The sequence below is a fragment of the Linepithema humile genome, chromosome 8, assembly GCF_040581485.1.
Source record: "Linepithema humile isolate Giens D197 chromosome 8, Lhum_UNIL_v1.0, whole genome shotgun sequence".
In the NCBI taxonomy this organism is placed as follows: domain Eukaryota; kingdom Metazoa; phylum Arthropoda; class Insecta; order Hymenoptera; family Formicidae; genus Linepithema; species Linepithema humile.
This window is the reverse complement of record NC_090135.1, coordinates 2,142,837-2,214,925: the sequence shown is the minus strand read 5'-3', so window position 1 is coordinate 2,214,925 and position 72,089 is coordinate 2,142,837. Positions and strand designations below refer to the sequence as shown.

The following is a 72,089-nucleotide window of genomic DNA, read 5'->3' as shown; positions in this document are numbered from 1 at the left end:
CTCCCACTGCGCGACCGATACTCGCGGGTGGGAGGCCCGAGCCGGGTATGTAAGCCGGCTCGGCCAGCATAACGAGACCTGTCCCGATCCGGTATCCGACCAGACCACATCTCTGGGTGCTCCCGAGATATACCTGCTCCGACTTTCCGCCGACAGGGCCGGGTTCTCCCGCTCTGCTGCCAGGGTTTCTCCCGGCGTTCGGTCTCTCCGATTTTCCGCCGACAGGGCCGGGTTCTCCCGCTCTGCTGCCAGGGTTTCTCCCGGCGTTCGGTCTCTCCGATTTTCCCACCGACAGGGCCGGGTGCTCCCGCCCTGAAGCCAGGGTTCTCCTGGCTCGCGGCGCGCTAGGCCGTCCTAAAGGAGACGGGTGCTCCCTCTCCTAAAACCAGGGTTCTCCCGGTACGCGGTTGTATTATATAAAGTGTAGTTAACGTTAGTTTAAGTGAACGCCATAGACCTTAAGTGAGAACGTCCGCGCAGAAGCGCGCTTTGTATTCCTCACCACAATTGGTTGAATAAACGAAGCTTTAATATATCTCATGGAGTGATCGATCAAGCTTCCCTCCTTCTCTCGAATCCTGACTCCGGCGAGCAGATCCGCGGCGTCGAGAAAGGCGAACCGTTACATGGCGCCCGAACAGAGACCTGACTAGAGGAAGCTACGATCGGCATAAGACTCCATGCCACGGTGGATCGACTATATCTCCAAGCGAGAGGCCATCGAGGAGCTAGCCGTGCAAGAGCTATCGACCGAGGGAACTCTCGACGAACTGCGAAAGCAGCTGCGGCGATTTGTGGCACAGAACCCATCACTGTTTGAAAACCGCGTTGCCACGGGATCCGGGAATATGCCGCTAGACACCGCTAGCACGAACCCCGGCCCGTCCACCGTCATAGAAACACCCATGGCCGATCCAGCAAAGGTCATGAACCAGATAAGGAAGTGGGGGCTCCACTTCGACGGGAAGGACCCGCTGGCCTTCCTCGAGCGCGTGGACGAGTTGCGGCAAGGGTACGGGTGCCGAGACGATCAGCTGTTGCTGGGGTTGCCCGAAATGCTAAAAGGCGACGCCCTCTTGTGGTATCGAAATAACCGCGATACCTGGACCACCTGGAGGGAGTTTTGCGACCAACTCCGCGGGCATTATTTGCCGCCGGGCTACCAGCGCCGGCTCCGGCGGGACATACAAGGCCGTTATCAACGGCCGGACGAGCCATTTCAGGCCTACGCCACGGCATTGTTGACCATGATGCGCCGGGCTGGGGGCTACACCGCGCGAGATCAAGTAGAACAACTACATGAAAACATGGGCCCGGAGTACCAGCTGTACGTTCAGCTGACCGACGCTACCACTGTGGGCGAGCTGAGCACCAGAGCCGCCCAGTTGGAGGCCATAAACCACCGTCGGGCCGAGCGGACAGGAACCCCCGGCTGCAAGACCGCCGCGGCTGCCGCTTACAGCCGGGATGAATGCTGCTGGCGGTGCAAGCAGCGTGGGCATACACGTCAGGACTGCCGACGGCCGGCCAAGAAGTTCTGTTCCCGTTGCAGGAAGGATGGCGTCCTGACTCGCGATTGTCACCCACCTTCGGGAAACGCCAGCCGGGCCGGGGACGTTGCGGCCGCCGCCCAGCCCGCCTCCGAATGAGGTACCAGCCCCGACCGCACCTCCGAGTTCGGATTCTACAACATACGCGCTGGGCGCTGCTGGATTCAGGTTCCGAACTCTCGTTCGTCGATCAGGCAACGGTACGCCTGTGCAAAGGCAGCCCGTACCGCCTAGAAGCCGCGACCGATCGGGTCGATCTCGCCGACGGGACCAGCGTCCCTATCACCGAAACTATAGTCCTGCCCATCTCCGTGCAGGGACACACATACACCCACCGCTTTGCGGTACTACCCCGCCTGGGTAGTCCGATGCTGATCGGTGTCGATCTGTGGGCAAAACTGGGCATCACTCTGCCTCCTCCTCCGCGAACCGAGACATCAGCCACGACAACGACCAGCCTGGTGGCCGCCAGCACCCACGCCTCGCCGTCAGAAGAGACGCGTCTGAGAACCTTTCTAGAACGCGAGTTACCGAACTTTGAGGCCATCAAGGGGCCGACCGATCGTGGGGCCCACCATATTGGGCTCAAGCCCGTGACGCCCATCAAGCAGCGATATCGCCCCCGAAACCCGGCCATGCAAGCTATTATCGATCGGGAGGTCGAAAGCATGCTTGCCGAAGGCATAATTGAGCCGTCCAACAGCCCGTGGAGCTCTCCGGTTGTGGTCGTACGGAAGCGGGACGGATCCCACCGATTCTGCATCGACTTCCGCAAGCTCAACGCCGCATCAGTAAAGGACGCCTACCTGCTGCCACATATTGCCGCAACGCTGGACAAACTCCGTGGGGCCCGGTATTTGTCCACGCTAGATCTAAAGAGCGGGTACTGGCAGATTCCACTCACGCCAGAGAGCCGACCGGCGACCGCGTTCACGGTACCGGAAAAGGGATTGTTCCAGTTCCGAGTCATGCCATTTGGCCTGCACTCCGCACCGGCCACCTTCCAACGGCTACTCGACTCCGTCCTAGGTCCAGAATTGGAACCACACGTCTTGGTGTACTTGGACGACATCGTGATCGCAAGCCGGACCTTCGAGGAACATCTACAACACCTGGCCGAAGTTTTCCGACGCCTACGCCAGGCCAAGCTCCGCCTTAATTCCGCCAAGTGCCACTTCGGACGGGAGAGCCTGCGCTACCTCGGTCATATCATCGATCGAGATGGAGTCCGCACCGATCCGATCAAGGTGGCCGCTATAACCGGATGGCCTGCCCCCACCACAGTCCGCAAAGTCCGCCAGTTTCTGGGGATGGCCTCGTGGTATCGGCGATTCATACCGGATTTCTCGACGGTCGCCGCACCACTGACCCATCTCACCAAGAAGAATGTACGGTGGTCTTGGGGGCCCGAAGAAGACCTCACGTTCAGACGGCTCAAGGCAGCGCTGACTTCGTCTCCTGTACTAGCCTGTCCCGACTTCTCGAAACCGTTCCTGCTGCAAACTGACGCCAGCTTGCACGGCCTCGGGGCCGTTCTGACCCAACAGCTTGCAGAGGGAGAACGGGTGATTGCCTACGCTAGCCGCACTCTCAATGGCGCCGAGCGAAACTACAGCGCCACCGAGCTCGAGTGCCTGGCCGTAGTTTGGGGCATTCGTCGAATGCGTGGATACCTGGAGGGATACCGATTCGTCGTCATCACGGACCACCAGGCCCTCAAGTGGCTGCAACAGTTAGAGGCCCCGACCGGCCGACTGGGCCGCTGGCTGTTTGAACTGCAGCAGTTCGATTTCTGTATACGATACCGGCGCGGGACGCAGAACCAGGTGGCCGACGCCCTGTCACGCGAGCCGCAGGTCAGCGCAATCACTCCACGTCCCGCCTGCCCGTGGTACCGACGACTCCTCTCGCGGGTGCGGAGTCAGCCCGCAGAATACCCTGATTACGATATACGCGACGGACAGCTGTACCGGCACGTGCTACACAGCCTGGATTTCCACGACGCGCCCGCCGCCGACCAGTGGAAACAATGCGTTCCTCGAGACCAGAGGGAGGACCTCCTGCGGCGCCTACACGACGATCCCACGGCCGGACACCTGGGCGTAGCCAAGACAGTCGCCCGCGTCGCGTCGCTCTATTATTGGCCTCGAATGTTCCGGGAGGTCGCGCGATATGTCCGCCGCTGCCCCACCTGTTTGGCATACAAGCCACCGCAGCAACGACCAGCCGAACGACTACACGCCACCCCCGTCACCGTGCCGTGGCAACAGGTGTCCGTAGATTTGGTGGGTCCCCTACCCCGGTCTGCGAAAGGGCACACCTGGCTACTGACGGCCCAAGACCGTTTCAGCAAGTGGATAGAGCTGGTACCTCTGCGACAGGCCACGGCTCCCACTCTCACCCGCGAAATTACAAGGCGAGTCATCTACCGGCACGGGTGCCCGCAACGCATCATATCGGACAACGGAACGCAGTTCACATCACGACAATTCCGGACCATGCTCGACTCCTTCGGGATACGACACCAGACCGCGCCGGTGTACGCACCGCACTGCAATCCGGTGGAACGAGCCAACCGGACGATCAAGACCATGATCGCGCAGTACGTCCAGGAACGTCACCGAAACTGGGACGAGCATGTCGACGCTCTACAATTCGCCGTAAACACCGCGCGGCACGAGGTCACCGGATATACGCCGGCCTTCCTTACTCATGGCCGAGAACTGGCCAGGCCGGATCCGCGCGACCGCCGGATACCGACCAACTCTAGGAGCCCGGAGGACGTCCGCCGACAACTCGACGAGGCCTTCAAAGTCGCCAGGATCCACTTGGCACGCGCCTTCCAGCGACAGAAGCGCCTGTAACGTCCCGTAAAATTTCTGAAAAATAAAATAATCAATTAGTTGTCAGTAGAAATATATCCTCAATTATTAAATTGCATGACCAAATATAATCTAGTAATTTAAGATTATAATATTTAAGGTGGATGTCCCGGAATAAATAAATTTAATTATCTTTAAATAATAATGCTATCGTGAAACATAAGGTTTCATCAATAGATTATAAACGTTAAATTCTCAATTGCTAATTATCCAGTAAATTCAAAGCTATATAATTTATTCTCGGATCTCTAACCTTACCTTATTCGTTTATTAAAATTTACTTTCCTTGTAATAAATACACTAAGGACAGAAATCTATAAATATATTCGTACATTAATAATGAATCTAGTCGCTTTAGAGTCATATTTAAATTATAATACTATGACGGGAGAGTAAAGACTTAGTTATCGACTATGAAACATAAGCCGGTAAAACAGACCTATTGGAATACATTGAGAAAAATTATAAAATTCTAATAACAGATTTCTAGCCTTAATGTATAGGAAGCAATTCGAATCATCGACAAAATTCTATACCGCAACCACCGTTATCTGTTCATATAAATTGTACAACGCAGGCAATTACAATTTACGATCTTCAACAATATCGCAATTACTTGAATTTTAATTTTAACGCGCTTAAAACTAACGCAAAGTTAATATTATTGGAGAAAGGTGATTGAACTAATCAGTTGAATAATATAAATATATATATATTCTAAAAATTATTAAACAATATAAAAATAGGGAAATTTGAAACGAAAGTAGCAAGGTATGTGATAGAAAAATAATTAATGTAAAACAATAATAAAATATAAAATTATAAAATATATAAAATAATAATAGAACATATAAATAAGAAATATTCAATAATATAAAATAACAAACTATAATTAAAAGGGCGAATATATATATAAAAAATATAAAATTAGAAAACAAAGCGTATTATAAATCTAATCATATTGCGCGCGCGCTCCCAAAAGTTCGGCTCTTCTGGCCTCTCCGCAGGCTCAGCCTCTGCCGGCTCCTCCTCCGGGAACCGGAGGTGCTCCTCGAGCCCCCGTGTAAGAATTCTTAGCGCGTCCAAAAATGCTCGCGTTTCTTGTTGGTATACATCCTCGGGAAGCTGGAGTACGACCCTGTGTCTGTCTTCCAGCTCCACGAGTGTGCCGATCAACAGCACCCTCCTTGCTTCCTCCGGCCCAATGTAGGCGGTCAACGTTAAATTTATTTGATGTTCCATAATTTTTATAATCTGAAAACAATCAAAAACGAATTAGTATTGCCCCTAGATTAAATTTACCTGAAAATAAAACGAATTATTAAATTTTACAAAAACTCAAAAATTTTAAAATTTAAATTTTTCAAAACTTTTTATTGCCAGAATAATCTCACAACTAAAGCGAACTTTACAGACCGAACTCAAAATAGTTATCTCTAAACGTTTCCGATTTATAGCAAACTCAAAAATTTTAGTAAAACTCTATAATTCGAATATTCAAGCTGGATTAAGGTTATTATTGTTTATAATACATCGCTACGACGTCCCGTTCGCGAGATATCGACATTTTTGAAAAATCACTATGCGTTAAAATAATCTATAAAAAATAACAATAATAATGGTAAAAGTCAAAATTTTCAATAACTTACCGTTTTCGAGAAAATACACAAGTAAAATCCGATAATTTCTTGACACTTTCTTTTCTGTATGCATGCAAGCAACAAGTGACTTACCTAGCCGCCCTCTGGCAGCGAGGTATAGCCGCCTTAAAACCGGTCGACAAGTGTCCGCTAAGAAATAATTTAATTTAATATTTTGACCCTAATAAACCGTATAAATTTGTTGAAATAAATTAATAATTAATTAATTCTAAATTAATAAACTAGTAAAACTTTTAAATAATTGAATAACAAACGAGAAATAAGCAATTATACTAGTTTAAAAATAATACTTGCTCAGACTGTACCTGTGAATGCAAGCACAAGAGCTGAACATTTGAATTATTGAATAAAAGATTTACTAGAACAGTTGGATTAAAAATAATATCTTGTCAATGAACTGTATATTAATTAGTTATTGAAACCAAGAAAGAATGTTTAAATTAATTATTTGAAATTTAAAATAAACACCTTTTTGGTATGAGAATAATAATAAATAATACTTTAATTTTTATAAATAAATTATAGTATGTAAATTTGCGACGCCGATCTGATAGAATCAATCCTGAGCGTCCTACGACGAGTATAAAGAAATATAAAAATAATTTCACTCTTATATGTAAGCCCATCTGAACACTTAAAATGTTGAATAGAAAATTTATTAAAACAATTGAATTAAAAGTAATATTTTGTCGACAAACTATATCAGGACTAGTTATTGAAACTAAGAAAAAATATTTAAATTAATTATTTTAAAAATAAAATAAACACCTTTTTGGTATAAAAATAACAATAAACAATATTTTGATTTTTGTAAAAGGACTATAATATGTAAATTCACGACGCCGATTTAATAGAATCAATCCCGAACGTCCTACGATAAGTATAACGGAATCTAAAATTATTTTCGCACTTATATCTATAAATCCATATTTCACACAAAATCGCGAATAACTCAAAAGTGAATTTAACTACAGACTTCAAACTTTGAGAACCACTTTTAAATACGGGATCATCCAATATTCTTCAATAATATCTTACTAATTAACTCTAATTAAAAACTTGATTAATTAAAGCTGTAGTATAACTTTATAGTACTACCTTAAAAGTGCAACTCTATGAAAGAGCCTGTATGAAGGCCCAATTTGAATTCCCTTCGTCAGAAGACGTAAAATGAAAGTTGCCTACGTGAAAAGATTCGACCTAAGTGCTAACACTTAACCTGTAGCCCTCGAAACAAAATCGCCTTTTTCACATATGCTATATATATATATATATCTATACATGTCTCTCTATAGACCCCTTCACAGCTAACTTTAAACGACCAACTGACTTGAAATACTTAACCAACGAGTGAAGGCGAATAAGATAAGAATATTTTTATGAATCTATTAAAAATAATTATTTATTGTTATATATATTAGGTCCTTGAATAAGTTCTCGCTGTTTCTTAAAAAATGGCGTAGCGGCACTCTGTGCATGGAATTTCGTACGGAAACGCATCAGCTAAGTAGTACTATATGTAACCTCAAATTCTAGTAGATACAGTTTACCACAGTGTCAACCACGTGTTTAATTACCTATTGCGAAAATGTCTACTTTTGTGCCAAATAAAGTGTTTTTGCGGGGAATTTTATTGCACTGCTTTATTCAAAAGAAATCTGCAGCTGAAGCACACAGAATTCTTGTTGAAACATATGGTGACAATGCTCTGTCGAATACGACATGCAGAGACTGGTTTAGGCGCTTTAAAAATAATGACTTTGACCTTGAAGATAAAGAACGTTCTGGAGCACCGACAAAGTTTGAAGACGAAGAATTGGAGGCATTGCTTGATCTAGATCCATGTCAGACGCTAGTAGAGCTCGGGAAAACATTGCAAGTAGATGCGTCAACAGTTTCAAAACGTTTAAAAGCGTTAGGAATGATCCAAAAGTCATTTTGTTACATGACAATGCTCGGCCACATGTGGCAAAACCAGTCAAAACTTACCTGGAAACGCTTCAATGGGAAGTTCTACCTCACCCGCCGTATTCACCGGACATAGCCCTTTCGGATTACCACTTGTTTCGGTCGATGGCGCATGGTTTGAGCGAGCAGCGCTTCCATTCTTTCGAAGAAACCGAAAAATGGGTCGATTCATGGATTGCGTCAAAAGATGAATCGTTTTTTCGACGGGGGATTCAATTACTGCCAGAAAGATGGGAGAAAGTGGTCTCTAATGATGGACAATACTTTGAGTAAAGTTATTGTAAGCCTTATATTTTAAATTAATGTTTTTTTTTAACAAAAAAAACAGCGAGAACTTATTCAAGGTCCTAATATATATTATAAAGCATAAGATAGGATAAGGAAATTAATATATATTATTACTTAGAACTATATATCTTTTTATTCTTAATTAAGATACACTGTCGATGCTTCTGAATTATTAGTATAAATACAAATTTCTCGCATATAATAAATAATTATTGTACACACTTACAGCTATATATTTGTAGTGTTGCGCTTTGTTGTATGCGATGAAATTCCGTTAAAATAAGTTAAATATTGTTGTGGGTCCAAAGAACCACAACCAATTATTAATAATAAAATATATATATATTAATAAAATATAAGAAAATATCTATTGCATATCAGATTAAGATATCTAATATTCAGTTTCCGGCTCATGCGAGACACCGGATAAATCGCGCAGCGAAAATTAAAACCTAATTCACTTTTTACGCGACAATGCTGACGAACGATCGAATTTCGTCAGCAAGTTAGATCGTTAAAACTGCAATCAAGTGCAGTTTCACATATATAAAATCGCCGTCGCGAGATCACGACGGCGGGTCTAAAACTATCAGTCACAAGAAACGGACGTATGTCCGTTGGGACCACAAATCTAGAAGAACGCGAATTATAACAATTCGTTAAAAGTGAATAAGAGTAACTTGGGGCTCCGTGATACTACATTAAGGCAAGGATTCCTGACGGAACCTAGATTACATAGAAGTAAGGGAATTTGTAATGAATTAAGAGATCAATAAATATGTGGAAGATTGTTTTATTACGAAAAAACTAAAAAGGATTATTCGCGGATTCCCGGCCTAACTCCTTGGCAGATCCCGAACCCGTGCCCTATCACCAAGGGCACAACAAAATTCTGGTGGCAGCGGTGGGATCTGCCTCTCCTTCGGGACCAGGAACCCGGAACGTCCAGAGCCTGAAACAAAAAGAAAAAAATTTAAGTGAGTGAAAATTAGTCGGCGGACAAGTTCCAATACGGAGATTATTAAAACGAGAAGACCCCGAGCAACGCAGCAGTAAGCAGCCGAAAATTAAGTGCAAAATAGTCGGCGGACAAGTTTCAATACGGAGATTATTGAAACGAGAAGACCCCGACCAACGCAACGGTAAGCAGAGTAGCAGCGCAGCAGCAGACTATCCAGAGCCAAGCAGTGCCGAGCGGAGTCAGCGAAATAGGAGCCAGCCGCAGAAAGCAGCCGAGCGACCTACACCTACAGCCTACGATCTACAGCCGGACAGCGAACCGCAGCTAAGGACGAGGCAACATGCGAGCGATCATACTACTACTACTGTAAGTCCGAACCATTATATAAAATATAAAAACGCGTGAATGTACAAAAGCGAAAGCGACCCCGGTCCCATACGAAATAGGTCGTGGCTATTAAGCAACCAAGCGCGACACGCAATCCGCACAGCGTTAAACCCGATACGCGTTATCAAAGACGCGACTCGCGACATAAGCGATAACGTACGCCGTACATTACAATACACAAACTCGGACGGTGATACCGACGACGAATTGGATGCAAACATAGAAACTAAACGAGATTACACTTTCGAAGATATCGATTCGAGTTTAATTCCCGCTCTTAACGATACCGTGATAGAAGTAAAAACTAAAAAGACTAGACCTAACATTAGTAAAACACCAAGCCGCGTGTCAGATTACAGCGAGTTTGAGCTAACATCATACGATAGTAGCATATTTGATCCGGACGAAATCCGTGAAAGAAGAAACGAAAAAATGTCTCAAAGAAGGAAGAGTGAGGCAGATATCGAAATAGAAAACGAAATATCCGCGTTAATGGAGCAAAATACAAGAGAAAACGAAGCCAGCGGACTTCGAACGGGAACACGCCCAAAAAATAAAAATCAGATTTCAGCACTAGAAGAAACAATGCACGAAATGCGCGAACAGATCGCGACATTATTTGAGTATCTTCATGCGCATCATCACGAACGAAATCCGCGACAAGAACGCGAAACCGACATTTCATACGGTCGAACTACTGAAGACATACGAAACAGACAATCCACTGACGCACAACGCTACATGACATCAAAAAACGCGATAAATTTAATACCTATTTTTGACGGTACGTCACGAACGAACTTAAAATCATTTCTAAGCGCTTGTACATGTGCAATGAAGTATATAAAGCCCGAGTTCGCAGACGAGCTACTCGACGTCATAATGTCGACTAAATTGCAAGGCAAAGCATTAATAAATTTTGAGATCAAAGATATCAGATCGTTTGAACAGTTAAAAAACGAACTGGAAAGCTTTTACTACCCTAAGAAAAATCCTGCATCGATTCAAATTGAATTTAATTATTTGAAACAACGACCCGGAGAAAGTGCAGTAGAATATGGGGCACGAGCAGACCATTTAGCGATGCAGCTATACGAATCTCTAACAGACAGTCCAGGAAAGACACCGCAAGATAAACGCACTATATTAGATACAGTTAAACAGCAAGCGCTACAAAACTTTGTGTATTGCGCACTTTGTGTGCGCGAGGATATACGAATGATAATACGCGCGCAACGATATGCAATCCTGCAAGAAGCCATCGAAGGGGCCAAAGCAGAGGAAAAATTAAAGAGACCACGTGATTCCGCGTACAACGCGAATAAAAGTTTTAATAATCCTAAGGCAATTCAATGCCATAAATGCGGCAAGCAAGGACATTACGGTCGCGATTGCCGAACGAGCCGCTACGGTAATCAATTCACTTTGCCTAAACCGAGCGGATCAAGATTTAATACGCTGGATAAACATTGTAATTATTGCAAGAAATCCGGACATAACCGTACCGAATGTTGGATATTAAACGGAAAACCGGAATATACTAAAAATAAGAAAATAAATGAAGAATCAAACACGCGAAATACCATAAATGAAACTAATAAGCATCGCAAGACTGAGGACGACGATGCAGAAAGAAAAACAATTAAAGCAACAGCTAAGACAGTACGAGAGCATAAGGTACTAACAGCTGATGAGATAAATCATGCACACACTGAGCTCGATCTGATTTCACTACCCATGAATGAAGTGATTGACGATAAAATAAATATGTTGATCGACACAGGAGCTACCATGAGTCTAATAAAATTGAATAAATTAAAAGATGAAACCATAATATACGATAAAAAGATAACAATCATTGGCGCAACAGGGCACAAAGCGGATACTATAGGCGTAATGCAAGCAACTATTCCGTTAAAAACAAGAAATGTTAAACATGAATTAAACGTGATAAAAGACGATTTCCTATCGAATATGACGGAATCCTCGGAGCCGACTTCCTACAAAAATATCAAGCATCTTGGGACTATACTACCAAAAAACTACGCATCGATAAAAATTTATTTACGCTTTTCCCATGCAAAAAGTTTACTTTAGAAGCTAGAAGCGAAACTATTATAACAGCCATAACTAAAGAAAACACAGCAGGAATAATCCAAGCAGTGGAAACTAGACCAGGAATATTTATCGGAAATTGCCTAGTCGAGCCAAAAAATAATAGTTGCCCGATTAGCATAATAAATACTACCGAAACTAAAATAGAAATGCAAGCTCCAGTAGTAGAAATTGAAGAAGTAAAGACAGAAGAAAATGCCGAGATATTAATAACTCAGACTTATATACCGAAGGAAATTCCCTTGTCACGCATGCATCGAATTAAAGAGGCGCTTCGTTTCGATCACTTAAATAACGAAGAACAAAAAACCCTACTTAAAATCTGCGAAGATTTCGATGATGTATTCCATTTGGACGGAGAACCCCTGACCAGCACCGAGGCACTGCAACACGAGATTGTAACTCGAGCTGGTACGGCACCCGCGAATACGCGACCGTATAGATTACCGGAGAAGCATAAGGCCGAAGTGAATAGACAGGTACAGGAAATGTTAAGAAACGATATCGTACGTCCAAGCTCGAGTCAATGGAACGCACCACTTTTGGTGGTACCGAAGAAAACAGACGTTTCGGGAAAACCTAAAATGCGAGTCGTGGTCGATTTCCGAAAATTAAACGACCTAACAGTCGGAGACTCTTTTCCACTGCCAAATATAACAGATATTTTGGACCAACTAGGGAATTCGAAATATTTTACAACGTTAGATCTGGCATCGGGCTATCATCAAATACCCATGGCAGACAGAGATAAGCAAAAAACGGCTTTTTCAACGCCCTACGGGCATTATGAATTTAATCGGATGCCGTTCGGACTAAAGAATGCCCCGGCAACGTTTCAAAGATTAATGAATACTATTCTGGCGGGCATACAAGGAATACGGTGTCTGGTCTATTTAGACGACATCGTGATATACGGCGCTAGTTTAGAAGACCACAACCGGCGACTATTAGAAGTATTACAAAAAATACGCGACAATAATCTGAAATTACAGCCGGACAAGTGTGAATTTCTTAGAAAAGAAGTGGCATATTTAGGACACATAATTACCGAACATGGAATTATGCCTGACCATGGAAAAATCCAGGCAGTAAAGAATTTCCCTACGCCAAAACGAGTCAAGGATGTGCAATCATTCATAGGACTGGCGGGCTATTATAGACGGTTTATCGAAAATTTTTCGAAAATAGTCAAACCACTCACAAAATTAGTTAAAAAGAAAGTAAAATTCGAGTGGACACAAGAGCATCAAAAAGCTTTTGACAATCTAAAAGAGAAACTAATTACCGCCCCCGTCTTGCAGTACCCAAATTTCAACGATGAATTTATACTAACTACCGACGCATCGGATTTCGCGATAGGAGGTATCTTGTCACAAGGAATGATAGGACAAGACCGACCAATAGCTTATGCTAGCAGAATTCTTTCTCGTGCAGAACAAAATTATAACACGACGGAAAAAGAATTACTCGCGATTGTGTGGGCGGTCAAACATTTTCGACCGTACCTATACGGGACCAAATTTAAAATTGTCACCGACCATAAACCGCTAATTTGGTTGTTTAACGTGACCGATCCAGGATCTCGTCTAATTAGATGGAGACTGAAATTGGAAGAGTACGACTATGAAATCGTACACAAAGCCGGAAAATACAATACAAATGCTGACGCACTAAGTCGCAACGTCGCTCACGCTATACATATAATCAACAAGGAGAAAGAGAGTGACGAAGAGGAAGAAGAAAGAGATAGCGAAAAAGAGATAAAAAGGTACACGGAGGAAGAGAAACAGCAAATATTATATGAGTATCATGATGCACCGATAGGCGGGCATCAAGGCGTGCAACGCACCATAAATCGAATCCGTTTAACTCACAACTGGAAAGGGTTAACAAAAGACGTAAAACAATACATCGCCAAATGCGAGCATTGCCAAAAGAATAAATTAAAACGGCGAAGTAAAACGCCAATGATTATTACCGATACTCCGGATAGGCCATTCGAAAAATGCGCACTAGATATAGTAGGACCGTTAACCGTAACTCTAACCGGAAACAAATACGTACTAACATTCCAAGATCATTTCACGAAATTGAGCAAGGCAATGCCCATCGAAAATCAGGAAGCTGGTACAGTAGCGAAGGCATTCGTTACAAAAATAATTTTGGAATACGGAGTGCCTGATAAAATTCTCACCGACCAGGGAACGAATTTTATGAGCGAAGTGTTTAAGAGCACTTGCAAACTGTTAAAAATTGAGAAGATTCGTACAAGCGCGTACCACCCGGAAAGTAACGGCGCGCTCGAAAGATCGCACAGGACACTAGCAGAGTACTTGCGACACTACATAAACGGAGATCAGACCGATTGGGACGAATGGCTGCCCTACGCGATGTTTACATACAATACTACACCACATACAGCGACAGGTTATACGCCATTTGAACTGTTGTACGGACACCAGGTTACGCTCCCTACGGCCCTGACATGTCCTCCGAAATTAACGTATACGTATGATGACTACATATCCGAATTCAAAGAAAGATTGCGTACAGCACACCAGGTAGCGAAAGCGAACATGCAAGAGGAGAAAGCAAAGTCAAAAGAATGCTACGACAAAAAGGCTAATATAAGCACGTTTAGAGCAGGCGACAAGGTATTATTATACGACGAAACACTAAGACGAGGACGCTCGAAAAAACTTGACGCGTTATGGACAGGACCTTACATAGTAATTGAGAAAAAATCAAGCGTTAACTACATCATAAAAAAGGGGCGAAAAACAATGCTGGTGCATGCAAACCGCATTAAGCATTTTATCGAAAACTAAATCACACTTACCGCATTATGGAGAATCGGGATATTCCTCGTTCTCACTGTCCTCTGCCGTGAGCCAACTCACCCTGTTAAGGGCACAAGTCACTTCTGCGATCAAAAGCATCATACGACGCCACTCCGAATATCTCATACGACGACGACGACGACCATCAGGTCGCCTAAATTGTAACAAGACGGCCCGGCGTAATCCCGCCAAAAGCTCATCACACAAGATCGCCCTTTGTCCACGAATAACTGACCGTTCTGCAGAACTCCTGATAAACACAGGAGTTACTTCCTCCAATAACTCTGCAGTAGAAAAACGCCTCCGTATAACCACTCGTTCACCGGTGGTATACCGCACAATAACGGATAAATTCTCAAAAGAAGGATCCATTATTAAGCACGATCTAACAAGAACTGACACACAGTAGCACTCGCGAGAATCACAAGACCCTTTCAAAGGACAAAATGCAGAACACGCACATATAAAAAATTATCGTAACACCCTACACTATTGATATAATATAACACGTAGTATAAAACTTCCAGGTACGCTATACTAGAGGATAAACTAATCAAGGTGAGAACTGAAACAATATCCCCAGTCAAGATAGAGTACTTCTCACAAGAACCAGGGCTATATTATGAACAAATAGGAGAACTAAATCTCATCGAAACAAAATGGAAACTAGTAATAAAATTAGATATTACGGCAATAAATATAAGATTTAAACGTATTAAGGAAAAAATACAAGATACGGATGAAATTTGTAATGAAATTAATAATAAATCCACTAAACAACCATGCCGAAACATGAAGTTAATAATCGAAAAGAACATTAATCAATTGACGGAATCAATAAAACAAATAAATACCATTTATAAAAAACCTTCCGACAAACGACGCGGATTAATAAACGGGATAGGTAGTATCGCTAAAACTCTATTTGGAACCATGGACGCAGATGACGAGAAAAATATTAAGGAACAATTACACTTGATAAAAAATAACGAACAAATAACACAACACGCCGCAAAAACGCAAATAAAAATATTAAACACAACGCTTACACACATAAATAAGCTAGAAGATACACTAGAACATAATAACGAATTATTAAAAAACGCTACAAAAAATATTTACAATCGAATCTCAGATGAAATTAAACGAGAAGATATATTAGAACACTTTCTAATAATAAATGCAATTCTAACTGATCTGCAGAGAGACATTCAAGATATTATGGATTTTCTGACACAAATACAAAACGGAATATTAAATCCAAAAATAACACCAATAGAAAAAATAATTTCTGAATTAAAGGAAGCGACGCCTCATTTGCCTCAAGGAACACAATTTCCCTTTGGACTCAAAATAGAAGAATGGAATACCATCAAAAAATTAATTACCACAAGCGCATACTATGACAATACAAATATTTATACTATACTACAATTCCCTTTGATAACATTTCCTAAATACAAAATAATAAAAATAATTCCTTTACCTATACATGACCATGACAATATTTTCGTTTTCACTGAAGTAAATCAACATATAATCGCGATAAGTACAGACGGACCGACATACATGACTATAACAAAAGAAAACTTAAATAAATGTATCAATGTACACAATACATATTTATGCGAACCTTATAGTCCTATTTATATTGTAAACACAAATTCTCTTTGCGAAATACAAACGTACTCACATATAACAAAAAATGCGGATAATTGCGATAAGCGTTATATTAAGAGTAATCAAACTTTATGGATAGCATTAAAAACACCAAATACATGGTTGTACTCTACACTTAAGGAACAACAAATATATATACATTGTAAAAATAATAAAGAAACTGTTGTAGTAATTAAGCGAACAGGAAAAATAACGTTAAAAGAAAACTGTAAGGTAATTGCAACAGATATGACAATAAAAACAAAAAACGTTGAGCAAATCGCGAATATACAAACTTATTTACCAAATTTTAATTTAACATTTAGCAAAGATCAGAATACACAAAATAAGAAAAGTCCATTGCAAGGACTAAAATTTAAAAAAATTATACAAGATCCGAAAGAATTAATGGACCTCAGTAATAAACTTGAGGAAATAAATAAAGATGTTAACGACAATCTAAAAAATCCATTCGCAGAACAAGCATTTGTCTATCCTATGACAACAAGTAGCATAGCTGTTGTAATTGCCATAATACTTGCCATTATATTAGGAATAAAACTATGGAAAGAACGAAGTCCATTTTAGAATAAATAAATGGAGCCTCAAGGTTACGAAAACTCGTATCTCCTCGTTTTCTTTTCTCAACGGGGGGAGGATGTTGTGGGTCCAAAGAACCACAACCAATTATTAATAATAAAATATATATATATTAATAAAATATAAGAAAATATCTATTGCATATCAGATTAAGATATCTAATATTCAGTTTCCGGTTCATGCGAGACACCGGATAAATCGCGCAGCGAAAATTAAAACCTAATTCACTTTTTACGCGACAATGCTGACGAACGATCGAATTTCGTCAGCAAGTTAGATCGTTAAAACTGCAATCAAGTGCAGTTTCACATATATAAAATCGCCGTCGCGAGATCACGACGGCGGGTCTAAAACTATCAGTCACAAGAAACGGACGTATGTCCGTTGGGACCACAAATCTAGAAGAACGCGAATTATAACAATTCGTTAAAAGTGAATAAGAGTAACTTGGGGCTCCGTGATACTACACTAAGGCAAGGATTCCTGACGGAACCTAGATTACATAGAAGTAAGGGAATTTGTAATGAATCAAGAGATCAATAAATATGTGGAAGATTGTTTTATTACGAAAAAACTAAAAAAGATTATTCGCGGATTCCCGGCCTAACTCCTTGGCAGATCCCGAACCCGTGCCCTATCACCAAGGGCACAACAATATTAACAATTTATAAACAATAATTAATTTTAAGTGCGGAATACGGAATTTTTCCAAGATCAAACTTATATGTCGTTGTGAATCTGAAAATGAGCAATGTTAATATCCAAACAAGATGATGTTAAAATGTTAATAACTGTTTGTAAATAAGGAAATACGATATAAAATATTTCGCATCGGAACATAAAATAGATCATCGAACACATCGACGTCCGCTAATACGATGACTCATGAACACCTGCAAGATAAAACATCCGAGATGCGACGAAAGAAATTGAAGGTCCAGCGACGTTCTACGAAATCACGCATATAGTTCAACACAGAGAAGGGTCGACTGATGCAACTCGCCGACAAAGGAATATCATCGCCGATCACGTATCGAACTGCGAAGCATCGTCGATCACGCATCGAACTGCAAAGAACAAAGATCAACCTTGACACGCGCCTCACGTCTTCTTTAGTCCCGCCTATTTTGCCTATAAAAAGGGTACCCGATGGCACGGCAGAGCAGTAGTATGAAAAAGATCAGCAGCAGGAGTATGGAAAAAATCAGCAGTGCAGCAGAATCAACAGTGTCGGGAAGCCATATTCAACGAATAAGAACATAGAATTTCGCGAGCAATGCGAAATAAGAACTTAGAAAAACTCGAGCAGCACGATCTAAGGACTTAGAATTTTTACGAAGCACTACATAAGAACATAGGATTTCGCGAGCAATGCGAAATGAGAACATAGAAAAATAACGCAAGAAGTGCATAAAGAAGAAATCAAGGAACCATACTCAAGCTGAACATTAAAATTTAATCGACATACTGCCACTACAACTATATCAACCAATCGCTACTTCAAAGTTTAACATAAAATTTATGGAACTCGAAATTATTTATGGGAATTTGGCAAGGAAAATTTATACCATCTACAAGTCAACAACTTACGAAGCCACTACTAAATTTCAAGAAACCAAGGAACTCAACAGAAACACATCAGAACGGGAACCTCTCCTTTCAGCCGACGGATCATCATTATCAGGAAGCAGCTACGAGTCAGTCAACGACCGATCAACAGGAACATCGTACTCTAAGAAACCGAGCGAACACAGCGGAATCAAAACAAAAATCTGTAAGTCCGGAATCTATTATTGTAAAATCAGCACTAACAAATAAATGCAAATTAATTGAAACATGAGAATCAATGGTGAACATAACCCAATCGTACAAGTTAATATAAAATTTCTACATCAAGAAACCGAGTGACAAAATTATCTAACTTTAATCTTTTATTACGCACGCACACGCGCATTTACACCGACTAACATAATTTTTTTATATATTAAATTTCTTTTATTTTGATCACGATATACAATAATTGAAATTCTTACAATCACAGCGAGTAAGATCAACGCCACGGAATTGAGAACCAAGTAAGTTACTTTCATAATTGTCTGTTAACCAAGTGATACATTATTTTCTTCCGTTTGACATATTAACGCGCTATTAAATGACCAAGACTATCGACACAATTAGACGCCATAAGAAACGAAAAACTTATAAATTGCAAAGATCTAAGCTCCGCATAGCAAAGAAACATCGGAAATCGAGTCAACTTTCACAGAAGCAATTAATAGCTTTCGAAGCATTAATTTCAGAATTGATAGATATTCCTGTTCAAGCGAACGCATATGACATTTTACGGGACATCGAAGACAGAGATAGGAAAGAACAAATAATTAAATCGGAACATCATAATATTATCAAATCGGAAATAATTATAAATTCTACAATCGAACAGATAACTCTTGAAGATAACATAGCTGAAATAGATTTCTATACTGAACTAAAACTTGATTCTACAACGCCAGCATTTATAAATTACGACGACCTGATCACTTACGTACAACATACAAGTCAGATTAAAATTGATCCATTAGAATCCGAATTACAAGAAGCCCTTCTCACATTGACGACTCCACAATTAATAACTATTGATGATATAATAGAAGAATTACACGCCGATAACCAAACGACAGACCGCGTAATTGATGGAATTCATAATACTTTAATCGCGAATAAAGGAAACTCAACTATCAACGTACAACCGACGTGTAGTACTTCTGCCGACGTTAGCCCCTATAATTCGATCGCAGGTGTAGCAGGAAAGTCATTTACCGACAGTTTACCGACATATAACGTACCTACAAACAACAATTTTGATACTCTAGCAGCGGACAGGGAAGTGGAATATTATATGAGTAAATTACAACTCTATTAAGTTTTATTACGTTTATTGATACAATAACCGTCCCCGTTCTCGCACTCACGGACCGCCTCTACCTTCTTAAGCTCTCGAGTCCCGAGGTATTGCCGGCCCAGCAGGTAGCCTCAAAAATTGAGAGCACCCTTATTCTGCGTGACTGAGGTACACTCAGATAAGAAGAACCTAACGGAGTCCGCCGAGGCACGACATCCGTGTAGGAAGTAACGGTCGAGCATCGAGGTGCATCGCCATCTGCAACATACAAAACAATAGATACATTAAAAATAAAATTGGTGGCAGCGGCATACTATCGCGAGACGTTACACGCCACTATAATCTCCGGCGTCGCGACTGGCGACCAAAGCTGGGCGACCGGGTGTGGAAGCGGGACCGCCCGCTCTCCAACCGAAGCGAAGCGTTTAACGCTAAGCTAGCGCCCAAGTTCATCGGACCCCTAGAGGTGCGGAGGATCCTGTCACCCGTTATCGTCGACCTGCGGGGCGCACAGGGCAAATGGTACCGTCACGTCCACGTTCAGGACCTCAAAACCGGGCCCACAGACGAGGAAGAACCGTCCGACGGAGAAGGGGAATAGCCGAGCACGCCGACCGACGCGCCCGCCCTACGGCACGACTACTGTCAGGGACACGAGACAAAATCCCCGTACCGACTCCGGCGCGCTTGCCGTACGGATGGACTACTGCACGCATTCCTAACTCCCACTCCCGGCCGCTTTCCCAGCGTCGGCACGCCGGCCGAGAACCGACACGTGCCGCATTCCATCCCCACTCCGACCCCTTCGAGCTTGTCTATATAAAGCCGCCCGGAAATAGAGCTTTTAGTAATCCTTCGCTATGTCCAACGAACAGCAGATAGCGGACGCCTTATTCGGAGAAATCTCCGACAGCGCGAGCGAGTCCGGCCAGACAGAGACCACACCGGACTCCCAGCCGACGCCAGGGCCTCGACCAACCCCGAGCCCCCAGCCAACGGCGGAGCCACCAGCCAAGCCGCCCGATGCCCCGAAGCGACCCGTTTCTTGGCCGCCTCGACCCGGGACATCGGTACAGCGCTCGGACCGGGAGAACCGCCGAAAAGCGATCCTGCTCCTCGCCCTGCTGCCACCGCCAAAGCCCAGGCGACGGTCGTGCGTCGCGACCGCCGTTCGCAGCCGACCACTCACCCGGCCGCCCACCGGAGCCAGCCCGGGTAACTCGCCAGGGCCAGCCACGCCCGACTCGCCGCCGGCCTTTGTCACCGGCCCCGATAAGGCCGTCGTTCCGGCACCCGGGTCTACCACGCCCGGCACATCGCCCGTCGGCACCGGTCCCAGTCGGCCTCCGCCCAGGCTCATCAGGCGACCCGTCCCGGCCAGACCAGCCTCAACGTTCGGGCCAGCCATGCCCGACCCGCCACCAGCCGGTTCCGGCCAACCTGCGCTCACCAGGTCTGTCGGACTGGGACCCCGGCAGCCTGGGACCCAGGTGGTGACCTTGGCACTGGGCGACGGCACCAAGGTCGAGGTCCCGATCCTCACCGCCATCCTCGGCCGGAAATACCGGATCCTCACCGCGACCGGACGGTGGATCATCCGGTTCGACCGCCGTGGCCGTCCCCGTAGCGTATAGCGCTTAGGTTAAGCATAGGTTAAGGAGTACGTTGTAAGCCTAGGTTAAGAAATAAAAATAAAGAAAATTCAAGTCATTTAAGCCAGAGTCTATTCCTTGCATTAGCCTAAGAGGGGGGGTGATGTGACGATGCGCCTACCACTCATCGTCCCTACCGACCGACCAGACGTAGGCTCGACGCCTATGACGCCCACGAGCGCTCGCGCCCATGCGACGCCCCAGCGTGGGGACCGCTCCCACTGCGCGACCGATACTCGCGGGTGGGAGGCCCGAGCCGGGTATATAAGCCGGCTCGGCCAGCATAACGAGACCTGTCCCGATCCGGTATCCGACCAGACCACATCTCTGGGTGCTCCCGAGATATACCTGCTCCGACTTTCCGCCGACAGGGCCGGGTTCTCCCGCTCTGCTGCCAGGGTTTCTCCCGGCGTTCGGTCTCTCCGATTTTCCGCCGACAGGGCCGGGTTCTCCCGCTCTGCTGCCAGGGTTTCTCCCGGCGTTCGGTCTCTCCGATTTTCCGCCGACAGGGCCGGGTTCTCCCGCTCTGCTGCCAGGGTTTCTCCCGGCGTTCGGTCTCTCCGATTTTCCGCCGACAGGGCCGGGTTCTCCCGCTCTGCTGCCAGGGTTTCTCCCGGCGTTCGGTCTCTCCGATTTTCCGCCGACAGGGCCGGGTGCTCCGCCCTGAAGCCAGGGTTCTCCCGGTTCGCGGCGCGCTAGGCCGTCCTAAAGGAGACGGGTGCTCCCTCTCCTAAAACCAGGGTTCTCCCGGTACGCGGTTGTATTATATAGAGTGTAGTTAACGTTAGTTTAAGTGAACGCCATAGACCTTAAGTGAGAACGTCCGCGCAGAAGCGCGCTTTGTATTCCTCACCACAATTGGTTGAATAAACGAAGCTTTAATATATCTCATGGAATGATCGATCAAGCTTCCCTCCTTCTCTCGAATCCTGACTCCGGCGAGCAGATCCGCGGCGTCGAGAAAGGCGAACCGTTACAACATTTTCATGCCCATGTCATTCCGCTGCACTTGTTGCACATACTGCATGTGGTAAGATCCCAGACTATTGCGAGGAATTCGTAAATAAAATAGCAAGTTATATTAACAGTAGTCCAAAACGATCAGCTATTTTTGAAGAATTTTGTGAATGTTTTCAGGAAGCAAACCGAAAAATTTTAGTTGTCCGACACACGATGGCTTTCTCGGCATTCATGTATTGAAAGACTTCTAGAGTATTGGGATACTGTCGAGCATTTTTTAAAAGAAATGGTAATGAGTGAAAGAACAAAGTCTGGACAAAATTTATTATCTATAATGCAAAAACTTGATATAAAAGCATATTTATTATTTTTAAAACATATTTTACATTTTTTTAATTTATTTTTTTAATTTTATTTTACATTGCTTTTAATACATTTTTCCAAGCTCTAGAAACAAGAATACAGTTATTGCAGCCGAAATCATTTCAGTTCCTAACCATTATTTGTAAACATTTCTTAAAGTCAGAACTTTTACAAAATATAAGTAATAATTTTGAATTTTCCAAGAAAGAAAATCAAAAATCTTTTAACGAAGTATATTTAGGAGATGAATGTGAAAAATATCTTGACAACAGAGGGACACGCAAACGTAGTTGCAATAGTTCGAGAGAACTGTTTGCAATTTTACATAACTGCTGCCCAAGAAATTTGTAAAAAATTACCAATAAATGACAAATTTTTATCAAAATTAAAAATTTTCGAACCGGACACAGTTTGACGTGATATTAATAGAGAAACTTCATTTAATGATGTTTCTTTTGTCGCTCAGACGATTGGCGGGTTTAACGAAAACGGTTTAAGAAAAGAATGGTTTGCTTTACATCAAAACTTTACAGAAGCAGAAAAAAATATTCTATCAATGTTGAATTTTGATGACATGTGGAAACAAATTTTCCAACGCACTCATCAATATCCAAATTTAATGTGTCTTTTGAATGCTATAAGATCGCTACCAAATTCTAATGCCGATTCAGAAAGAATCTTTTCCTTGCTGCCAGATATAAAAACGAAAAAACGAAATCCACTTTCATCTGTCAGTGTCAATGCTACATGCGTGCTTAAGTTAGCATTGAAAGCGAGAGGGGAAACAGCTGTAGACATAGAAATTAAAGAAAAGCATTTGTCTCTAATGTCCGCGGACAAATTGTATTCTGCATGTCCTAAAAAAGATAAAAGTCGTCTAACACTATATGCTGCAGATATTAATGAAATTGCTGGTCCCTCCTCGTCTAATGATATGCAATAATAATGTTTAAAATAAAATTTATTATTGCATTGCTTGCTCATTGCTAATATTTGCTTTGTTCACTTTCAGATGTATAGAATATCATGCCTGTGACATCAGGCATGATATCTTATACATTTGAACATCATGTCTGGTATCATGTATATCAGACCACACTTTTAAATGTTTAGGAAATCATGTCTATTACAGACATGATATTTTAAACATTTAAACATCATGTCTGGCATTTCTATATGTCAGACCACACTTTTAAATGTTTAGGAAATCATGTTTATTACAGACATGATATTTTAAACATTTAAACATCATGTCTGGTATCATGTACATCAGACCGCACTTTTAAATGTTTAGGAAATCATGTCTGTTACAGACATGATATTTTAAACATTTAAACATCATGTCTGGCATCATGTATATCAGACCACACTAATAAATGTTTAGGAAATCATGTCTGTTACAGACATGATATTTTAAACATTTAAACATCATGTCTGGTATCATGTATATCAGACTACACTTTTAAATGTTTACGAAATCATGTCTGGCATTTCTATATGTCAGACCACACTTTTAAATGTATAGGAAATCATATATATTATAGACATGATATTTTAAACATTTAAACCTCATGTCTGGCATTATATATGTCAGACCACAAGTATAAGTAATAGATATGTGTGTGCGCGCGCGCGCGTGCGTACCATACACATCTATTATTTATACGTGAATATGATACTAATATATATGTATATGTTTATAATATACATATAGTTTTTATATTGTAATATACATAATATTTACATAGTAATATATTTTTTGTGGTATTTTGCAATAATATGTGGTATAATAGGGCTACAGGCGAAGATCCACTTTAAAAAAATCTAGCGCGCTATTAGTGGCACCTCATGGGTGGCGTGGAAGCCCAGTAAACATCGAAATCTTGTAGACATCGAAAAGATATTTTATTCAAGATGTCTTCAAGATATTTCTAAAAGATATCTAGAAGTTATTTAAAAGATGTCTAAAAAAGTTTCGTTGAAGATATCTTTATAGAATATCTAAAAGATATCTATAGACATCTAAAAGATCTCTTAAAAGATATCTTTAATATATTTTTAATAGACATATTAAAGATATCTAAATGATTTCTCTTAAAATATGTCTTTAAGGCGTTTCTAAAAGATATCTATTATATCTTAAAGACATCTAAAAATATGTCTTTAAATTATTATTTCTAGTAAACAAAATATAATTAAGTGTTATATAATACAGATTATACGTATAATACAATAGCACAAAAATTCATAAATGATAAGGTCTGGCCAAGTTCCAAAAAAGACATTCCAATATGTTTATATTTTAATAATTATTTAAATTTTTAATATATCACCAACATGAAAACTAACTGATATGTTATTCAAGGTGCAAATTCAAAATAAACATACATAAAATATTCATAAAATGTATAAATAAAACTGATCAAAATTTGATTTAAAAAAAATTTAATTAAAATAACAAAATATTTATTAAAAAATACAAAAAAACTTGGCGCTGCCAACGGGCTTCACCCATCCCCCCCCCCCCCTAGCGCAACTCCTTCACGCCATTTTCCCCTTTTCTCCCCCCCCCGTCAAGAGGCTCCACCACTCCTCCACCCCTTTACATCTTTACACCTATAGTATTATGAAACAACGAAAATGAGTAATAATGTAATAATAGCATGATTAATTGACATCATGTAATTAATTGACATTATGTAAGTTAACATGTTGTTCGGTGTGGCAGCGCCAAGTGTTTTTGTATTTTTTAATAAATATTTTGTTATTTTAATTAAATTTTTTTAAAATCAAATTTTGATCAGTTTTATTTATACATTTTATGAATATTTTATGTATGTTTATTTTGAATTTGCACCTTGAATAACATATCAGTTACTTTTCATGTTGGTAAATATATTAAAAATTTAGATAATTATTAAAATATAAACATATTGGAATGTCTTTTTTGGAACTTGGCCAGACCTTATCATTTATGAATTTTTGTGCTATATCACCTACTTTTTTATAAATGTACAAAATTAATTATGTGACAGAATTGAGATTATTTTTCAATAAGTTTTGCACATTTCGGATGTAACATTTATATTAAGTCAGTTGTATATTAACTAAATTATCTTACATTTTAACACAAGTATTTTGTATTACACTTACATTTTGTGAAACAAATGTTTTATTTTGAATATTCAAACCTAACTATTTTTTGTTGTAACATGTCTTCGGTTTGACTGCCCCATTGATATAAAGCCATGGATAGCTGATATAAAATATGTTTGGTTTGATATCACAGTTTTGTTAAAATTTTTACAAAATATACGAAATAAAACTATAATATCAAATCAAAGACATGTTAAACATAAAATAATTTAGTTAAAACATTTGAAATGACACTTATTATGTTTCATCTAGCGCAACTGTGATATCAAACGCAATACTTATGTTATTATTAGTTATTTTGTAATATTACCAATAAAACATCTGTTTAACAGAACATAAGTGTGATATAAACAAAATACTTGTGTTATAATGTGAAATATTTTAGTTAATATGTAATTAAGTTAATATAAATGTACAAAATTAATTATGTGACAGAATTGAAATTATTTTTCAATTATTTTTGCACATTTTGAATGTAACATTTATATTAAGTTAGTTATAAGTAGTATAGCTATGCCGGTTCTAACCCATGGGGCAATGAGGGAGGTGCGGGTGAAGAGGGGAAGAGGGGTATCAGATAACAGTGGAGGGGGTAATGACGTCATCGTTTTGGAGGAGAGGGGGTAATTTAGGAGTGGTGGGGGGTATCAGATAACAATAATTCCTGGAAGTGGGGGATTTCCGGGATTCCCGAAAGAGATAAGATAAGGATTGTTAATACAAACACGAGTCGTCGAGAGATAAGGATTCCTGGAAGAGATAGGGATTGTTTATTGGAAAGAGAACTGTTTAGATCCTTTGGTTTTTCTCTGCGCATCAAAGTGGAGCGCCATGTTGTCGGAATCGCAATGTTTATACAATAAGGGTATATAAGGCCCGCGAAGAACGAGTGGTATAACAGTCGAAATGTTCATCGCACTCTCGGATGAACGCGATATTCTCAATTTAACAGCAGCGGAGTTAGAATTTGTGCCAAAGGTGATTTTATTAAGCAAGTTTGCTCGGTTCGTGGACCAAGTGTGGGAGAAACTTCCGGAACACGTAAGAGTGGACCCGGAAGTGCAGGGTTACCGTCGGTGCAAGAAACATCACAATCAACCGTGGCAGCGCGACCACATCGACGGACCCGCGCCATACGTTAAAGATTGCACTCTGTGCGAATTAGGTGAGAAAAATATCTCTAAAAATAGAAAGTGAGAAATATTCAGCGAGTAGATATTTAGGTGTATTGTAAAATGTTTCAGGATCACCACGATGCGACAGCCGAGGAGTCTCGTCGAACTCACCAGGAAGGTCATAAACCAGAACGTCGCAAGCAGATACCTATTGAGCGATCTACCGCTTCCGGAGAAGTATATTCGACAATTGTATCAGACGTATGGTCGGGATCGCTTCGAAAAATTGTTATCAAAATGTAAGACGCAAGTCGAGTACTTAGGCATCGTACAGTTGATGTGTTGTGTCGATGCCGACGAAATGTCGGAAATGTTTGTATGCGAATATTGAAATAAAAAATTTTTATATTTAAAATTAAAGTTTTTTTTATCATCATCCCGCTGTAGTAATATAAGAGAACGCGTCGATTGTACCGACTTATCGCGAGTCAAGTTACACCGTTGTAGCGGATCATCTAAATAAACAATTTCAAAAGTTTTATTAAAATAAATTTATTCATATTAAATAAAATAATTTGAATTATTATTCCTGTGCCTCATCTTATTCACTGACCTATCCTGACCGCGAGATAAGCGACAGATCATATGTCACGAGGATCGTATAACTGAGGTGGAATAAAAGTTGTACGATATAAATCATTTTTTTTTTTATTTACGACGAATGATATAGAGTGAAATAATTAAGTTATACATTTATTCTAAACACCAATAATATACTTCAAGTTTTCTTTTTAATACGAATTATCCGCGGTAAAATATAAATTTAATAGGAACTCTAATCTAAGCTTAATATGTAATTTAAGGATGGGAGGTGAAAGGAGAAAAAATCGCAATAAGATTAATATTAGCAAATTTTATTCATAATTTTGTAAAAGATGTTACATAGATGAAAAAAAATTGTTTCAACTGAGCCTCTAACGCCTTTCACGATTACGAGGGGGAACGGGGGGAGGCGCTTGAGTCGTCCTCGGACGAGGCTCGACCACAGCTATCGGCTTGTGGTACACTCCGCAAGATAGACGACTCCTACGATAGACGTTGAATAGATGGAAATATCATACGCTGGCCTATCGTCCTGGCGAAACCTTAGATCCGCGATTACTATTCCTCGAAAAGGAGATGCTACTGTCGAGCGAGTCATCTCGTCTTCGGCATATTATAAAGAACTATATTGTTGTAAACTATCAGCGGATATCGATACGAATGTTAGTTAGCGACGAATAGCTTAGCACCTATCGTCCTGGCGAAACCTTAGATCCGCGATTACTATTCCTCGAAAAGGAGATGCTACTGTCGAGCGAGTCATCTCGTCTTCGGCATATTTTAAAGAACTATATTGTTGTAAACTATAGTGGATATCGATACGAATGTTAGTTAGCGGCGAATATAATAAGATTATAATAAGATTTAGCGGCATCTTTGATGTAAGGGTATATAAGTCGGGATTAAGTACTGCATCCATAATAGATCTTCGTTGTTCACAAAGTTCGTAACGTAGTTATTCGTTTAAAAAAAAAAAAATGTCTAGTTGTCGGAAAATAATCGATTTGTGTTTGCGATTGACGCATAGCTTAAACGGGCTATGCGTTGATAATTATTTATCGTCGTTGTCCGACAACGACGATGATAATTATACAGTATTCGCAAAGTTTGCGGGTGCGTGCCCTAGCGCGGTGCTCGCTGTGTTATTTCGGTTGGGACATTTTTCGAATTATCCTCAGCTCTTGATTATTGCTGGGGAAATTGTCGAAATGAGACGTATTTACAGCGATGCTGAAGAGGATGCGGAAGGTTATATCACCTGGCTGTCGCATTGCTATAATGATGCTGTAAAAAATGGTAAGTTTTTTTTTTTTTTTTTTTTTTTTTTTTTATTATGAATATTAAAACAAAGTTTTAAAAAATTAAAATTATTATTTTTTAGGAACGCTACAACACCCTACATCTAAAAAAACTATGGTGGTGGAGGGTGTGGTGCGTGGTACGCGTCGAAACCACGACGAGCGAGCTACTCGACGTCTCGGGGTAAGACGTCGAGCGGATACCTCGCCTGAGGCCGGACCCTCGTGTAAGTCGCTGTATACATTATTTATATGAAATAACAGCACCGATTTTTATAGTAGGAAATTTTACAAAAAAATTTAATGTTTCAGCTCGCGCTCGAATTGTTCTGACGCCTGAGCTCGTCGATCTCGCGAGCGACGAAGCCGGACCCTCGTGTAAGTCGCTGCATACATTATTTATATGAAATAAAATAACAGCATCGATTTTATATTAGGAAATTTTACAAAAAAAAATTTAATGTTTCAGCTCGCGCTCGAATCGTTCTGACGCCTGAGCTCGTCGATCTCGTGAGTGACGAATCGATGAGCTCACTTCGCGAGGAAGAAGAGCAGGAAGAGGAAGAGGAGAGGACTAATGAAGGAGGGGATGAGGAAGAAGAGCAGGAAGAGGAAGAGGAGAGGACTTATGAAGGAGGGGATGAGGAAGGCTACACGCAAGACGGATGGGGAATGGGTGACAGAGGTAAGAAAGATTGAAAATTTTTACAGTTACTTTTATGTTTGAATTTTTTTAAACATTAAAATTTTCACAGGATACAGCCCCCCTGTGATGTCTTACTCTTCCGATTAGAATTTTCAAACGGGGGAGTAAAATAAAAAGAAGAAAATCGAGAGGTGAGTATTTTCATACTCAAATTTTTTAATTAATTCATTAATTTTTTTTTTAAATTTTGACTTTTTGCAGTTCAAACAGGTGGTAGAGAAGAAGAGTCGGAGGAAACTTGGTCGGGCGAGGTTCCTGCGGCGCGCTTTCGAAGTCGTCGGTTTCGCCAGTCGATTCCTCGCGAGGAAAGAACTTTTTTTGCAATTAAAAAAAAAAATTTTGTTTGCTTTAATGTACATATATTTTTTTTATTGTTTTTTTAATAAATATTATTCATATTAAATAAATTAATTTTTTATTTTTTTTTACCAGACTTTTTTCTCATCCTATTCACTGACCTATCCTACTGCGAGATAAGCGACAGATCATATGTCACGAGGATCGTATAACTGTGGTGGAATAAAAGTCGTACGATATAAATCATTTTATTAATATAAATCATTTTATTAATATAAATCATTTTATTATAATATAAATCATTGTTATGTTACACGTTTGTTACGCTCAAACCACCACTTGTACAATTTGCAAACATTCCGCATAGCGCAATGTTTCGTGTGATACGCGCAGCGCAAGGTTCCGATTACATCCAAGTTCGTCAGGCGTGCGATATCTTCGTAATCCGCACCGATCGTTTCGATCTCTACATCATCTCCCAAAATCTCGCACAGCCACTTTTTCTTCTCGAGTCCTTTCACGTATATCAGAGGCGGTTCCGTACCAATGGCGTTGTTGATGAGGCTTTTTATCCGACTGTACGAGACGTGTCCATCTTCCCATCGGAAGCCGTGATGGTATATCCGTAATCAACACACCAACGATTTTTCCGATTTCGTCAACAGATACCACGGTACGTGTTCACGAAATACGTAATGAGACAGCGTTTCGCCATCTCGAAGTACCGCTGCTTCTTTCACGATAAAAATTTTGTTGAACGCGTAACCTTGCAAGTCGACGAAAATTGGTACGTTCGACATCGTCGTCGATCGTCGGAAAACTGACATGTCCGCGTACGCACACGTCTAATTTATAACTTTTCACACGAGTCTGCGCACAATGTTGTTCAGTGGATTATATTCGACCATTCGATCGTGTATAACGAGACAATAGGCGGTGGTGTTGGCCGGTATATTTTCCTTACAATCAAATTCTATTCGCACGTCGACGGTGGCGTTCTTGACAGAGTCGTTTTGTCGCGAACAATCTATGACTACGAACGGACCGGTTATCAAGAAATCATCGATATCCAAATACGTATCGTCCTGTCCGTAATAGGCTTTGCGGAAACGCGCATACATGTTGTACAGTATAGCGTATCGATTTCTGTCGAAATCCAAGTTCATGTCGTCGTACGGATAAAAATCTGAATTCAGATGCAGTCTCACATTGGTGAGTTTACAATCGTCAAATTGCGCAGCGTTTTCAGACAGTACGTTTTTTCGACCGGTTTGGAGAGCGAAGATTACGTATCGCGGTTTTTCCAATTGCGTCGCGGCTTTGATCGCCCAGGAATGCTTGGTCGTGTTTTGCAGCAGAGGAAACTCGTACAGATCCCACGAACGGAAGCACACGCTCAGATATCGTCCGCTTTCCAAAGTTCGAAGAAGAGACAGCTTGTTGACTTCGCTCAGAGATACGTGAGGCATTCGCCACTGTATCTTGAGTAGCTCGATCGTCGGATTCGCACCGGCTCGTCCTACGAGACAATTGTTATCGTTGCGCGATCGTATCAATACAAGTTCGTGACGAGCGTTGATCACGATGCGCTTGTAGTCCTCGCAGAATCCAAACAGAGCATTGAGCGGAACGCAAAAATTAAAGTTTCCATCGATCAACGAATATCCATTCGGATTCCACGATGCGTATTTCAGCATCTTGCTCTTCTCCGTCGTCAGCGATATATAATTTTTGATCGTCGTTGTTATTCCAACGTTTCTGTTACGATCGATTTCAACTCCGTCGAGCTCGTATCGTATTTCTTCAAACATGAACGCGACACAATTATTTCCCATAATACACACGACATCTCTATTCTCACCGGTAGGATTCATAACGAGTTTTCCTTCAACGTAGAGAAAACTCTCACACGGCAACGTGTACAAATCCTGTTGTTGTATAGGTATTCGTATCTCGTCGCTGTGTCCCAACGTCGTGTTAGCGTACGGATTGTACGTGTGCATCTCATATTTCCCGATACGCTCGTCGAAGACGGGCTCGTCAACGATGTCGAGTATATCCATCTCTTTAAGCGTTTCTCACAACGAATCCCAACGATTGTAAAAAGTTTACGTTCGTCGTACTGAGCCTCTTGAATGGCGATTTTTTCACAATTTTCGTTGCTCTCTCAATCACTCGCTGTTCGTTCAACACGAGCATTTCCTCGCACCGCGTCGCCGCAAGTGCAGTCTGATGGTAATCTCCTCTCCGCGAAAGTCGATCAATCGTCCGTCTTGATCCACCACACGCAAGGTGATATCGGTAACACTCCTCGCGATGACCGGAAGGTAAATGATTTGCGCCGGTGTTTCCGAGACTTTATATCCCGGAGGCACGTTCGGTGAAAATTCGTGTATCGTGTGCACCGACTTGTCGTTGGCGTACGCACCCGCGGTAATGCTGCATTCCACTCGAATAATGTTTACGTTGATGATGTTTACCGAGGAGTCTGATTCGTACCACTTTCTCGGTTCCAGTATACGATCCGTCGAAAATCCCAACAATGGTCCGATGGTATTCGGTTTGGCGAAATTTATCCGAAAAGCGCACATGATTTCACTCCTCATGGTATTAACGTTGGGACGAAGTGACAATGGATAATCCTGCTCTTCGCCTTTTCCTCGTTTTTGCAGTATCGCGCGTTTCAGATAAGAAGCAATGGCGTCCAGTTCGTACAATCCTTCGGGAATTGTAATTTCTTCGTCATTGTCGTCGAAATAAAATTTATCGTTCGCTACCGTCACGTTCGGAATCGTGTTGTAGGTCTCCATCGTGGTTAGGCCGAGCTCGTAGTCCCCATCGCTCAAGTCTATCGGTGGAAAATAATCCACCGTGAGAACGCTGCTTTTACCGCTTAGAGTGAGCGTCAGCGACATTGCCGAGATTCCATCGACGACTGATGTCGATCGATGGCGGATCGATTTTTATATCTATTTTCTGGAGGAACAGGAGGCACAATTGTCCGCAGATCGTTTGATCGTACGTCTGGTAGACCGTGCGATTGTACGTTATCGTTGTATCGGTGTCTCCGAGGTAGCGTGTAAGCTCCTTCGGCGGTTGCAAATTGCCAAAGCTGTCAAAGTATACGGCGCGATCGCCTCTCTTGGCGTACGCCACCCAATGGGTGCCCGGTCCGTCGACATCGTCCAAATTCACGATACCGCTCTCGTTTCGGTGTATCTCGTCGGGTAAAGCGTTACGCATGTAGACACCTCGGAAATACGGTATTCGCATACGCTTCGCTATTCGTGACAACTGTAGATTGGTGGTGGCACCCGCGGGCATCTCTATCGTTTTTTCGACGTTTTTTTTTTCTTCTTCTTCTTCTTCAATCCTTTGCCCCGCTTGTACGGAGCGAGATAAATCCCCCGTCCTTCCATAGCTTTATTGTGACGTTTCATCTCTTCGAGTTGTCGTCGCGCGGCCTTGGAGTCGTTCACCGCCTTTGCAACACCCGCTGCTCCACCGGCAAGCGAACCGATGACTCCCAAGAGCGGTAACAACGGTAACATACCACCGCGTTTCGCCGTCGGAAGCGTTCTCCTCTTTTTGATCTTCTTCTTCTTCTTTCCCTTTGTCATACCCATCCCCAATTTCGTCTTTGCTTTCATAGCAGCCCATACGGCGGTAGCAGCAGCCCTCTCACCGAGAGTCGCGTCCGCAGCGGTGATCCGCTCCCGCGCTTTATCGGCGAGAACGCGATCGGCCGCGTGGCGGTCCGCTGATTCGCGGTTTTGCGAGTACGCGACGTCGTGATCGCGACACGCCGCGTCCAACGGATTGATACCTCGATCCCCTCGCGCGAGTCGTTTCCGCAGACGAGTCCCCGGCCCGCAAAATTGGTAGCCGGGTATATGCAGCTCCAACGGTAGTCGATTTATCACACTGTTCAGTACACCGGCACCCTTGTATCGTTTCATAGAACGCGAATTCTAACGTATCGCGTGTAAATCACATTTCCAACTGAGGTGTGTTTCGACAGCGATCACCTATAAATAGGAGGCGCGTATCGATCGCTAACTAGTGGAATATCAAAGTTTGTCGGACGACGACGTACAATGAATAACCGGGATAATAAGAAAGAACGGAAGGAGGTGAAATATATCGCAAACGTGCATCGCTAATCGTGTGTTTGAAACAATATTTTTTTTTTTTTTTTTTTCAGGATAATGTCCGAATCATGTATGGAAATAGAGATATTTTAGATCTAGCGACGAATATCCGAGCACCGCTCTTTCCGACATCCGATACCGCGCACTCGTCGCGTAATAACAAGGATGAGAAAGAGTCTGGTAAAAAAAAATGAAATTTGTACAACAACCGTACACGATCCGTGTGAAAAACATGGATGATAAGACGCAAGGGGTTTGTGAGAAGGCGTGCAGACACGGTAAAATGCTGCTAAACACGATACGCGGTATTATTTGCGGTCCCTCGAATTGCGGTAAAACCAATGTGATGATCAGTCTGCTGGAAAGTCCGAACGGTGTACGTTTCGAAAACGTGTACGTGTACTCGAAATCGTTGAATCAACCAAAGTATCGGTATCTCGAAAGATTGCTCGGATCGATCGATGAAATCGGCTACTTTACGTTCTCGGACAACGATACAATTGTACCGCACAGCGAGGCGTTACCGAATTCCGTATTCGTCTTCGACGATATAGCGTGCGATAAGCAGAATGCGATACGCGAGTACTTTGCTATGGGTCGACATTCGAAGGTCGATTGTTTCTATCTGTGCCAAACGTACGCGAAAATACCTAAACATCTCGTGCGCGACAACGCGAATTTACTCGTAATATTCAAGCAGGATGGAACAAACCTTAAGCACGTCTACAACGATCATGTGAATACGGACATGACGTACGAAGATTTCGGTACATTGTGTCACGCATGTTGGCGACACAAGTACGGTTTTTTAGTGATAGACAAGGATAGTGCGATTAACGATGGACGATACAGACGTGGTTTTAACGAGTTTGCGGTACCGCGGAATGGTTAGTCGTTTTCGAGACGTTGACGATGACGCTCGACACGAAAGATATCGACGAGAGGGAGAAGATCGCGAAGGAAATCGCTCGTACAAGCGAGTCGATTCGCAAGAAGCACCGGACGTTGAAGACGGGTAGAGTGGAGCAAGAGGCGCAATTGGAGAAACGGTTGAAACCGATCGTAGAGCCGTTGAAACGAATCGTCGAGGACATCAAGAGTGACGATGATTCGGTTGACGATCTCGAGATTACAAACGAGCCGGATATCAAACGAAAGCGGTCGAGCTTCGAGAAGAGGAAGAAGAAAATCAAGCGTACCCCGTTGACGACATCGATACAAGCCTCGACGCCGTTCCAGCCGCAAAAATTGGCGTTTGAATCGCCGATAAATTTACCGATCGAAAACGTGTTCGAAACCACGGACCCGTCTTTCGCGACATCCGTGAGACAGACGATGCAAACGTCCGATGGTCGGGAAGCGCTGTACGGTCAAATGGGCCCGCTGGGCCAAGAGTACATCGGGGAGCTCTTGAGCGGTGACAAGAAGAGAGGGATCGACAACGTGTACGGCGTATACTTCAACAATGCGGGAACGTTTCTCGGGGACAAGACCTTCGACATCGATCGAGACGACAATTTGATCGTGGACGGTGTGAAATACGCTGGCACGCCCGGCATGTTTGAATTAATATTCAAAAGACTTCCCGACGATACGCTGTGTACGGAGGCTGACAAACAAAAGTACAAGAGCATACTACTAGCTACTAACGCTCACAGACGCGGTCATAACGCGCATTTACTTGTTTTGGGAAACAAAGGATACAAATACAAACATATCATCACACCTCTGATATCTAAGAAAGGTGGAGGTGTCGCACATCTCGACAAGAGAGGTGCGGGTCGCACGTTACCCAAGTGTAACGTACCACAGACCATGACTGTGACCGACAACGCGGTCGATTACGTGCACTGGGACGATCCGAACGAATTGGTGGATCGCCTTCGATTGCTGGACGCCTCCCGTCAGGCGGGAAACAACGCGCACGACAACGAGTTTCTCTCGATTATCGAGGAACTGCGCGAAGCCGGTCTGATTATAAATTGATTGTCGTTATCATCGCTGTAGCCAGTATTGCTCGTGCGATGCTACGGGAATGTCTATCAACAAATTCGGACTACAGCTAGGAGGAGGAAGCGCCAGGGTGACGAGACAGAGCGGTGGAGTCTCGAAGAATTACGTGCGCGAGAATTGTCTCTGCAAGGATGGTGGGGTTTTCAACGCCAAGTCACGCGTAATCAGACATCTCGCCGACCCTGAAGCGGACACCGACGCCGTCAACAAGCTGCATCTGGATCATCACTTCCAGCTTATGAGCGATCGTGCGAATCGAGATCGTATGCTCTATGAAAATTTTAAGCGAGAAGTACTTTCGCGACTCGAAGATTCGGAGAATACCGAGTGGACCTGGAAGAGAGACCACGACGATTACATCGAGACCAGATACGTGACGTTGGAACGTCAGATTCACGATCTGAGAGGTCTCCTCGACGAAAGTGTGACGCTACTCGATGGAAAACTCGTCGATCGCGAGCGAGAGACGAAGAGTCTTGTCGAGCGAGAGATTCACAATCTTCGTAGAACTGTGAGAAAAAATTTCATCAAATACTACGATGAGGCGATGAAGAAGAAGAAGCAAAACGAATCGCAATGAGCCTGGAGAGGAGATCGCTCATGGACGAGCTCCACGCACCGGCGAGAAGAAACTTTACGCGTCGGCCAGTCGTCGTGAAAGGATACGATGATTTGTGGCAGGCTGACATTGTCGAGATGAGACCGTACTCGCGATCCAACGGCGGTTACAACTATATTCTAACCGTTATCGATGTGTTGAGCAAGTACGCGTGGGCCGTGCCCTTAAAGACCAAAGGTGGAATCGAAACGTCCAAAGCATTTTCCGCGATATTTAGGGAGAGAATTCCGAAAAATTTGCAGACCGATCGTGGAAAAGAATTTTACAACAGAGATTTCCAAAATCTTGTCAAGAAACACGGCATCAATCATTATTCGACATACTCGGTCATGAAGGCTTCGGTGGTGGAACGATTGAATCGCACGTTGAAGAACGAAATGTGGAAGTTTTTCACGCTCGCGGGATCGTACAAGTGGATCGACGATTTACCGCGATTGGTCTCGGAATACAACGGTCGTAAACATCGTACGATCGGTATGCGCCCGATCGATGTCACTCCCGAGATCGCAAAGGGACTCTTGAGCACCGTGTACAGTAGAATAAAAATTGCCGCGCCGGCGAAATTCAGGGTGGGTGATCCGGTGCGCGTGAGCAAATTCAAAACTGTATTCGAGAAAGGATACACGCCGAATTGGTCGACGGAGGTGTTTAAGATCGCCGCGGTGCAACGTACCAATCCTGTGACGTATCTGATTAAAGATTATCGCGGAGATCCGGTCGCGGGAGGCTTTTACGAGCACGAATTGCTCAAGACCGCTCAACCCGACGTTTATCTCGTGGAGAAGGTGTTGCGTCGAAAGGACGACAAGGTGTTTGTAAAGTGGTTGGGATTCGACAATTCGCACAACTCTTGGATAAATAAAGACGATGTATTGTAATAAACTGTGTATATTTTACATTGTATTATAATAAACTATTATACATATATACAATGGTGTTCTTTATTACTACTACAATATGTTACAATATATACATTTAAAAAAAAAAAAAAAAAAAACTAATAATAAAATTAAATAATAATATTAAACTATATAAATTAAACACTATGTATATTACTAAGCATTATTTACAAATGTATCTCGCGATGTCCCCATGGTAGAGTGTCGGTGGAACCGGATACGACGTGCCGCTTATCGTCGTACGGACTGAGCGCGAGCTTCGACTCCGACACGGTGTACACCTCGTGCATCTTTGAGCGGATGCTTTAATTATTATATTATATTTATTATTTTATGTTTTATATTAATTACACTTAAATTTACATATTTTTATTCCTGTGTGATGTTAGCATATAGAAGACATGTCTTATTACTATATATATATTGTTAGAAGAATAAATTATTATTAATATTATAAACTTTTAATATTTTCATTCTTATTGTCCACTCATTTCTTTCCTTCTCTTATCTCAAGCAGTAACTTGACACGCGCCTTTGTCACGCAGTAAGATAGGTCTGTAGGATAAAACGGATAAAACGAGGCATAGGAAAAATATACGAGGAGTTGGGATAATAAAAAATATAATTTAAAATATAATTAAAAAATATATTTTAGATATTTACAAAATTTGATTAAATAAAATATAATTAGTAAAAAAACAAAAAGCATTTAAAAAAAAAAAAAATATTCCGCCGTCCATATAATGGTGGATAACCAGCGTTCCCTGTAACAAATGGAATGGAGTTACACAAAATTAGATGATAATTATTGAATAAATTAATTTATGATTGAATTAAATAGATGATAAAAGCATGACAACGCATGCGCACCGCTTAAAATTTATAGAAAATTAAACAGTACTTACCGGTGGTGGAGTCTCCTATGGACTTAGCGGGCTGTCGGGTTGGATATCCGGCACTTGTTTGAGCCATTCGCGTACTCGCTCTTGTCGCGAGATCCTCCCCGCACTAGCCCGCCATAGGGCCAAATTGTCCTCCGTCAACTCCTCCACCCGGAAAGGGATAGTATCCTCCCAAAAGCGGAAACGCTTCACCTGCCGCGCATCTGATTCGCGGTCAACCGCGATCACTAGTGTGGCGCGGTCCATGTCTTTTTAATGACTAACTCTAAGGAGCAAACGTTGCGGTAAACATCCTTCCTATAAGTTTCTTGGAAGGTTTATCTGTTGCAAACGAAGATGCTTTATTTGCGTCAACTGTGACGTATCTGATTAAAGATTACCGCGGAGATCCGGTCAACCCGACGTTTATCTCGTGGAGAAGGTGTTGCGTCGAAAGGATGACAAGGTGTTTGTAAAGTGGTTGGAATTCGACAATTCGCACAACTCTTGGATAAATAAAGACGATGTATTGTAATAAACTGTGTATATTTTACATTGTATTATAATAAACTATTATACATATATACAATGGTGTTCTTTATTACTACTACAATATGTTACAATATATACATTTAAAAAAAAAAAAAAAAACTAATAATACATAAAATATTAAACTATATAAATTAAGCACTATGTATATTACTAAGCATTATTTACAAATGTATCTCGCGATGTCCCCATGGTAGAGTGTCGGTGGAACCGGATACGACGTGCCGCTTATCGTCGTACGGACTGAGCGCGAGCTTCGACTCCGACACGGTGTACACCTCGTGCATCTTTGAGCGGATGCACGATTGACGCCGCGTCAGCTCGATTTCGGCGTTGAGGCACCGAGTGTAGTCGTCGAACGTTATCGTTCTAGCGACTACACTCTTTTTTACACCTTTAATCTTTTTGGTGTCTTTTTGGCCGGTGACTCTCAACGCGTACATCTTCGCTCTCAGTCCGACAAATTCCGTCATGATCGCACCGTTATTCTCGTCTTTCATCAGACCGGGTACTTTCTTGTTGGCGCGCGGCATACCGTAAGCGTTGTCCTCGGAGTAGTCGCTCGTGTCGAATTTGGATATATCACGTTTCATATCCCGATACGCGTCCTCGCAGTGCAGAAAGTATATCAGACTGTCGGTATCGGTGTACATAATTTTGCAATTGTCGCGGTAGAGAGGTGCCATGTACTCGTAGTGAAACTCGTACAAGCAGGTCTTGGATATGTCGAGAATGCACATACCCACGTAGATCGGCTTGTCGAATTTCACTTGGAGTTTTCGCAACTCTACGGCGATCAGATCCTCCGAGAACACGCTTCGGCTGTGGAAATTCGGTTTCGCGATCATAGCCTCCGCTCCGTACCGACCATCCCACTGTGCAACGAGCCGGACATCCGTGTGATTTTGCACATTCTCCATGGTTTTGCCGAAAACGGCGTTGTTCATCAATTTGTACAAATTTTTTTCGAAATCATTTTTCGCCCGTGTCCGAAACTGTGTATTCAGTTCTATGTATCCGCGGAGCCACGGAGATTGCGCGAATTGCAGTACGCGGTGAATCTTTGCAATTCGCAGACCGTGTCGCACGCATTGTTGCAGATTACGATAGTGGATGACATAACGCTGCTTATCGTACAGCGTTGCGAGTAACTTGAACTCCCGCTTGCCGGGCGGCTTATCGCGCGTCGGGCAGAACGGCAGGTCGGCGTGCGCGTCGTGAAGATTCACCGGATACTCGAGATCGACTTCCAGCACGTAACCGGTAGCCGAATCGGATGCAACGGACATTACGTCAAAGCTCGCGACATCATCGACCCATCGAAATTTGGCGTAGGGCAACGGTTGACACATCGCCCACCCGTACAAGTTGTTTACATCATAGTACATTAGGTACGACGACGGTTCCGATGGGTCGTAGGATGGCATGTATTTGTTGTTGGCGGCGGCGTATCGGTTGGAGCATTGGCTGAGACCACCGCGTATACCGCGCTCGACAAACAGTACCATATCGATGTCCGTGAGCAACTCGAATTTTACACGCGTGTACTTCATCATAGCGTCCCACGTGTATCCCGGTAGAGTGTAATAATGAGCGGGATCTAAACCGTAACTCTTTATAGACATGTTTCGAAAATTTTCGAAAATATCCGCCAACAAAAGAACGTCTGTTTTCAAATACAAATCGCTGTATTGGCCTAGATCTTCGATCGAAAAAGTTTGCCAGACGTTTGTCGCGTGCGCGTAATCGCTCTCGGATACCGTTTCTCCGGTGAGCGAGCTGTAAAACGATTCGCGCGATGGCAGGCTTGTGTCCCGGAGCTTGTCGACGCTGTCGACGTACTCGTAGGGAAACACACCTTTCCGAGTAAGCAGATTGAAATTTTCCGCGGATAAATGTTTGAATTCCGATCGTGAAATTTTTAATTCATCCACAGTTAAATAAGATGCCAATTTGTCGAGACTCGTACTGAGAAATTTAAACAAATCAATAAACCGTAATTTTATACACAATTTTGATTTTTGATTCATGGTATCTTTAACATTTTTTGTAAATGAAATGTAACGCTCTTTCGTCAGCGGCAACAATTCGACGTTGCCTTCGAAAGCATTGGCAACGTCTTTAATAATGAAATGCGCGTCGTAACCGGATAAATTGTGAAATATCACCGGGATAACGTCGGAGTCTATGTAATTTAGATTGCACGACGAGTGCGCGGCACCGCGGTAACGCCCGGTCAGATGACAATGATCGCGCACCCGCGTGTCGTCCGCTGTTAAGGGTTTCTCGCACACGTGACACGTTACGGCGCTACGGAATTCCTCCGATTCCTCCCGCGTAAGATCCGCCATGGGGACGACGGTGGTGCGGATCGCTTTCACGCGGTGCGTCAAATCGTGCAGTTCGTTGACGAACCACGCTGTGCAATCCTCACCGCGATATGACTTATAACTAGAGAGCGAATTATCGTAAGTGCAACTTACATAATATCCTACGCTAAAGGCTCTGTGATGTTGGTAGGCGTAAGTAGTACCGTCCTGATCCTCCTTTTTCTCGAGCGTACATTCGAGATCGGCGTACACTACAAACGGAACCCGCTCCTTCCGATTGTAATTTCGGAACGTCAGCCACTTGTCGTCCTCGCTGGGGAGAACGACAGCGCAGTCGTTCATTTTCCCGCAGTCGACGCTGTGGACTGACAACTTCTCCCGTGTATAAAAGTAGTGTAGACACCTGTAATAATTTATTTGATTAAAACTATGAATAAAAATATTGATTTATTTTATACGCATCTTTTTACTTACCGATCGCAAATGTACATTTTATGTGTGTGCATGCTCAGTTGTGAGCTCACCAACCGCGGCAGGTTCTTTATGCACGCAAAGTGTGCATCGTTGTTTTTACGCACGTATAGCAGGTTGACGTGCTTCTCCTTTTTGTCGTCGGCGAGCCGCAGAGGGACGATTTTGGAGTCTTGGGTGGTAAAGACGTTGACGGAGATGGCGTTTAGTTTCTCGAACTTTGATATTTGTGACAGCGTCACGGGGAACTCGATGTCGCACAGATTCAGCACCGTCGAGTAATGTGGGTACTGCGATACTCTTTCCGGGTACTTTTCCGCTGGATATAGAGCGGCGACGACTGCCCACGCGAAACATGCATTGTCCGTCGATTGCACGTTGACCACAGCCCTTTTTAGCATAATTTTCCGCGGTAACTCGATGTGGCATCCCGCGTGCAGAGGATTGAACTTGTTCACATTGACGGTGAGATTCAGGATACGCAACAACGCCCATCCGCTGTCGCGTTCCTGAAACTCCTCCAAAGCCGCCAGAATATCATCCTCCACGTGCCGCGTGTACCACTCGTTGAGATCGGATGTGGGAAACAACTCGCAATTTTTGGTGGCGATGGTCTTCACGGCAGTCTTGTCGCCCGCGACGAATTCCCCGTTGAACGCGGTGTTAATCTTGACGCTGTTGTGTTCCGCCATGACGCCCTGGATCCGCTCGATAACCGTATTTCTCACGTTTTTCAAAAATTCACGAGGATCGATGTAGTTTTGATTAATAATCGCACCGGTCAGCACACGGTTCCTAAACGCCGTCTCGATCTCCTTCCACGTGTAGCCCTTCTTCTCGTATCCACCGTATCCGGCACCGACGGGCACAAAACGCTCGTGCAGGGTGTCCCTCACACCCTCCAGACGCGCAATTTGCGCCACCAGAAAGTTGACTACTCCGGTGCGTTGTCTCTTGCGACATTGTTCCTTGAGAGAATCGAGGTACTCGTCGCACTCGTAGTCCCATGGAAGGAACTCTCCCGTCGTTTTGATATTCGCTGCTCGTACGGTAAGATCGCGCTCCTTCTCCATTGCGAATGATTTTGAAGATTCATATTTTTCTCACTCGCTTTATATACCCGTTTGTTGCACACGACACTAACTATAAGCATAACAATGGCTCATGTTTGTATTAACAATTCTTATCTTATCTCTTCCGGGAATTATTGTAATATGATATCCCCACCACTCCGAATTTACCCCCTCTCCTCCAAACATGATGACGCAATTTAAACAGGCGCTCTACTTTGATGCGCGCGTTGTAGGATAAGTCGGTATAGCGGATAAGATGGCAAGGAAAAATAATAAAAAATTTTAATTACAGTTGAAATAATATTTATTAATATGTATTGTTACAACTCCGCAAAGACCTGAGTCACCAGTTCACAATCAATTATGTTATTCTTATCGAATAAATCGCTTTTGCGAATCGCCACGTGATCGGGGTCCTTTGCATTCCTCGCGATTTCTGAAAAGTGTGCGAACTTGACATCAACCGTACCGGTGATGTTGTTCAACGAATGATTGATACAGTCTACGCAATATTCAAGTGCAAACATGTTACACACGGTTCGGTTTGACATGATTAAACATAACGCTGATGTTGCCAGGCGCATTACTTTTAGGTTGTTCATTTTTCCAAAACTTAACGTGCAGTGTCCAACGGTCTGAGACGGTGCTTCGTCCACATCGTTCTTAAAGAAGCTGGTGATGATGTCCCGTTGATTCATGAGTTCTTTCCATACGTCGTATGATAGACGTAGCTCCTTACCATGGTTGTCACCGAGAGCGATTTCCACACGGCTCGACGTTGAGACGTTGATTCCGATGTCGAGATATTTGTAACTGGTTTTTGTCAACGAGTATCTTCTAACCAAGATCCTAGATGATTCTTTTTCCATCTTTGACATATTACTTTTTTGTTTTCTATGAAAAAAAATAAATTGTGAGTTTAAAAGTATAACAATTAAGTTTAAAGATGTAGCTAAAGAAACAACTTACTTCACGGTTGACATGGTGCAAAACATCGTTGCTAGTAAACGTCACAGCGAACTAGTAATTTTCTCAATGATTTCGAACGACTGATGGTTCCTATTCTTTTTCACTCGCTTTATATACCCGCTTGTTGTATACAAAATTGAAATCTGACAACATGGCGCCGAAAATGCTGACGTGGCTGCCTGTTGCTATGGGCTTTTGTTCTAAAATACAGCGATGATGCAATCCGTAAACCTGCACGAACCTGCATACTATAAACATTGCGATTCCGACAACATGGCGCTCCACTTTGATGCGCAGAGAAAAACCAAAGGATCTAAACAGTTCTCTTTCCAATAAACAATCCCTATCTCTTCCAGGAATCCTTATCTCTCGACGACTCATGTTTGTAGTAACAATCCTTATCTTATCTCTTCCGGGAATCCCGGAAATCCCCCACTTCCAGGAATTATTGTTATATGATACCCCCCACCACTCCTAAATTACCTCCTCTCCTCCAAAACGATGACGTCATTACCCCCTCCACTGTTATCTGATACCCCTCTTCCCCTCTTCACCCGCACCCCCCTCATTGCCCCATGGGTTAGAACCGGCATAGCTATACTACTGTTATATATTAACTAAATTATCTTACATTTTAACACAAGTATTTTGTATCACATTTACATTCTGTGAAACAAATGTTTTATTTCGAATATTCAAACTAAACTATTTTTCGTTGTAACATGTCTTCGGTTTGACTGTCCCATTGATATAAAGCCATGGATAGCTGATATGAAATATCTTTGGCTTCATATCACGGTTTTGTTAAAATTTTTACAAAATATGCGAAAAAAAACAATGATATCAAATTAAAGACATGTTAAACATAAAATAATATAGTTAAAATATTCGAAATGACACTTATTATGTTTCACATAACGTAACTGTGATATCAAACGCAAGACTTATGTAATTAGTTATTTTCTAATATTACTAATAAAACATCTGTTTCACATGACTTAAATGCTATATAAAACACAAGACGTGTTATAATGTAAAATAGTTTAGTTAATATGTAATTAAGTTAACATAAAAATGTACAGAAATGTACAAAATTAATTATGTGACAAAATTTAAATTATTTTTAAATTATTTTTCTACATTTCGAATGTAACATTTATATTAACTTAATAACATATTAACTAAATTATTTTACATTATAAGTTTTGCGACTGGATCGATATCGACGTCGATGAGATGTTCTTCGTTCATTAATACTAATAAAATTCTATTACATGGCAGTTTATTTGTTAATAAAATATTAACAAGATTAAAGGATATAATAATTTTTTTTTTCATACTTTGCAGAAGTTCTTTTTAATACTCTTCGAGTTATTTTATATTTTAATCTGACATATTTCAATATAAAATTTAAATTAAAATATCTCTGAAAATATTAAGTTATGGATAATCTTACCGTAATACTTTTATGATTAGAATAATGAAAAGTAGTAAAAAAAACGCATAATTGTTAAAAAAAGTACATTGTAAATTACATACTTTTTCTTCAAAATAACAATGGGTTTTTTTACACGTATTGATTCGTTTTATTATTCTGCGCATAAAAATATTACGGTGAGATTATCGATAACTAAATATTTTAAAAAATTTTAGATTTTACATCAAAATATGTCATATCTCTCTCTCTCTTTTTCATGTTTGCGAAATTTTCATACTGCAACTTGGGGAAGTCGAATTCATTGACTCCTGGCACCTGGTGCAAGAAATGCACGTAGCGCAACTCGGGTTCGTCAACTCTTGGGACCTGATGCGAGGAATTCCCGTAGCGCAACTCCCAAAAATCGAATTCGTCGACCCTTGGCACCTGGTGCGAAAAATTCCCGTAGCGCAACTCGCGAAAGTTGAATTCGTCGACTCTTGACACCTGGTGCAAGGAATTCCCGTAGCGCAATTCGGGGAAGTCGAATTCGTCGACCCTTTGCACCTAGTGCGAAAAATTCCTGTAGCGCAACTCACAAAAGTCAAATTCGTCGACCCTTGACACCTGGTGCGAGGAATTTTCGTAGCGCAACTCGAGGAAATTGAATTCGACGATCCTTGGTACCAAGTGCGAAAAATTCTCGTAGCGCAACTCGCAAAAGTCGAATTCGTCAAATCTTGACACCTGGTGCAAGGAATTCCCGTAGCGCAACTCGGGAAAGTCGAATTCGTCGACCCTTTGCACCTAGTGCGAAAAGTTCCCATAGCGCAACTCGCGAAAGTCGAATTCGTCAACCCTTGACACCTGGTGCGAGGAATTCCCGTAGCGCAACTCGGGGAAGTCAAAATCGTCGACCCTTGGCACCTGCTGCGAGAAATTCCCGTAAATTTTAATAATAATGATAATACTCTGGGCCCCGTAAATTCTTCATTCGCCCCTGCGGACAGAGGAGAAGAATAAGGAGACGACATTTCTTAATTTTTGTATTACCAACATCACTTTTTGAACGCTTGTATCTCTGAAACGGCTGGACCAAATTAAATTTTTTTTGGCTCAAATTAGTCGTGGCGATGCCGCTTTTAAGGATATACTATGTGTTTTTATAAAATTTTTTATATTTTAGTTGCTACAAACCTCCGAAAAGTCGACTTTGTGCGCGCAGGATAAGAGACTTAGTAGTGTCATTTTCTGAACTTTGCCAGAGATTCTTTTCCTGACTTAGTAGTGTCGTTTTTTGAACTTGGCCGGAGACACTACCGCGTCTCCTGATAGATGTGTTGCTCTAATTATTAAAATTATGCGGGCATAACATTTATTTTGATTCCGATTCTGGTTCCGATTTCCAATTTCGAGGTGGCGCGCGACGGTGCCACGATGGTTCGGTCTCTATTTCCGCCGACCACGATCCTAGGGGGACGCGTATTCGATAGAGAACAAAGGTAATTTTCTTTTTTAACATAACTTTTTTTTTTAACACAGTCTTGATAAATACGTTTTGGACACACTATATAATCGCTCTCCCTAACAACCGTTGCTCTCCAACAGTCATGACAAATGAAAGCTGTTTTTGGGATCTTTTTTTCCAGTCGTTCTTCAGGCGCTCTACATTTTCATCACAAGAAAAAAATATTTTAGTATCGAGAAACAAAGGTATTTATATATGTATAAAGTTTAAAAAATTCTATTATTGTCATGGATATTATCAGGGAATGGAAAGTTACTTTTTAAAAGTAGTTAGTTACCGTTACTCGTTACTGAGTTAAAAAAGTAACTAGTTACCGTTACAAGTTACCAAATAAAAAAGGTAACTAGTTACCGTTACCGTTACTTAACAAGTAACGATTCGTTATTTTTTTCGTTACTTTTTATTATGCTAAAACAAGATAAGATATTAATAAATTTACTAAATAAATAAATTTGTTCTTAAAATGTAATTACAAGGATTATTTGGATTAGGATATAGGATAATCTAAATCACAAAATAATGTTAATTTTATCGAAATTTTTTATTTATTTTTAATAAAAGTTGGTGTTCCATTAGATCATCATTTAAATGACCTTGAAACGGTGACAATACTGTATTTCCGATGCTGAACAATCTTTCGACCGAAGCACTGCTTGGCAGTGCTGTATTAAACTTAATGAATAATTTTTTTATTTTAGGAAAATTTTCCAATAAATTAATATCGGAATTTTTTGATTTTAAAAATCGTTGCAGTTCTTCTTCTGACTCCGAAGTTGATTGTTGATGAAAATTAAAAAAATCGTCGTGATCATCGTCAGGTGAATTTGGAGAATTGTCACTTGAGCGAATGCCCAACAAATCTTCTAAATAGCTTTCGGCTACTTTCTTTTCTTCTCCACTTAACCAGTTTGTTTTAAATTTAGGATGTAAGCAGCTTGCAATTATTAATTTTTTTTTTTCAAATACTGTGGAAAATCTAAAATTTAAAATAACTTATATAGATAAAGATACTAAAAATTACATACTAACGATTTTTATATATTAATTATATAATATTTTTATATATTATTATATTACTATATTGTTTATTTATTATATTGTTATGTAAATTTATTGTTTTTATATATTTTTTTATTATTTTTGTTTCTCATATGCAACGTAAATACTGTACATATTTTTTTAGTCTTTATTTTAAAGAATTTAATAAATATTGACAAATTTGATTTACCTTTTATTTAAACCTTGCTGAATAGATGTAATTAATGGTTGGCAATCCGTCAACTTATTTGTAATACTTTGTAATTTCTTTTGTAAAGTTTTTAAAACAGGTAACATATATCCCATATACATCCCCACGTCGCTTTGTAAAATGTCTAATGCCTTTGCCAAAGGTTCCATTACCTAAAAATCAAGAAAATATGAAGAAATGCAATTTCAATTTTATTAAATTATATATGTGCATGTAACTTACCTGACAATCATCTAAAAATTCATCTAAAAATTTTATTTCGTTATTTGTCAATCTCGGTAAGTTACAATAATCTAAACATTGATTTATTTTCTCTGAGCCGTCTTTCAACAGAGTGACTAATTGATATACGGAATCAAAAGTTGAATTCCATCTATTATAATAAATAACACATTTTTGATATAAAATATTAAGATATTTATATAATATTATTTATTTATTTATTATTATTTATTTATTATATATATTTATTATTAAAATAAATAACAGATACATAAAAAATAGCAAAAACAAATTTTTACCTAGTAACAATGGAGGTTTTTAAATAAACGCCACAAATTTCTTTTATTTTATCTGCCACTTGAGTGGACTGATTTTGTTTATTCCACAATTTAAATAATTTTGCAAATGTTACCCTGTACTTTTTTTTATATGAAACATCACTATTCAAAGCTTTTTCAGAATCTTTGGCTGCAATAAGGTTAAGTGTGTGACTAACACATCTTTGGTGTGGCGGAAGAGTAATAAAATCTTCTGCGTCTAAATCTTTTATTTCATCCGTGATTAATAATTCACTTAAATTATGAAATTCCACGTTTGTTTCCTCCTCATCTTCTTCTTTTTCAAATTCTCTAACAAATTAAAAAAATTGTTAAAACTTTAAATTTAAATAGACTAAAGGCCATTGCTGGATGTACGTGCAATTTTTAATGGATCTCTATAAAGAAATGATTTGTTTTTTTAATAACTAAGTTATTAAATTTTAATTTTTATATACCGATCTCATTTCGAGATTCTTATAGTATACGATTAATTAAATTAAAAGTACATTTTATCTCAATTTGAGAATGATAAATGTACAAGGAATATTAATTAGGATAGAAAAGATTGAGAAAAATAATCTGAGCCGAAAGTGGCTGAATCGATATTGATACATATTGATTTTAAATCACGCGAGACAATTCATGCGTTCACAGTTGTTTATCTCCTAAAAGCCTACGAGAAAAATAATCATGGATCGTCAGTGTCTGAGTAGTTTAGTGGTAGAACATTTTGACCGGAAATCGAAAAGGTTCGGGTTTGAATCCCGATTCAGCCACTTTCGGCTCAGATTATTTTTCTCAATCTTTTCTATCCTAATTAATATTCCTTGTACATTTATCATTCTCAAATTGAGATAAAATGTACTTTTAATTTAATTAATTGTTTACTATAAGAATCTCGAAATGAGATCGGTATACAAAAATTAAAATTTAATAACTTAGTTATTAAAAAAAAAAATCATTTCTTTATAGAGATCCATTAAAAATTGCACGTACATCCAGCAATGGCCTTTAGTCTATTTAAATTTAAAGTTTTAACAAATATGAGCTTATAAAATTAAATATTGATTTTAAAAAATTGTATTTATAAAAAATTGTATGTACTTTTAAATATAATTATAAACATAAAAAATTATATATATATTGAATTTGTATAATCGTATAGAAGAAAAAATTGTATATAATATAAAATGTTAATTTACCGAAATGCTTTGACAAAATTTGTGCCGTTATCTGTCGTTGTACAACATACTTTATTTTGTATGTAGTACTCAAAAAATACGGAATTAATTGCTTTTGCCAAAACATTAAAAGTGTGTTTTCCTTTAATTCTACGGCAAGCCAAAGCAGCTGATTCCCTTTCCAAATTTATTGAATTAATCCAATGAACTGTTATTCCCAAGTAACTTCTGTAAAAAATTCAAATTTAAATTAAATTATAATAAACATAATAAACAAAAATTAACTAAAATATAATTATTTAAAAATTAAATAAAATGTATAATTATAATGATCAAAGTGACCTTTTTGCTTTGCTCCATAAATCTGCTGTAGTTGAGACGATTTCTATTTCAGCCAATTGGTTCTCGAGAGTAGTTTTCATTTCACAAGATGATTGACTAAGTTTTTCTCTTAGAGTTTTTTTGCACATTATTCGAATTGATGAAGGTAGCCCAATTTTAATTAAATCAATAAATGCAGGACTCTCTACAATTGAGAGGGGCTGAACATTTTCAATAACAAATCGCAATATAGCAACATCTATTTTTCTTTGAGTAATCCCAGTTGTTCCAGAGCCCCATTTCTCTAATATACATTGTTTTTTAAAATTATCATTGGAAACGTTTTCATTTAGACGTTTATTTACGAGTCTAGATTTAGCTTCTTCTAAATATTTCAAGTAAGAGGGTCTAAATTCTGGCCTAAATTTAATATTTACAAATAAGAATATTTTTTAAACATAGGTAGAAAACATGGGCAAAAATAAAAAAGCATACTTAGAAGAAAGTTATAAAAAAATGTATAAGAAATAGATATATAGATGATATGTGGATATATATGTATAATTTAATATTTTGTCTTTTACTTGTATAGAAGAAAAAATTATTTATGTTAAAATTTCTTTCTTTAATATACAAGCAAATATTATAAAATCTTTGCAAGTTTTATTTAATATTTATCTAACATTAAATAAAACTTGCAACGATTTTATATTAATATTTGTTTTGTGTACATTAAAAAAAAAAATTTTTACATAAATTACTTTCTTGTACACAAGTAAAATACAAAATTATATATTAAAATAGAAAATATATTAATTCATTTATTAATTAAAAAATTGTTAACTTTTTAATAGTCATTAACTTTTTAATAGTCATTTAAATAGTCACACTTTTGCATGCTATACTTTTTTATACCTACTATTCTTATATTGTGGATTTGATTCAGTGTAGAACATTTGATGGAATTGTGTACATTTATTGGAATCTAAAATAATATTTAAAAAATTAAATATTTTAATGAATTGAATTAAATTAATTGAATGCAATATTTTAAAAAATTTTTATATTTTGTCTAAATATGTTACCATAAAATGTATAAAATATTATATATAAAATCATTTCTTGATAATTTTACTATTTTGAATCATTTTAATAGTTTTATATCTAAAATGATTACAGGATCATTCATATAGAATAGAATCATATGTAAATATCATATGTAAATAAGTACAATTTTATTTAAAAAATAATAACAGGAGTAATAATTATATTATATTAAGCTGCATCCCCACGAAGAAAGAAATAGCGGAACGGGACAGTAACGGAACAGTAGAGGAAAAGAGATATGATGAATATAACTCTTTTCCTGTATTGTTTTATTACTGTTCCATTCCGCTATTTCTTTCTTCGTGGGGATGCAGCTTTAAGGTCCGTTTATACATATCCGTACCGTATCCGTACCGTGTCCGTACCGTACCCGTACCGTACCGGCAAGATTCGATATGAGTATTTATACATATCCGGCTCGCATCCGTGAATATTTTGAAACATCAGTCTTGAGACATACATCTGAACTGTGAACATGGCAGAGCTATCGATAAACGAATTAGCAGTAATAATATTAATTTTAGACGAAGAGAAATCTTAAAAAAAAAAAAAAAAACGGATTTTATGGGTTCATAAAGCATGGACAAAACGAAAAACAAAAGGTGAATTTTTTACATTTTACATATAAAGAATTGGTTGATGATGCAACTAAATTTTATCAATATTTTAGAATGTCAGAACATGCTTTTAATGTGTTACTCAATTTAATTGATAATAAAATACGAAAACAATATACAAGATGGAGAGAACCGGCTAGCGAAAACACGTTCCTACATATGTATAAATTTTTGAAGAGAATTGTGTATTTTTTTTCAAATAAAATAATGTTTAATGAATATAAAAATTTATTTGTAAAATAATATTTATCATGAGTAAAATTACCTGGTTGGTCAAGTTCTTGAGAAATACTCTGCCACAGTTTTTCTTTATAAATTCCATCAAGATATTTTGGATGGGAAAGATCGTATAATTCGATGTGTTGTTGCACTAATTCTATCAATTTTGTTGAAATAATTTTATCTTAATCCATTTCTTAATTTTAAAAGAATGCTCTCGACATCGCAGATTGATACAAAATGAGACTCAAAAATCTGAATGCTACACTGAAGCCTATTTACATTTGTCAGTACCGGTACGTTCAGTGCCGTCCGATCCGTGAAAATATCGTCGTCAACGACATCTGCGGTGCCGGTACGGACACGGACGGCACGGATACGGAATAGTGTAAATACTTACATTTAATCATATGGAATCGAATCTAGCATCCGTGCACGGACGTGTACGGTACGGACACGGTACGGATATGTATAAACGGACCTTTAAGCTGCTTTCCTTTCTTTTCTCCACATAGAAAGTATGTATAGTAAAAATTATTATTTTACACTAATAACCGCGATGGCTCGGCAGCCGTTTAATAATATAATAAATATTGACGATATTTATTACATTTTGATATTTGGATAACATACATAATATAATAAAAATAAAAATTAAAACTTACATTTACGTGTTTCTTCAAGTTGGATGTAGAGCTTCTATTCGCATGAATAATTTTTCTATTAAAACATAATTTGCATGTAAATGCAAAATTTGTTTCGTTGCTCAGTTTGGACTCAAATAAAAAAATTTCAGAATATGCTGGCCATGGTGTTTTAGAGTCTGTTTCACACGGGGATTGAGACGTACTTGCCTCTTCAGTCATTTCGAGTGGCTGCAATAAATCACAAAAATTAGTGCACAGTAGGAAACCGTGAAAAATGGCCATCGGTGCACCGAAGGACAATGGCTCGACGTATGATGGGTTATGAATTTGGCAATTTGGCGATCACTCACATTCATAAAAGCACTTTGCAGCGGTTTCCACAATCCACAAATAAAATGTATGGTTATTACGACTGTAAAGAAGAGCACAAAGAAACAACGCGTTATATTCAACGATAGCGAGAGTAAAGTCATACGTGTTCGTATTGCTCGATCACATTCGCGAGACATCGTAACAGCAATAAAGGCGCGAAAATCTGCACCAACCTGCACGGATCAGCTCTCACGGGAGCCCACGTGACAGGATTAAGTCTGTTATTCAACGATACGCGTCAGGCTAAAAGCCTATATCGCACGCTTGCACACTGGCGCCTTAAAAATTTTTATAGACTAGAGCGACGCGACGAGCGATATCCAATCAGAACGGCGCTTTCATGAAAACTTGAAGATCGACATTTATTAAGCATAAAATATGAAAAGTAACGACGAAAGTAACTGTAAAATTCGTTACTGTTACTAAAAAAAAGTAGCTACGTTACCGTTACAGTTACCGAAAAAAAATGTAACGCCGTTATCGTTAAGTTACCAAAAAAAAGTAACTGTAACGGTAACGGCGTTACAAGTAACGCGTTACTTCCATACCCTGGATATTATAAAATAAATATTATATATATAAATATTACATCTACAGGGTGTCTGGCAATAATCACCCCACCGGTCATATACAGGTAGAGGAGGTCAAATCGAGTAGAAAAGTCCTTTACCATTTTTTAATTTTCATAATAAGTACTGAGTAATTAACGAAAAAAGGTCGGCGAATCCGCGCGAGTAAAGCGCGCGCGGTGAGAAGGACGTCCCACTGCTACGCGATCACTAGGCGCGCGATGAAGCGTTGGGAGGAGCGCTCTACAAATGACAATGGCAACATACGAGCGGCGCGTAACGCTAGATCCTTGTGTCCTAGTGATCGCGTAGCAGTGGGACGTCCTTCTCACCGCGCGCGCTTTACTCGCGCGGATTCGCCGATCTTTTTTCGTTAATTACTCAGTACTTATTATGAAAATTAAAAAATGGTAAAGGACTTTTCTACTCGATTTGACCTCCTCTACCTGTATATGACCGGTGGGGCGATTATTGCCAGACACCCTGTATATATGCAGTCTGTTTCACAAAAGCGTGTACAGAGAAACTCGAAAACGATTTGGGATAATGAATTGAAATTGAATATTTAACTTAATTGAAAAGAAAAACACAGATTGGGTATGATATAGATCAGTGCTCGGAATTAGTCTGAACATTTCAGCCGATTTCCGTGGTATACGCCTCCTTTCCTCCCCTTACCGCGCGCGCCGCAGCCGCTTGGGCCAGCGCCGCCGAGCGTTAGGAGCGACACTATCTGATTATGAGTGGGTTCTTCTCCCTATTTATTAAAATTTAAAAAAATGTATTAAAATTTATTAAAAATAAATTTTTTATTTTTAAATTTATTAAGTGGAAATATTTCAATAGATTTCCACGTCACCCATGAGATACTAATGCTGAAGCGTTTTTTTTTTTAAGTGGTTTCCCCCGTAGACCTATTCCACTAAAGATAAAAATAAATTCTTAATTTAAAAAAAAAATATATAAAAGAGATTTTCTTAATTAGATTTTCTTGGCCTTTTATGAGAATGAACAATTGATGCAATAATGTAGATAAAAACCACTTTTTGAAAAACGTGTCAGTATTAGTACCTCATGGGTGACGTAGAAATCTATTGAAATATTTCCACTTAATAAATTTAAAAATAAAAATTTATTTTTAATAAATTTTAATAAATTTTTTTAAATTTTAATAAATAGGGAGAAGAACCTACTCACAGAACCTAATCAGATAGTGCCGCTCCTAACGCTCGGCGGCGCTGGCCCTAGCGGCTGCGACGCGCGCGGTAAGGAGAGGAAAGGAGGCGTATACCACGGAAATCGGCTGAAATGTTCAGACTAATTCTAAGCACTGATATAGATTATGACGCTTTATTAATAAATTGTCCTATCACCTCTATTATCAATAATTGCCTGGCATCTCCGAGGTATACTTTCTGCCAATGTTATAGCACAATTTTGAGACAAATATTTCTATATAAATTTAATCTGTCGAACTAACTGCTTAACAGTATAAATATTCTTCCCTTGGAGCTTAAACTTGCACGATTAATAGAAGAATTTGCCAAAAAAGAAGCTTCATCCGAAAAAATAACATTGTCCTAATCACGGTCCAAATTTTCTTTCGCCCAAGCGAGCCTTTTCTCGACGTAGTTTGCAGACAGTAGCGGTTTCTTCACTGTTCTACGAAATTTCACACTATGAGCCTGTAAACGCCTTCTTGTAGTATCACATGACACTTTTTTGCACAAAGCCGTTTGTCCGCTATGCAATAATAAACGGGGATTCTTTTGAAACATCTTTAAAATCATTGCGTCTTGCTTTTTCATTGTTTTTTGCACAGAGTCACAATCCAGCAGGTCATCAACGTTTTTTACATCGAAATAGCGTTTCATTCACTTATTTACAAATGTCTTCAATTTTTTCATGTACTTGGAAACCGTTCCGTATGTCATTTTTGGTCCTTTCTATGAAATTAAAAAAATACACTCAACCGCAAAAAAACGGGTCATTCAATCTTAACACAATTTTTTGATATTTTTGATATTTTTGAAAAGTTGAAAGAAAATTTCTCTTTAAACTATTGCGTTGCTCTGGGGAATCGATTGTCTGACACAAAAATATATGAGTATTTGACTGTATATGTACATGTATATACCAAAAAATATTATTTAATTCCTTTATAAAACAAAAAAATAGTTTTCGATTTTTTTATTACTCAGTTCTATTGATTACATTGTTTTAATAAAAAATATTTTTACTTGAATATATTTAGCAATAATAAAAAATAATTTTTATTATGTATTTTCTCGCTTCTGACATTACAATCTGAAACAGTTGTGATGAATGAACAAGAGACTGTTATATTTAATGAGAGAACTTTAACTTTTTTAACTTTAACTTTTTTTTATGAGAGAATTTTAACGATTTGTTGAAAAATTAATTTTGGAAAAATTTTTATTTTGTAAACACACGGTATGAAACATTTTAATTTTGTAAATACTCTTTTAAGAAATATTGTGATATGCCGAAGAGGAAAAACTATGAACATTTGAGTCGTTCCCAACAATGGCGTCGACGACAAGAAATAGACAAGAAGTTTACAATTAATGAAACAAATAATAAAGAAATTGAGAATGAGAATCCTCAAGGAGAGTCTCACAAAAATATTGATATTCGTAACATTTCGATGGAGAATGATGTATCTCAAGATGTTGAAGATTTTGGGATTGATTCTTATTCTGAAGATTCTGACGTGGAGTCAGATTTAGATGATAAACATAACGATGAAGTTTTGAATTGTTATCCACAAAAAGAAGCAACACTACGAGAATTTCTACGGAGTTGGAGTATTGAAAATAATATTACTCATGTAGCCATTACTAAATTGCTAAAAGGTCTCAAAGCTTATGGACATGAAGATCTTCCAACTGAAGCTCGAACGTTGTTGCAAACACCACAAACAACATCAATGATTAATACTGCTTCTGGAACTTATTATTACCACGGATTGAAAAGAGCATTAGAAGATCATTTGAAACACATTAGATCTGTTAATATTGAAAATCCAATCAGGATCAATTTAGGCATTGACGGTTTACCACTGGCAAAAAGTTCCAAAGCACAGTTTTGGCCACTTTTAGGACAAATTGTTCACATAGATTATAGAGAAGAACCTTTTGTCATTGGAGTTTATCATGAATATTGTAAACCAGCAAAACCTGATGAAATTATTGATAATTTTATTGAGGAATATACTGAAATTGAAGAAGAAGGATTTAATTATGAAGGAAAAAATTATGAAATTTTGATAAATACCGTAATATGCGACGTTCCGGCAAGAGCATTTATGAAATGTATAAAAAGCCATACCGGATATTATGGATGTGATAAATGTGAAGAAGAAGGTGAATGGATAAATGGTCGGATGTTATTTTTAAACGAAAATGCTCCATTACGTACTGACGAAACATTTTTGTTGCGGCAAAATGAAGATCATCATTTAGATGATTCACCTTTTGAAAACATAGCCTTGAAAATGGTTACACAATTTCCTTTAGACTACATGCATCTGGTTTGTCTTGGTGTAATAAAAAAACTTACAAAATTATGGATTACAGGTATAAGGAATGTTAAACTGTCTGCTTCTGAAATTCATAAATTGTCAGATGATTTGAAACAGTTAATACCGTATATACCTAAAACATTTTCAAGAAAACCGAGAGGATTGAATGAATTGGATCGCTGGAAAGCGACGGAATTCAGATTGTTTCTTTTATACACAGGCTTGGTAACTTTGATGTCATATTTACCAAATGATTACCTGAGGCATTTTTATGTTTTACATTGTGCAATTAGTATTTTGTGTAATCCTACTGATTGCAAGTATAATAACAAATATGCAAATGAATTGCTAATACACTTTGTACAAGCATACAAGCTTTTGTATGGTGAACAATACATTACTTACAATGTACATAACTTGATACATTTGTACAAAGATGTTCAAAACTATGGATGTTTAGATATGTTCAGTGCGTTTCCATTTGAAAATTATTTTAAAGAGATGAAGAAGATGCTTCGAAAAAGTGCACAACCTTTACAACAATTACACAGACGTTTAATGGAAAAATCATACAATGGAAGAGATATTAGATATGAGTATCAACAATATCCCATTTTTCTGAATTCCAGGAATAAAGAATTATTATTTGGATGTACATATTCCTACCGGGAAATAAAATTCAAAAATTTTTCATTGTCTTGTATAAGAGAAGCTGACGCTTATTGTTATATTGATCATAAGCATATTGTCATGATTGAATATATTGGTAAAAGAAATGGAGAAATAGTAATAGTTGGAAAAACATTACAAAATTCATCGAATATTCCTTTATATCCATGCGATTCACGGCAGTTGGGAATTCACATCGGAAATATATGGTCCGAAATTGGCATATATCCAGTCAGTAAAATAAGCGCTAAAGCAATGCGACTTCCTTACAAAGAAACTTTCTGTATATATATATATATATATATATATATATATATATATATATAATTATCATTGATATTATTTATGTAATATAATTATTTATTATAAATATTTTTTTATTTTACAGCAATTGCTTACTTCAATTATCAGTATGTATAATAGGAATTATACAGAAAGTTTCTTTGTAAGGAAGTCGCATTGCTTTAGCGCTTATTTTACTGACTGGATATATGCCAATTTCGGACCATATATTTCCGATGTGAATTCCCAACTGCCGTGAATCGCATGGATATAAAGGAATATTCGATGAATTTTGTAATGTTTTTCCAACTATTACTATTTCTCCATTTCTTTCATATTCACTGTCACTTTATATATATATTAGGTCCTTGAATAAGTTCTCGCTGTTTCTTAAAAGATGGCGTAGCGGCACTCTGTGCATGGAATTTCGTACGGAAACGCATCAGCTAAGTAGTACTATATGTAACCTCAAATTCTAGTAGATACAGTTTACCACAGTGTCAACCACGTGTTTAATTACCTATTGCGAAAATGTCTACTTTTGTGCCAAATAAAGTGTTTTTGCGGGGAATTTTATTGCACTGCTTTATTCAAAAGAAATCTGCAGCTGAAGCACACAGAATTCTTGTTGAAACATATGGTGACAATGCTCTGTCGAATACGACATGCAGAGACTGGTTTAGGCGCTTTAAAAATAATGACTTTGACCTTGAAGATAAAGAACGTTCTGGAGCACCGACAAAGTTTGAAGACGAAGAATTGGAGGCATTGCTTGATCTAGATCCATGTCAGACGCTAGTAGAGCTCGGGAAAACATTGCAAGTAGATGCGTCAACAGTTTCAAAACGTTTAAAAGCGTTAGGAATGATCCAAAAGCAAGGACATTGGGTGCCGTATGAGTTGAAGCCGAGAGACGTTGAACGACGTTTTCTCATGTGTGAATTGCTGCTTCAACGGCATAAAAGAAAAGGTTTTCTGCACCGTATCATCACTGGAAATGAAAAGTGGATACACTACGATAATCCTAAGCGTAGAAAATCGTGGGGTAAGCCCGGCCATGCATCAACATCGTCGGCAAAGTCGAATATCCATGGTTCGAAACTTCTGCTCTGCATTTGGTGGGATCAGCAGGGCGTAATTTATTATGAGCTGCTTAAACCTAATGAAACTATCACGGGAGCTCGCTATCGACTTCAGATGATGCGTTTGAGTCGAGCTCTAAAAGAAAAGCGGCCACTATACGGGCAGAGACACGACAAAGTCATTTTGTTACATGACAATGCTCGGCCACATGTGGCAAAACCAGTCAAAACTTACCTGGAAACGCTTCAATGGGAAGTTCTACCTCACCCGCCGTATTCACCGGACATAGCCCCCTCGGATTACCACTTGTTTCGGTCGATGGCGCATGGTTTGAGCGAGCAGCGCTTCCATTCTTTCGAAGAAACCGAAAAATGGGTCGATTCATGGATTGCGTCAAAAGATGAATCGTTTTTTCGACGGGGGATTCAATTACTGCCAGAAAGATGGGAGAAAGTGGTCTCTAATGATGGACAATACTTTGAGTAAAGTTATTGTAAGCCTTATATTTTAAATTAATGTTTTTTTTTAACAAAAAAAACAGCGAGAACTTATTCAAGGTCCTATATATACATTCATATTCACTGTCACTATATATATATATATATACATATATATATATATATATATATATATATATATATATATATATATATATGATGCTAATGATGTCACGAAAGATAATTTCCAATTTTTGAAAATATTTTAAAATTTTTTAATTTATTATAAATTTATAGTAAATTTTATCGTTATTAAAAATTCTAAGCACAACAATATTTTAGAAAATAAAATAATGTTTTAATTATATATTAAGAAGATTACTCCTTCTATTTATCTCTTTAAATACTTACTATTACTCAATCAATATTTTATTTTAGATGTATTGCGTTGTATTTTGGGACCAATATTGCCAAATTGTTCCTAACTGTTGGATAAACTTTTTGCAAAAAACATTTGCATATCCATCATCTAAATATAATATGACTAATGCAATAAAAAAAAAGCTGAAGCCTGGAAATGATTGGAACGTTTCCAATTATCATAAAATTTTGGGACCTTATGATACTTACGATAAAGCTCGAGAAATAGAAAAGTCATGCATTAACATCTCGACTTCAGATGAAGTTCAATTAGCTACATTAAATGATTCTGAAAAAAACCAAACATTACCTGCAAAACGTTTGATAAAACAAAGACAATTTTATGGCGATTCTTCTGACGATGACAATCATAATCGTAAGTTATTGGATAACATAAATTAATAAATATTAATAGATAAATATATATAATTAAGAAATATTATATAAATATTGAACTAAATTAAAATATTGAATAAATATATATAATTAAGAAATATTATGTAAATATTGAACTAAATTGAAATATTGAATTAAGAAATATAAATATTGAAGAGTCATAAATTTATTTACAAAAATTTTATGTATATTATACAGCAAGTGCTTCCAAAAGAAACAAAACAATAGAATTACCGCCAGGAAATTATAAAAATCGCTGGGGAAATGCTACACCTAAACAACTTGAAGGAGCACCGGCAAATCCAGAATATAATAAGAAGCAAGTGAGTATTAAAAATAATAATGAATAATATGGATTAATAATTCTTTACATTGATACGTAGAGAAATAATGAATAATAAATAAAAAATAATTATATATTACAAAATATGTATACATTATATATTTAGATATATATATATAAATAGATTTTTATTTTGAATTACTCAGGACCTCATATGTGATAAAACCTCAAGTGTTAACAAAGACAAGCCAATCATTTCTGATATTCCTTCATCTTTGAAGGACCATCTATTTTCGCTTCAAGTTTTCCACGAAGAGAATGAAAGTGAAGAAATGGAAATAAATGATGATATTGCTGACTGTTATCGAGAAATCGGTAGTAACGAGGAAAATTCTAATTATAATATAGAAATTGACAATGATGATAAAGAAGCTGAAGACGAAACTATCGGTAACTTTTTATGGAATAATATAGTATAATACAAGTCAGTAATTAATAAAGAAATTAAATAAAGTATGATTATTGTTATTTGTTACAGATGCAGAAGTGAATCTTCCAATAGTGACAGTGAATATGAATGAAGAAATACATGCATCTCTGAGTAAGTAGCATTATTTTCTGAAACAGTTCAAGAAATTGAAACGAGAACTGCAAATAATATATATCAATTGTATATTTTATTGTATCATTGTTCTCTTAAACACTGCAAATAATATACACAAGTTGTACGTTTTAGCACATTGTAGTATTATAATCTTTTATATATAATATTTTTATTTTCTTTGAAAAATATTTTTATTGTATTGTATATTGTACCATTATAGCATTATAAATTATAGTATTATTATTATATTATAGTATTATTATTGTATTGTAAAATTATTTATAACATTGCAAAAATTTGCATCTCTTCTGATAATGATTATATTAAATTTTGAATAGTAAAATATTAATAGTTTTTTTGTTTCAGATTCTTTAAGTGAAAAGCTAAATATTTTATATGAAGGCTTTGAACAATTAAGAAAAGAGATAAAACAAGAAGCAGCTAAAAATAGTTCCAAACTGAGTGCAATACTTGCTATTTTAAGAGATAAATTTCCAGCAAACGAAGGAATTAATGAAGTTACTATGGATTTGATGCCTCAATTTCCTTTGACATCAATTGAACAATACCTAGAATTCAATGAAACATTGAAAAATAATGAAGCATTTTGTAAATGTTTTGTAAGTATCACATTATTCATATAAATCAATGGATCAATCAATGGATTAATTTAGAAATGATAAATATCAAAGAGTCAAGAATACTTGTAAATAATGTTTTAATAATAGCACTTACAGACAATATTTTTTGTAGGACAAAAGAATTAAATGTATTGGTGGTGACTCCATACAAAAAATGGTTTCCAATATTCTAACAAACTGTATATCATTTGACCTTGGTCATAAGCTATCTTGGACCGGTGCAAAAAATACGATTGCAATAGAAAATTCTACTTTTGCAAACATCATAGTTGGTAAGTGGTACATACTTTTGCATACAGTAAGAAATTATCTATATGAGCTTTCAAATTTTTGCAAATGTTATTTTTTAAACAAATGAAGAGGAAAAGAGGGAATCTTGAGCCCAAGAATTTTTAGTTGTTATTCTTTTAAAAATTCATGTAATATTCGAGTAACATTTCGTATAGGTTTCGGTTAAAATTTAACCATTTTCAGTACATCTTAAGCAAGATTCAATCCATTATTTATTATATATATATAATATTTGTAAGAGCCACGTAATGCAACATATCAAATCTTTAAAATACTTTCATTTATTTAATTAATTAGTACTCATTGTGTTGTGATTATTTTATGATTTCATACATATTTTTTACAAAACAATCTTTTAATTATTCCAATTGTTAAATGACAATGTATTATTTACGGCTTTTACAAATAATTATATATATAATAAATAATGGATTTAATATTGCTTAAGATGTACTGATGGTTAAATTTTAATCGAAACTGGAATATTAAATAAATTTTTAAAAGAATAATAACTAAAAATTCTTTGGCTCAAGATTCCCTTTTTTCCTCTTTATTTGTTTAAAATTACATGAGTCTTGGTTTTAACATTGTTATTTTTTATTTTATATTCTTTGTGAATGCACGTATGAAAATACTCATTGACATTTATAATGTATAAGAATTATATAGAAGTACAACTTGCTAGCTATTTTTTAGAATAGTAATATTTTTATTTATATAAATAGAAATCTTCCTCAACCCCATATTTCATGTTGTTCAACCATATTTATCTACTAATATAAATATGTATATATTTGCAGCGGCTGTAAGTTTTACAAAAGGCAAAGGACCTGACTGCACCGTTACATCCATTGTAAAACATATCAAGAGCTGGTTACAACATGCTGGTGATAAGATGAGATATAGAATGAAAAAACAACAATAGAGGACTGCTTCATCAATATTCTCGATTAAAATACATTTGGCGTCATCTTTTATATATGTATATTTGCTATTAATAAAATATACTGTGTTAATAAAATATCAAGTGAAAAAATTGTTTTCAAGTTTCTCTATCAGAGAAACATAATATGACAATGTTAAGTATATTAATTAAGTAATCAGAGACTCTCTGTTGCAAGATGGATAATAAAAATATAATTATTTCATTAAATGACAATAATAATGTAACACAAGATCAATTAAGCAACGAAAATTCATCCATTGAAGTGGAACAAGTACAGAGAGAGGAATCCTTTTTTTGGACAGATGCAAATACCAAATTCTTTCTATCTTTATATAAAGAAAACATAGATCTTCTTGCTGAAAGAAAAATTAAAACGAAAAAGATTTTGTGGAAAAAAATTTCGGAAAAAATGCAATTGCAAGGTTACAACGTTTCTGCACTGCAAGTTGAGAACAAATATAAATCGTTGGAACGTTCTTTTAAAAACATAAAAACTCATAATAAAAAAACTGGAAGAAATAGATTATCTTGTCCTTACGAGACGTAAGTATATTAAATAATCTTTATTTTTATAAAGAATTTAATATAAAATAAATTTAATCAAGAGACACGGTAGTGTCTCGCGCCAAGTTCACGCGCAGCGCAAGACCGACCGTGTATCTTTACGCGAGCACATGAGCTGATAGGAGTCGAGATTTTCATATCTCAATAATGCGTGGACCGATCGAATTTATAATAGGCTCAATCGATAGAGCACATGCGATTTACATAATAAAAGTATCTTTACTTTTTTTGTACATGCTTTCTAAAAAAATATATTAATTGCCAAAGTTTGCTAAAGTCGAAATATGCCGAAATCTATGTAAGTCTTGGTCGTCGTCGTCGTCGTCGTCGTCGTCTGTTCGTCATCCTTCTCTAATATATAAGTTTTTCCTTTGTCAACTAGAAGCATCAAAATGCGACATGGTCGTCCTTTTCTACATCCCGTGAAATGTCGATTCCCGCATAAGAGCGTCTTTTTTCTTTCCTTTCTTTTTCTAAAAGATGTCTGTCCTTTTCCAACATGGCAGCGTTCAGACCTGTCAGCTCGCAGCTTTGATGATACTAATCACATTGATATAATTAATATCGGTCGTAAAATGTACATGTAACGTGTTGTGGAGACGAATAGAGATAGTGTATATCAAAATAATAGTATTCTTTATAAAAAAAATTTTTCTCGTCTTGAAGTGCAGAAGTGTAGCAACACACATGCTGACAACACTCTTAAAGGGAACGTTCACAAGTGTCCCCTCCCGATTTGATTCTCCTTGAAATATGTTGTAAAACATACAATTTGAGAAGACACGTATTTTTTTATAGCGGCCCTAACTCAAATTTAAAGGGTGAAACACCCTGTAACAGCACGCGCTGTTACTAAGCGTCACGCGAGCTCCACGTGAGCACCCCCGTTTCGGGCCGCATTCCGATCCCCCAACTCGAGGGTAAGAACTCGAGAAGGGGTAGCTGCCGGGTAGGGTAGCACCCCAAGTGGGGGTAGCGCGACCGGTATAAAAGCTGGCTCGCGGAACCGTTCGAGACCCATTCCCCGAGTACGACTCGGACAAGCCTCAGGGCGCACTCTGAAGCTCCGGTCGTACTCGCTCCCATCCCGATAGTCGTTCTAGGGGCAGGGCGTTCTCTGCTTTGGTCGGGTGTTCCCGGCGTTCGACTTCCTATAACCCCGTCATTCTAGGGGCAGGGCGTTCTCTGCCTCGGCCGGGTGTCTCGGCGTTCGACTTCCGACTCTCCGTCGTTCTAGGGGCAGGGCGTTCTCTGCCTCGGCCGGGTGTCTCGGCGTTCGACTTCCGACTCTCCGTCGTTCTAGGGGCAGGGCGTTCTCTGCCTCGGCCGGGTGTCTCGGCGTTCGACTTCCGACTCTCCGTCGTTCTAGGGGCAGGGCGTTCTCTGCCTCGGCCGGGTGTCTCGGCGTTCGACTTCCGACTTTCCGTCGTTCTAGGGGCAGGGCGTTCTCTGCCTCGGCCGGGTGTCTCGGCGTTCGACTTCCGACTTCCCGTCGTTCTAGGGGCAGGGCGTTCTCTGCCTCGGTCGGGTGTCCCGGCGTTCGACTTCCGATACCCCTTGCACGAGAGAAGTCTCTCACTGTCTTAGGACACAGCGTACCGGCAACCGTCGACTCAGCAAGGCTCGGATATACGCGGTATCGCTTATTTTTTATTACTTTGCTCCGTACCGTAAAAACCGACCGATTAAATAATTTAGTTTGTTTATAATAAGGCCAAAAAGGCGCACCAACGATTTACGCGCGTTTATTTTCCGTTGATTATTCATTTGTTCGCAATTAGAATTATACACATGTACCGTCGCAACATTAACTCGTCTAACCGATAAGGAATTATTTATTTATTTCCGATAGTTGTATCCGATTATACCGTTCTAGAAATACACATGTACTCGTTGTTACTATTTTCTTTTAAAATTATAATGCTCTATTGAATAAATATTTATTTTTTCTTTAAAATATATTTAATTTGGAGTCTCCCGATAAACCACACGAACGAATTCTGGCAAACCGACGAGTTATTCCGCGTCGTAAGAATCCGCTTCGCTAACTACGCACGGTCGTAATTCCGCATCGAAAAATCCGCATACCGTCGAAATTCCGCATCATTACGCACCGCCCGTGAGGCGTAAAAATACGCACCGTTACAACTCTTTTGAAAAAACGAGTTTTTTCTTTGTGTGTAACTATCGCCAAAACTGTAGGAGATATAAAAAAATGTTTCAAGTAGAAGTTGTATGGCTTGTAATGGGCTTTATAACTGTGTAGTTGAATTTTCAAAAAATGTAATTTTTTTTAATTTACTCTTACCCCTTGGTATTATTTTTTCGAATTTCAAAATTTTTGTAATGACAAAAGTTGTAGCATTTTTTACGCTGAATTCAACCATATATGATTTTATTATGTTCCGAAATTGCATCTTTCAAAAATAAGTCATCAGTATCATATTATATGCGTCGCGCTGCATGACGCATTGTTTATACCGCACTTGTGTTGCGCAATAGTCGTTAAATAAATATAAAAATGACATGTTATCACATATTTAAGGAAGAAAAGTTAACTAAAATTGTTGCTAAAGCATCCCTTCCACATTACACTCTTATAGATAATCGCTGCATTTCGTATGCAGCGCGTTGTCATATACAAGTTAGCTATCAGCGCATATTACACTTTGAAGTTTTGCTTGCAGTGATCACGGGAAAATAATTTATGAAACGAAAACAGTGAATGAATCAATCTATTCAACATATATCCACCCTGACTCTACTCTCTTGGCCCGACTTGACTGACAATGAATAAAATTCTATACATATTCTTTTTCAATAATTTTAATATACTGCGATATATTCTACATACTATTACATTCTATTAAATTATTACGATTTTTTTAAACTATGGTATATAAAATCTTGAAATATAAAATGTATATTATAAGTATAATTATAATATATTGATACAATAAATAAGCTTTTATATATATATAAGCTTATTTATATATATTATAATTATACTTATAATATACATTTTATATACCATAGTTTAAAAAAATCGTAGTAATTTAGTGGAATGTAATAGCATGTAGAATCACAGTATATTAAAATTAATGAAAAAGAGTAAACTGTACAGAATTTTATATTTTATTTCATTCTCAGTCAAGTCGGGCCAAGAAGGTAGAGTCAGGGTAGATATATGTTGAATAGATTGATTTATTCACTGTTTTCGTTTCATAAATTATTTTCCCGTGGTCACTGCAAGCAAAACTTCAAAGTGTAATATGCGCTGATAGCTAACTTGCATATAACAACGCGCTGCGCACGAAATGCAGCGATTATCTATAAGAGTGTAATGTGAAAGAGATGCTTTAGCAACAATTTTAGTTAACTTTTCTTTCTCAAATATATAATAACATGTCATTTTTATATTTATTTTGCGACTATGCACAACACAAGTGCGGTATAAACGGTCATGCAGCGCGACGCATATAATGTGATACTGATGACTCATTTTTGAAAGATGTGATTTCGAAACATAATAAAATCATATATGGTTGAATTCAGCGTAAAAAATGCTACAACTTTTGTCATTACAAAAATTTTGAAATTCGAAAAAATAATAACAAGGGGTGAGGGTAAATTAAAAAAAATTTCATTTTTTGAAAATTTAACTACACAGTTATAAAGTCTATTACAAGCCATACAACTTCTATTTGAAATATTTTTTTATCTCCTACGGTTTTGGCGATAGTTACACACAAAGAAAAAAACCGTTTTTTTTTCAAAGAAGTGTTTGATCCCTTAAATTTGAGTTAGGGCCGCTATAAAAAAATACGTGTCTCCTCAAATTGTATGTTTTACAACATATTTCAAGGAGAATCAAATCGGGGAAGGGGACACTTGTGAACGTTCCCTTGTTAGTATTCTGTAGTTAGTGGACAGAAAGTGTACTTTGTGCACATTGGTGGAATCGGCAGGTATGTAATGTTTATAGAGAAGAAATGTCTAACACTTGGATTGAAGCTGACGATACGCTAATTAAAAAAAGACAATGGCCTAGAGGTGCTAAAGATGTTTTTGTCATTCTTACAGAAATTTGATCAAAAGTAATCTGTTTTTATATATGAAAAAACGCAATAACTTAGAAATACAGATGGTTTTTTATACCCTTTTTATGATCACTAATAATTTTCTTATAAAACATGTTGTAAAATATAAAAAAAAATTATTAGGTTTGTATAAATTAAGATTTCTATAATCAAAAAGAGGATCGTCGTATTGAAAATATGACGGGAGTGATGGTGGGATATTATTACCATTATTTTTACTAAAAAAAAAGAATCATATTTATTAAAATTATTTTTACTAAAAAAAAGAAATGATATCTCACAAAAAAACCTTTTTTTTTAAAAAAGGTAAAAAAAGGGCGCCAAGTACACGCCTTGTTATATTAAAAAAAAGTTTTCCTCATAAAAAAACCTTTCCAAAAAATTGTTTTTTTTAAAAAAAGTTTTCCTCATAAAAAACCTTTTCAAAGAACTGTACTTTCAAAAATATATTATATTAAAAAAAAGTTTTTCTCACAAAAAACCTTTCCAAAAAAAGTTGTATATATCATAAAAAAACTTTCCAAAAAGATTGTATTTCCAAAAATATATTATAAAAAAATCTTTTTAAAAAAATTATATATATTTATTATAAAAAACCTTTCCAAAAAAATTGTACTTTTAAAAAAAGTTGTATATATTAAATAAAAATTTGCTACATATTCTGTCTATAAAAGAGGTGATATCAGAAAATGACGCCAAGTTTAAATAAAGAACCTTTCAAAAAAAGTTGCATGTATATCTAATTATTTATTTAAAAATGATATTTATGTTTATATCTAGTTAATTCTTCTTAAGTATACTTTTTAAAATAATTGCATCTGTATCTAGTTATTTTTTTTTATATCTGTATCTAGTTAAATAAAAAAATTTTTCAAATTTAATCAAAATAAAAAAATATTACAAAATTTCGCAAAAAACTTGGCGCTGCTATAAAATAGCCTTAAAATATTATTATACATCTTAAAATATTATAGAGCAATGAAGGCTATTAAAATATTATTATACATCTTAAAATATTATAGAGCAATGAAGGCTATTTTATAGCAGCGCCAAGTTTTTTGCGAAATTTTGTAATATTTTTTTATTTTGATTAAATTTGAAAAATTTTTTTATTTAACTAGATACAGATATAAAAAAAATAACTAGATACAGATGCAATTATTTTAAAAAGTATACTTAAGAAGAATTAACTAAATATAAACATAAATATCATTTTTAAATAAATAATTAGATATACATGCAACTTTTTTTGAAAGGTTCTTTATTTAAACTTGGCGTCATTTTCTGATATCACCTCTTTTATAGACAGAATATGTAGCAAATTTTTATTTAATATATACAACTTTTTTTAAAAGTACAATTTTTTTGGAAAGGTTTTTTATAATAAATATATATAATTTTTTTAAAAAGATTTTTTTATAATATATTTTTGGAAATACAATCTTTTTGGAAAGTTTTTTATGATATATACAACTTTTTTTGGAAAGGTTTTTTGTGATTTAATTATAGGGAATTAACAGAGATATTAGGCGGAAAACACAGTATTGAACCATTATTATTATCTGGAAATAAAGACATAATTGTAAGAAACGAAAAATCATCCACATCTTTGTAAGTTTATATTATATTAGATTTTATCATATTTGTTTTATTAATAGTAGAGCATTATACATTGGATTAGATTTATTATATTTTAAGTAAATATAATCTTAATTACTAGAAAATATTTGCATATAATTTTGTTTATTTATGTAAAAACATATATAACGTTAAACGTTAATATAAGTTTTATTCCAAGTTTTATTTTTTTTTAAACATAATAGATGTTTTTATTTGTTTTATTTATTTTATTTGTTTTATGTTGCAGGTCTGTCAATGATATAAATGAAGACAGTGAAAATAATCAAAATTTTAATAATACAAGTACACAGATTGAACTGAATGTGAAATTAATAACCAACCAACAACATCTCATCAGGCAACATTTGAAGCAACAGTCGATGAAAGTACCTCCGACACAAGCAATAGTTTTAAAAAAGTAAATAGAAATTTTTTTTTACATATGAAAAACAATGATTGCTCAATTCTTGAATTCATGGGAAAAATTTACATATGCGAAAGTGACGCTGCGCGCGCGCGCGCGCGCGAATACTGATTGATATATACTTTTAGATTTAAAAATATATACCAATCAGGGTGGGTCGCGCAGCATCATTTTCGCATACAAAAATCTTTTGCATGAATTCAAGAATTGAGGCTCTGCTGTTCTAATTCAAATCTTATATTTAAAATCTAACTATGAAATATCGATCAATCTACTCACATCTGAAAAATATACATATACACATATACAGGGTGATTCGAAATAACCTGATGTCCTTGAAATGTCATATTCTTGAACGAATTCTAAGACGATTTTTCCTTTTGCAAAATTTTGTCCGAAGCTTAGTTTTCGAGTTATAACAGAAAATAGTTCGCTACTTACGAGTCCGATACAACGGGCAGGCAAGGACGCGTCATAAGACTAGCGCCCCCCTACACGGTCAATGTTATTGTATAATATTTTATATTGCATAATATTATTGATAATTTTGATTTTACATTGAAGTTTAGATTATTCGTGTATTTCATATACAATATTGTACAATTATTATTGATCGTTTAGGGGGGCTATAACGTAATGCTTCAAAGTGAAATATTTGATGACGCGAGTTTTACATAAGTGACAAATTAACTAAAAATATAAAGCGAAGACGAAGTAGTAATCGCAGTTTGATTAAATATTTTTACCTTGGAGAGAATCGACGAGTTTGTATTTTTTTGTGACGATTGTCCGTCTTGAAAATAAAAGCTTCTCAATTTCACTTGACACTTTACAATTTATTTCAAAACATCACTGTATTTACTGTGTTTAATCACAGTACTTTACTTGTATCACTCGAGTATCACTCGTAAATATCAATTCCCGTACAGATTAAGGGCCACCGCTTTTCCGTAACGTGTTACGTTGAGTTAAGTACTTCAACGCACAGAGAAAGTTATAACGTAGCATAAGCGTGTATACACGCTACGTACGATTTTTTCTGTGCGTTGAAATACTTAACGCAACTTAACGCGTTACGGAAAAGTTTGTACGATGGCTTTAAGGCACAAAATCCCACTGATTTACGACCGGTAAAATACGACCGATTTACTATTATTATTTATAAAGGTTATTGTTTGTTTACTTTTTAACGTCGCATATGTAGTTCTACTGCACACTCACGAGATAGCACTGATATAAGTATCGGTAGAGTAATTGCATGAAAAGAGCCTCGATGCGGATTCTCAGCGTTGATTGATCATAACGTGATCATAACATTATCGATCTCGCTATGGCGTACGTTGCTTTGCAAACGCGCTTGGCGCGAGATATGAGAGTGTCTTATTTTCATTTTTAGGCAATTTAATACCGTAACGAAAAAATGTAGACGGGTATTCTAAACATTCATCTTTCTTAGAATAAACAAATTTCTTTCCACGTTGACTATCTATCACGTTGGCTATCTTTAATAAAATTTAAATAATATGATATTTATTTCTGCATAGTAAAAGAAATCGTAGTATCAAAAAAAAGCAGATTGCTATAATTGTATTTATTTAATAATCTTTTTAAATTTTTAAATTCTTTCTCTCTCTCTCTCTCTCTTAATTGTTTTGCGGTTTTTAATAAATGTCCAACGAAAAGAGATTTGGTCGCCCTGAAAAGGGCAGATTTGTCTTATTTTTATAACAAATGTTCGAAATGGCCTCCGTCCATCTCAATGCAAGCTCTCAAGCGTCGTATTATATTATGTTGCACATTCTCCAACATATCTTCTTCAATACTCCAAATTGCTTCGTGCAATTTTGCGTCCAATTCTTCCATATTTTCGGGAAGTTTCCTATACACAATCTCCTTACAATAACCCTATAGAAAAAAATCCAAAGGGTTGAGGTTCGGAGATCTTGCGGGCCAATTTATTGGACCATACCGGCCCATCTAACGCCCAGGAAACTGTCTATTTAAGAAATTGGTCACAATTCTTGCGTTGTGTGGCCCGGCACCATCTTGTTGGAAAACAATATTGTTCCTCTCGAGTAAAGGAACTTCTTCCAAAAAA

At 38.2% G+C, this 72,089-nt stretch overlaps 8 protein-coding genes across 8 annotated transcripts; 3 read left to right on the top strand and 5 right to left on the bottom strand.

The window, feature by feature from the left end:
• The first annotated feature begins 20,673 nt into the window (after positions 1–20,673).
• Positions 20,674–21,447, top strand: LOC137001655 (uncharacterized). The gene has a single exon (XM_067360764.1). It carries the CDS (start codon positions 20,674–20,676, stop codon positions 21,445–21,447), a length of 774 nt encoding a protein of 257 aa, XP_067216865.1.
• Positions 21,448–30,823: 9,376 nt separating this feature from the next.
• Positions 30,824–31,966, bottom strand: LOC137001654 (uncharacterized). The gene has a single exon (XM_067360763.1). The coding sequence runs from the start codon at positions 31,964–31,966 to the stop codon at positions 30,824–30,826; it is 1,143 nt and encodes a 380-aa protein (XP_067216864.1).
• A 6,753-nt stretch (positions 31,967–38,719) lies between these two features.
• LOC105676473 (uncharacterized) lies at positions 38,720–41,109 on the bottom strand. Its single transcript, XM_012374439.2, has one exon. The coding sequence runs from the start codon at positions 41,103–41,105 to the stop codon at positions 39,240–39,242; it is 1,866 nt and encodes a 621-aa protein (XP_012229862.2). The 5' UTR covers positions 41,106–41,109; the 3' UTR covers positions 38,720–39,239.
• A 32-nt stretch (positions 41,110–41,141) lies between these two features.
• LOC137001653 (uncharacterized) lies at positions 41,142–43,191 on the bottom strand (the record flags this gene model as incomplete). Its single annotated transcript, XM_067360762.1, has 2 exons — positions 41,880–43,191; positions 41,142–41,808 (listed from the first exon to the last, which is right to left on the bottom strand). Coding segments are annotated over exons 1-2 (1,737 nt in total), but the record flags the coding sequence as incomplete, so codon positions are not given.
• A 3,714-nt stretch (positions 43,192–46,905) lies between these two features.
• LOC137001594 (uncharacterized) lies at positions 46,906–63,362 on the top strand. The gene is made up of 8 exons (XM_067360704.1): positions 46,906–47,048; positions 60,141–60,498; positions 60,717–60,841; positions 61,008–61,251; positions 61,340–61,402; positions 61,772–62,025; positions 62,159–62,318; positions 63,138–63,362. Exons 2-8 carry the CDS (start codon positions 60,141–60,143, stop codon positions 63,260–63,262), a joined length of 1,329 nt encoding a protein of 442 aa, XP_067216805.1. The 5' UTR covers positions 46,906–47,048; the 3' UTR covers positions 63,263–63,362.
• On the bottom strand, positions 47,060–48,261 carry LOC137001596 (uncharacterized). The gene is made up of 2 exons (XM_067360705.1): positions 48,092–48,261; positions 47,060–47,839 (listed from the first exon to the last, which is right to left on the bottom strand). The coding sequence occupies exons 1-2, from the start codon at positions 48,259–48,261 to the stop codon at positions 47,392–47,394; spliced, it is 618 nt and encodes a 205-aa protein (XP_067216806.1). The 3' UTR covers positions 47,060–47,391.
• On the bottom strand, positions 48,630–50,257 carry LOC137001651 (uncharacterized). Its single transcript, XM_067360761.1, has 3 exons — positions 50,178–50,257; positions 49,857–50,063; positions 48,630–48,963 (listed from the first exon to the last, which is right to left on the bottom strand). The coding sequence occupies exons 1-3, from the start codon at positions 50,255–50,257 to the stop codon at positions 48,630–48,632; spliced, it is 621 nt and encodes a 206-aa protein (XP_067216862.1).
• A 96-nt stretch (positions 63,363–63,458) lies between the features above and the next one.
• On the top strand, positions 63,459–69,860 carry LOC137001597 (uncharacterized). The gene is made up of 2 exons (XM_067360706.1): positions 63,459–63,826; positions 69,457–69,860. Exons 1-2 carry the CDS (start codon positions 63,459–63,461, stop codon positions 69,560–69,562), a joined length of 474 nt encoding a protein of 157 aa, XP_067216807.1. The 3' UTR covers positions 69,563–69,860.
• The last annotated feature ends 2,229 nt before the right edge of the window (positions 69,861–72,089 follow it).

Bases quoted from the DNA above. Each gene is read 5' to 3' on its own strand.
- LOC137001594 (XM_067360704.1), top strand. From the start codon at position 60,141: ATGTATTGCGTTGTATTTTGGGACCAATATTGCCAAATTGTTCCTAAC. The intron at 60,842-61,007 runs GTGAGTATTAAA...TGAATTACTCAG, and splicing joins CAGAATATAATAAGAAGCAA to GACCTCATATGTGATAAAAC. The intron at 61,252-61,339 runs GTAACTTTTTAT...TATTTGTTACAG, and splicing joins AGCTGAAGACGAAACTATCG to ATGCAGAAGTGAATCTTCCA.
- LOC137001597 (XM_067360706.1), top strand. From the start codon at position 63,459: ATGGATAATAAAAATATAATTATTTCATTAAATGACAATAATAATGTA. The intron at 63,827-69,456 runs GTAAGTATATTA...ATTTAATTATAG, and splicing joins TTATCTTGTCCTTACGAGAC to GGAATTAACAGAGATATTAG.
- LOC137001655 (XM_067360764.1), top strand. From the start codon at position 20,674: ATGTCCAACGAACAGCAGATAGCGGACGCCTTATTCGGAGAAATCTCC.
- LOC137001654 (XM_067360763.1), bottom strand. From the start codon at position 31,966: ATGCACACGTACAATCCGTACGCTAACACGACGTTGGGACACAGCGAC.
- LOC137001596 (XM_067360705.1), bottom strand. From the start codon at position 48,261: ATGGAACCTTTGGCAAAGGCATTAGACATTTTACAAAGCGACGTGGGG. The intron at 47,840-48,091 runs GTAAATCAAATT...TTTAAATTTTAG, and splicing joins CAGCAAGGTTTAAATAAAAG to ATTTTCCACAGTATTTGAAA.
- LOC137001651 (XM_067360761.1), bottom strand. From the start codon at position 50,257: ATGAAAACTACTCTCGAGAACCAATTGGCTGAAATAGAAATCGTCTCA. The intron at 50,064-50,177 runs GTCACTTTGATC...AATTTTTTACAG, and splicing joins TTATGGAGCAAAGCAAAAAG to AAGTTACTTGGGAATAACAG. The intron at 48,964-49,856 runs GTAAATTAACAT...TTAATTTGTTAG, and splicing joins AATTTTGTCAAAGCATTTCG to AGAATTTGAAAAAGAAGAAG.
- LOC105676473 (XM_012374439.2), bottom strand. From the start codon at position 41,105: ATGAATCAAAAATCAAAATTGTGTATAAAATTACGGTTTATTGATTTG.